The sequence below is a fragment of the Gossypium raimondii genome, chromosome 6 (genome assembly GCF_025698545.1).
Source record: "Gossypium raimondii isolate GPD5lz chromosome 6, ASM2569854v1, whole genome shotgun sequence".
NCBI classification, from domain to species: Eukaryota; Viridiplantae; Streptophyta; class Magnoliopsida; order Malvales; family Malvaceae; genus Gossypium; species Gossypium raimondii.
The window spans coordinates 52,715,061-52,787,149 of record NC_068570.1 but is presented as its reverse complement, the minus strand read 5'-3'; the positions used below and the strand labels follow the sequence as shown (position 1 = coordinate 52,787,149).

General features: G+C 31.1%; 4 protein-coding genes and 1 long non-coding RNA gene across 8 annotated transcripts; 2 read left to right on the top strand and 3 right to left on the bottom strand.

The window, feature by feature from the left end:
• Nucleotides 1–30,038: 30,038 nt before the first annotated feature.
• LOC105773186 (C2 and GRAM domain-containing protein At1g03370) lies at nucleotides 30,039–36,019 on the bottom strand. Of its 2 annotated transcripts, XR_001126998.2 has the most exons (10): nucleotides 35,059–36,019; nucleotides 33,564–34,805; nucleotides 33,270–33,452; nucleotides 32,784–33,067; nucleotides 32,567–32,683; nucleotides 32,187–32,449; nucleotides 31,372–31,540; nucleotides 30,869–31,141; nucleotides 30,498–30,769; nucleotides 30,039–30,293 (listed from the first exon to the last, which is right to left on the bottom strand). XR_001126998.2 is itself a non-coding variant. In XM_012594888.2 (9 exons), exons 1-9 carry the CDS (start codon nucleotides 35,405–35,407, stop codon nucleotides 30,578–30,580), a joined length of 3,072 nt encoding a protein of 1,023 aa, XP_012450342.1. In that variant the 5' UTR covers nucleotides 35,408–36,019; the 3' UTR covers nucleotides 30,039–30,577. The 2 variants fall into 2 exon arrangements, 1 of the variants encoding a protein (XP_012450342.1); XM_012594888.2 differs by having other exon boundaries at nucleotides 30,039–30,769.
• A 3,943-nt stretch (nucleotides 36,020–39,962) lies between these two features.
• On the bottom strand, nucleotides 39,963–43,056 carry LOC128041666 (uncharacterized). Its single transcript, XR_008196617.1, has 2 exons — nucleotides 42,915–43,056; nucleotides 39,963–40,325 (listed from the first exon to the last, which is right to left on the bottom strand). It is a non-coding gene; the product is annotated as an uncharacterized LOC128041666 (long non-coding RNA).
• LOC105772822 (phosphatidylinositol/phosphatidylcholine transfer protein SFH3) lies at nucleotides 42,862–46,973 on the top strand. 3 transcript variants are annotated; one of them, XM_012594286.2, is made up of 11 exons: nucleotides 42,862–43,007; nucleotides 43,103–43,131; nucleotides 43,825–43,908; nucleotides 44,067–44,120; nucleotides 44,629–44,706; nucleotides 44,832–44,885; nucleotides 44,977–45,036; nucleotides 45,114–45,209; nucleotides 45,425–45,526; nucleotides 45,604–45,684; nucleotides 46,297–46,973. In XM_012594286.2, exons 1-11 carry the CDS (start codon nucleotides 42,953–42,955, stop codon nucleotides 46,606–46,608), a joined length of 1,005 nt encoding a protein of 334 aa, XP_012449740.1. In that variant the 5' UTR covers nucleotides 42,862–42,952; the 3' UTR covers nucleotides 46,609–46,973. The 3 variants fall into 3 exon arrangements, with proteins under 3 accessions (XP_012449740.1, XP_052487910.1, XP_052487911.1); XM_052631950.1 differs by lacking the exon at nucleotides 45,114–45,209; XM_052631951.1 differs by lacking the exons at nucleotides 42,862–43,007; nucleotides 43,103–43,131 and adding an exon at nucleotides 43,386–43,641.
• Nucleotides 46,974–47,976: 1,003 nt separating this feature from the next.
• LOC105772823 (nudix hydrolase 2) lies at nucleotides 47,977–49,820 on the top strand. The gene is made up of 9 exons (XM_012594287.2): nucleotides 47,977–48,105; nucleotides 48,186–48,381; nucleotides 48,467–48,532; nucleotides 48,615–48,752; nucleotides 48,829–48,906; nucleotides 48,999–49,049; nucleotides 49,182–49,216; nucleotides 49,328–49,436; nucleotides 49,541–49,820. The coding sequence occupies exons 2-9, from the start codon at nucleotides 48,208–48,210 to the stop codon at nucleotides 49,730–49,732; spliced, it is 843 nt and encodes a 280-aa protein (XP_012449741.1). The 5' UTR covers nucleotides 47,977–48,105; nucleotides 48,186–48,207; the 3' UTR covers nucleotides 49,733–49,820.
• A 187-nt stretch (nucleotides 49,821–50,007) lies between these two features.
• LOC105772821 (oligopeptide transporter 3) lies at nucleotides 50,008–53,715 on the bottom strand. The gene is made up of 6 exons (XM_012594285.2): nucleotides 53,113–53,715; nucleotides 52,651–52,748; nucleotides 51,587–52,156; nucleotides 51,227–51,482; nucleotides 50,959–51,141; nucleotides 50,008–50,870 (listed from the first exon to the last, which is right to left on the bottom strand). Exons 1-6 carry the CDS (start codon nucleotides 53,611–53,613, stop codon nucleotides 50,253–50,255), a joined length of 2,226 nt encoding a protein of 741 aa, XP_012449739.1. The 5' UTR covers nucleotides 53,614–53,715; the 3' UTR covers nucleotides 50,008–50,252.
• Between the last annotated feature and the right edge of the window lie 18,374 nt (nucleotides 53,716–72,089).

Sequence of the window (72,089 nt, the reverse complement as noted above, 5' to 3'; positions counted from 1 at the left end):
GATAAGATGAAAGTCTCGCTAAGAAGAGAAGCATATCGAATTCAAGTAACCATCCGACAACAGTGGACGGAGATCGAGAGCATCTACGGTAAGGCTTTAAGTTTAAATCGACAAAGTTTCATGCTATTTCAAGGAAAATAAACCATAAAGTTGAAAGATTAAGGGAAAAGCTCTAGTTTGGTCTGTTACTTTGTTAGAGGAGCGTAATAATCCGATTTTCGTCGATATCGAAAAAATTTATTTAGGGACTAAACTTATTAAAGCGAGCAGTCTAAAAATTTTAATCGAGCATTTACAAACTGAGTACAGAATTAGAAAATAGAAATATTAATAATTAAATTAGAAATAATATTATTTAGTAATTAATTGAATAAAATAGTAAAATTAATGCAAGGATTGAATTACATAGTCACCAAAACAAATGGAAATTGATGTAGAATTTTGTAAAGCCTTAAGTAGCAATTTAACCAATTAATTGAGGAGTTTATGAGGTGAATACGAAACAGAAAATAAAAATATTAAGTAATTAATTAGGTAGGTTATTAATTATAGTAAAAAGATTAAATTGGAAGGTAACTAAACTAGAGATAAGATGGGAATTAATCAAATCCCTTGATAGTACTTAAATCGTCACATTATTGAAGTTAGTGGATATAAGGGATTTTAGTCATGAAGATGATGGTGGTCGTAATAATAATACTACAATAAATGAAAAAAAAATTCAAGAGTGCTCTCTCTCGAAGTTTTCCAGATAGACAGTAGCTACTGTGGTTGGGTGGAGGTGAGTGGTGACCTTTTAGAATGGAGAAGGATGAGATTTTCCTCCTTAAAGAAGAATTGGTTCAATTGTCAGTGAAAAGCTCTTTAGTTGTTCCGAAGGAGAATCCGTCGTTACTATGTTCTATTTGGACGAGAAAATCTTATAATCTGGATAGTTTTCGAGCTTAAATGAAGAGTATTTGGAAATTGAAAAAGAAGTTTGAAATTCAAGCAGTAGGACAAAACTTATTTTTGATTTCTTTTGAGGGTGAGGAAGATCTCAAGATGAATATGGAAGGGTATCCATGGTTTTTCCGTCAACAATTAATTATTTTTTATCGCCTTGTTTGTCCTGTTGAAAGGAGTAAAATCAAACTGGTTGTTTCTCCCTTTTGGCTAAAGGTTGGTCTATGTCCACCAGAATGTGATAAGAAAGATTTTATGCATGCCATTGGAACTACATTTGGGGGGCTGATCAGATCTGAAATTAAAGGGGAATTCTGTAGATTGAGGGTTCACTTGGATGCTCAAAAACCGCTTCGGAGAGGGATTTTTATTTTGATGGAAAATTCTAAAAAAAATATGGTTTCCTTTTAAGTATGAAAAATTGCCAATTTTTTGCTTTGGTTGTGGTTGTATGGGGAATGGAGTCAAGGAATGTACTAGTATCTCGATTGCAAAACGTGAGAAAGCAGACGATGAATACTCTTATTCATTGGCGTTAAAGGCTGAATCCAATCTGATTGGTAAAGAAAATTTTCAATTTGGGTTTTCTAAAAAAAGAATAATTAAGTAGTGTTTCTATACGGGAATTGCGGCAATTGATAGGGAAGAAGCTATGCCCAACAATTTACCAGAATCTGAGCATTAGGAAGGAGAGCAGATCGGTTCGGAGAAGGGAGTTGAAGTTTTGGTAACTGCTGATGAACAACAAAAATTTGGGAATCAGGAGGATTCTCTTTCCATGCAAATTAAAGATCCTTGTCAGTCAATTAGTGATATTTTCCCTGATCAAAGCTATCCTGATAATGATGTTGCCATAAATAAAACTTTTGACAGTTTGGCACATATTTTTGAATTAAAGTCTACGATTCAAGAGGAATTAAGCCCATATGTTGATGTGGAATAGGGGAGGTCATTCAAATGGGATGGGTCGGTCACCAGCTGTCAAATCTCAAGATTGCAAAAAAATAATAATAATAACTGGCGCAGACTTGAGAAAACTAATATGTTTGATTCGTGTATGATTGATAAGGTTCTTGGGAAGCAAAATAATGAGAATGATAATAAAAAACCCAAAGTTGACATAAGGGACTCAGATGTTTCTAAACTGTTAGATTCGACGAATCTTTTTTTGGAACAAGGAAATGATCCAATTTAACAAATATTGACGGCTGCCAATAGACAAGTAAGTCAGAAGCAATGAATCTATTAAGTTGGAATATTCGTGGCTTAGGGAATTCGCGACCTATTCGAAGACTTCATGTGTTGAAGAAATACTGTCCCCATATTTTCTTTTTTATAGAGACTAAATTGAATTGTCAAAGAATGGAAAGATGTTATCGTCAGTGTGGTTTTCAACATGGTATTGTGTTTCCAACTGAAGAAACTCGAAGTGATTTATGTTTAGCATGGAATGAAGGAATTTCGATTGTGTTGAAAAGTTACTCAAAAAACCATGTGGATGTGATTTCCAAAGAGGAAGCTTATAGTTCAGAATGGAGGCTGACGGGTTTTTATGGTTCCCCTGACATTCGAGAGAAGGAAGCGACTTGGGGTTTATTGAAACGTTTGGGGAGAGACCAAAAATTCCTGTGGATGGCCTGTGGGGATTTCAATGAAATCATGTACATACATGAAAAAAAAAAGGGAGGGATTCTATGAAATGAAAGAATAATGGAGGATTTCCGTAGTACTCTTGCGGATTGCTCTCTTATCGATTTGGGCTTTTTAGGAGCATGGTTTACTTAGGAAATAGGGAAGTTTCCTGATACAAATATTTGAGAAGGACTTCATAGGTGTATGGCAAATACAGAATGGCTGAACTTATTTTCGGATTCTTCGGTAAGACATCTATCTTATTCATTTTCTGACCACTGTCCTTTATTTATCAAAATAAGTAGTGATGATTATAGTCGATCGAAGAACTGGTTTCATTTTGAATCATGGTGGATAATGGAAGATTGGTGTGAGGGCGAGGTTAGAAAGCTTTGGAATGCGAGTTCTAGAAATGTATGGGAACAATTGATCATACTGCAAGAGGGTATGAAAAGATAGGAATGTAAGATTCGACGGAAGAATAGAAGACTTGTTGATATTCTCACAAAGGAGTTAGAGGATTTAAATGCTCAGGAGAGGGATGAGGATAATTTGATAAAGTTGATGGAAATGAAACTACACCTCAACATGGAGATTGAAAAAAATAAAGCTTTTTGGGAACAGAGAGCACGTGCCAATTGGTTAAAACATGGTGAAAGAAATATTGCTTTCTTCCACAAATTTGCTGCTCAAAGGAGGAGGAGGAATAAGACTCATTGCCTGAATGATGAGTATAGACAAAAAAAAAGAGAGATTCGAATTCAATGAAGAGGATTGCCCGTAACTTTTTTGAAAATTTATTTACTTCTGGAGAGGTTAGAAATCTTGATCATATCTTTAGTGGTGTGGAAAATTGCATTTCAGAATATTTGAATAGAAGTTTAGTTGCGGCCTACAAGGAAGAGGAGCTCTATTCGGCCTTAAGGGGTATGGGTCCTATGAAGGTGTCGGGAATAAATTGTTTTCCAACATTATTTTTAGAGAAGTTCTAGCACATTGTAGGACGAGATGTCAGTGCTTACTACTTGGAAATTCTTAATCAAGGCATGTCGCTGGAATCGATTAATGTCACCAATATTGTTTTAAATCCAAAAACATCTTATCCAACAAATCTTAAGAGCTTTCGCCCTATAAGCCTTTGTATTGTCTTGTATAAAATTATTTCTAATAATATTGCTTATAGGCTTCAAAAATTTTTAGAATTATGCATTGATGAGGCACAGAGTGCGTTCGTACTGGGTAGGTTGATTACTGACAATATGATACTTGCCTATGAAATTCTGCATACTTTTAAGAATAAGAGGATGGGGAAAAAAGGTTATTTGGCACTGAAATTGGATATGAGTAAGGCATACGATCGTGTGGAATGAGATTTTTTACAGAGCATAATGTTAAAAATGGGCTTTGAATTTAAGCTAGTTGATCTTGTTATGAGGTGTATCTCTACCACTTCTTATAAAGTTTGCATGAATGGTGATGAATAGGAGATTTTTTACCTTTTTAGGGGGTTGCGATAGGGAGATCCATTAAGCTCGTATTTGTTTATGTTTTGTGTTGAAGGTCTATCAGCTCTTATGCGTTTAGCTTAAGATGATGGCTTAATTAAAGGAGCAATGGTTTGTAGAAGAAGCCTACAAATTACCCACCTTCTGTTTGCAGATAACTGCATGTTATTTGGTGACGTTAGTACTGATGGTGCAAATATCCTTAAGAATATTCTAAGGGAGTATGAAAATTGTACAGGTCAATGCATCAATTTTGAAAAATCTACCAGTTTTTTTAGCACGAATGTTAATGTTCGGGATAGGCAAGCGGTTTAAAGCATTTTGGGACTTCCAAATATGGTGGGACATGGAAAAAGGACAACTTTTCAAAACTCAAATATCAAATTAAACAAAAAATCGATAGTTGGAGTACAAGATTCCTTTCGCAATGGGGAAAAAAGTCTTTATTAATCGATTTTGCAATCTATTCCAGTGCATTCTATGTCTTGCTTTCTTTTACCAAAATCACTTTGTACTGGAATGGAAAATATTATGGGCAATTTTTTGTGACAGAAAGGTCCGGGTAAAAAAGGCATGCATTGGTGTAATTGGGATACTTTATGTGATCTAAAGGAAAGTAGTGGTCTTGGTTTTTGCAGTTTATCAATAGATTAATTATTTACCCGACTTCGTTAGTAGCTAAAACGCTAAAAGCAAAATACTACCCATTAACAAACTTTATTCATGCAGGTTTACGAAAGGGCTTCTTCAAGAGGGTCTTTGTTGGAGAGTGGGTAATGGGACTTCTATTTCTATTTTAGATGATTCTTGAGTCCTAGGAAATCATACCTACAGAATTCAAGATGGTGTGAGAAATCCAATTATACAAACAATGGTGGACCTAATTGATCTTAATATTAGGAGTTGGAAGTGAGATATAATTACCAGTTCTTTTTCTGAAAGGGATGCAGAGGGGATCTTAAAAGTTTCTTTATTGCGGTGCCCGCGAGAGGATTATTTGGCATGAAGAGGCGAAGCTTGTAATGTGGATGATATTTCTATTACAGATCGCAGCCTTTACAAGAAATTATGGATGCTCAAAATGCCACAAAAAATTAAAATTACAATATGGGGCCTCATCCATAATTTTATTCCTACATTCTATAATTTACATTTTAGGGGAGAGTGTAAGGGATTTGAGAGTATGAGCGGAAGGAATATAGACTCTTTATTAACAGAAGGAAAAGGTTACAAAAGAGAAAACTAAAAAGTAAAGTATTTGGTAATTTACAAGATGTCTATACAATTGAGCTTTCCTCCTTATTTATAGAGGAATTCTAAAAATTCTATACAATTGTATTTTGAATCCCGAACAGTGTTTCTGATAAGGACTCGGCTTCTTTGTGGATGTGTTTGCTTCCACGTTTCATGTCTTTTTGCATGGCTATGGTTGCTTCCATGTGTCATGCTTGCATTTATGACCGTTGTTGTCACTGCTTGTGTCACAGCTGCTTTTGTCACCTCTTACATCATCATTGTTTTGATGATCGATTTTCTTGATGTATGACTTTTTGTCTTCATCTGGATGTCTTTATCAAGCATTAATATTGCTTCCATCTTGCATGCATCATCAATCCATTTTGATGTGATTTATCATTAATGGTTGCTTCCATCATAATTCATCCCTCAAGATGATGAATGGTAGATATATCTTGATGACAATTTTCCCATGTACTTCTGATTTGTTGCAGAATGTTAGATGGAAAATCTTCTATGTTCATATCTGCTATCTTTTTTAGCAGATTGATGCCTTCATCACTTTGTTCAATAAGATATGAATGATATGCTAATATTCTTCTTCCATCTGTTCTGAATTGATAATTTCTTTCTTGAAGAAGATATTTAGCTTTAGCCATTAAATCAACACCGGCTTGGATTTGATAATAGCTTAAATTTTCTTGACACTTGTCAATTGTTTTTGCCAAGTATTCTTTATCTTTATTTACAGCTGATAGTCGGGGGCTTCCAAGCATTCTGCGAATTTCCCATATTTGATATGGTTGAAAAAATCTTTCTTTTTCAGAAATACCAATAAGAGTACTTATTTGAATATAAAAATAATAGAAAAAGTCATCATTTTTTATGATGCTTTGTAGTAAAGATTTGACAAGTGCTGGAAAATCTTTTAAAAGGTGAAAAGAAAGATTTTGTAATACTATTTCTCTAACAAAACCCCATTCGATACTTGTTATATCAAACGGTTCATGATCCAATCTAAATTTTATAGCTGGATATTCTTTACTTATAAACTTTGTAAAACATAAGATTGTAGAAAATATTAGAAAAAGATTTTTGGAATTGAGTTTCTTTGATTCTGAGATAATTCCATTGATTTTGTTAAATATTTCTATAGGTAAAATCATCTAGATTTGTTATATAAATGATTCTAAATACCTTATTCATAATAGACTTATTTTTCCCTTTATGAATAAAATATTGAATGATATCAAAAGATTGTTTATCTCCTTTATATCCATGAATTCTAAGCGGAATTCATCCCATTCTCTATAAAATAGATTTTAATAATAAATCTTGACTTCATTTTCTTTAGTTGCTTTTCAACTAAGAATAATGAAAATTTAGTAAAACTCTTGAATTAGCTCTTTGATTTGAAATATGGGTTTTCCATATCTCATTTATAAAATCATAATTTTACGGTGGTAAACGAGGATTATAAAAATCTTTAATTTTGAAAGATCTTTTAATTCTTGAATTTGTTGTTGGTTCAACAAATTCTCGACTCCATAATAAGCTTGACATAACTTGTTTGTGACCTTTGAATTGGATTTTGGGACCATTGTAATTGACTCACCGTATTTGGGGTTAATGAAAAGTATTTCCCATTGGTTGGTTTACCATCAGGTAATTTAAAACATTTGATCCAAGTGGTTGATTTACCATTGGATAGGACACATAATATCCTTGGTTAAGATAAAATGGTATCTGTGCAGGTACAAATCTTTTTTTGGAGTTTGATTCTGCTTTCCCTTTGTTGGGCTTTTTGTGAACGGTTGTCCATTCACCGACTATTTCTTTTAGAGGCTGTTTACCTCTATCCATGAGGCCTGTTCAAAAAATCAGCAAATATTAGTAATAAACTACTAATTAATTTCAATAGGTGTAAATTTTTTATTACACACTATTTTATTATTTTCTTCAATTGGAATTTCTATAAAATCATCTTTTACTGATAACCAAATAGAATTTTTATCTATAGTAAAAGGTAAATATTTACATATAAAATTGTTTCCTAATACCATTTTATCCTAACCAAGGATATTATGTGTCCTATCCAATGGTAAATCAACCACTTGGATCAAATGTTTTAAATTACCCGATGGTAAACCAACCAATGGGAAATACTTTTTCATTAACCCCAAATACGGTGAATCAATTACAATGGACCCAAAATCCGAATTCAGTGTCACAAACAAGTTATGCTGAAGCCATTAAGGGAGCTGAGAATTTGTTGAACCAACAACAAATTCAAGAATTAAAAGATCTTTCAAAAATTAAAGATTTTTATAATCCTGGTTTATCACCAGAAAATTATGATTTTATAAATGAGATATGGAAAACCCATATTTCAAATCAAAGACTAATTTCAAGAGTTTTACTAATTTTTCATTATTCTTAGTTGAAAAACAACTAAAGAAAATGAAGTCAAGATTTATTATTAAAATCTATTTTATATAGAGAATGGGATGAATTCAGTTAAAATTCATGGATATAAAGGAGATAAACAATCTTCTTGATATCATTCAATATTTTATTCATAAAGTGAAAACAATTCTATTATGAATAAGGTATTTAGAATCTTATATAACAAATCTAGATGATTTTACCGATAGAAATATTTAACAAAATCAATGGAATTATCTCAGAACAGCAGACTCAATTCCAAAAATCTTTTTCTAATATTTTCTACAATCTTATGTTTTACAAATTTTATAAGTAAAGAATATCCAAATATAAAATTTAGATTGATCATGAACCGCTTGATATAACAAGTATCAAATGGGGTTTTGTTAGAGAAATAGTAGTACAAAATCTTTCTTTTCACCTTTAAAAGATTTTCCAAGACTTGTCAAATCTTTACTACAAACCATCATAAAAATGATGACTTTTCTATTATTTTATATTCAAATAAGTACTTTATTGGTATTTCAAAAAGAAAGATTTTTCACCATATCAAATATGAGAAATTGCAGAATGCCTAAGCCCCGACTATCACCAAATAAAGATAAAGAATACTTGGCAAAAACAATTGACAAGTGTCAAGAAAATTTAAGCTATTATCAAATCCAAGCCGGTGTTGATTTAATGGCTAAAGCTAAATATCTTCTTCAAGAAAGAAATTATCAATTCAGAACAGATGGAAGAAGAATATTAGCATATCATTCATATCTTATTGAACAAAGTGATGAAGGCATCAATCTGCTAAAAAAGATAGCAGATATGAACATAGAAGATTTTCCATCTAACATTCTGCAACAAATCAGAAGTACATGGGAAAATTGTCATCAAGATATATCTACCATTCATCATCTTGAGGGATGAATTATGATGGAAGCAACCATTAATGATAAATCACATCAAAATGGATTGATGATGCAAGCAAGATGGAAGCAATATTAATGCTTGATAAAGACATCTAGATGAAGACAAAAAGTCATACATCAAGAAAATCTATCATCAAAACAATGATGATGTAAGAGGTGACAAAAGCAGCTGTGACACAAGCAGTGACAACAGCGGTCATAAATGCAAGCATGACACATGGAAGCAACCATAGCCATGCAAAAAGACATGAAACGTGGAAGCAAACACATCCACAAAGAAGCCGAGTCCTTATCAGAAACACTGTTCGGGATTCAAAATACAATTGTATAGAATTTTTAGAATTCCTCTATAAATAAGGAGGAAAGCTCAATTGTATAGACATCTTGTAAATTACCAAATACTTTACTTTTTAGTTTTCTCTTTTGTAACTTTTTCCTTCTGTTAATAAATAGTCTATATTCCTTCCGCTCATACTCTCAAATCCCTCATACTCTCCCCCCGAAGAGTGTCTTTATCTTAGAATTCAGACAAAAAATTCTGATATTAATGATTTGGCAGAAGATCTAGCAATCAGCTGGACTTCCATTAATGAATATACAAATACTGCTGAAGTAGAAATAAAAGAGATTAATAATAAAATTATTGAACTCTTTGAACCAAACAGGTTCACTACTGAAATACAACCAAAATTATTAGATTTAAGAGATCTGTCAATTCCAAGAGATTGAATGATGGAAAAAATTAATAGTTCTAGTACTTCTAAACCAGTTAGTACTATAGAATATATGTCATCAGGCAATAAATTGTATTTTAAAAATAATTGTATAACAAATATAAATGAAAATTTAGTTTTACCTCTAATTCTCAACCGGATGAAGAAGAGGATAATATTAGTATAAACAGTACACCAATAGGAATTAAAACTATTCAAATTCCTATATTTCCTCTGATCCTAATAATAATTCTAGAAAAACTAGAATGGAAGAAATTCAAACTTCAACAATTGATAAAAGTCAAAAGTTGAAATAAATATCAAAATCACATTTCAATTTAGAAAATATAAAAATATTCTCTAAATGCTTTTATTTATTTTGTGAATATTTCTACCGTAATAATTTCCTAGCTTTATTATACATACTTATTCTAAATACTTTATTCATAATAGAATTGTTTTTCCTTTATAAATAAAATATTGAATAATATCAAGAAGATTGTTTATCTCCTTTATATCCATGAATTCTAACTGGAATTCATCCCATTCTCTATATAAAATAGATTTTAATAATAAATCTTCAGCTTCATTTTCTTTAGTTGTTTTTTCAAATAAGAATAATGAAAATTTGGTAAGAGCTCTTCGAAAATTAGCTCTTTGATTTGAAATATGGGTTTTCCATATCTCATTTATAAAATCATAATTTTCTGGTGATAAACCAGGATTATAAAAATCTTTAATTTTTAAAAGATCTTTTAATTCTTGAATTTGTTGTTGGTTCAACAAATTCTTAGCTCCCTTAATGGCTTCAGCATAACTTGTTTGTGACACTGAATTCGGATTTTGGGACCATTGTAATTGACTCACCGTATTTGGGGTTAATGAAAAAGTATTTCCCATTGGTTGGTTTACCATCGGGTAGTTTAAAACATTTGATCCAAGTGGTTGATTTACCATTGGATAGGACACATAATATCCTTAGTTAGGATAAAATGGTATCTGTGCAGGTACAAATCCTTTTTTGGAGTTTGATTCTACTTTCCCTTTGTTGGGCTTTTTGTGAACGGTTGTCCATTCACCGACTATTTCTTTTAGAGGCTGTTTACCTCTATCCATGAGGCCTGCTCAAAAAATCAGCAAATATTAGTAATAAACTACTAATTACTTTTAATAGGAGTAAATTTTTTATTACACACTATTTTATTATTTTCTTCAATTGAAATTTCTATAAAATCATTTTTTACTGATAACCAAATAGAATTTTTATCTATAGTAAAAGGTAAATATTTACATATAAAATTATTTCCTAATAATATATCTCCTTTCATGTTAGGAAAACATACAATTTTAGGAATCACAAATCTAACATTGTTTATGTAGATTGATAAAATTTTAACTTTATAATGTATAATAGTTTTACTACAGTCTATTCTTATTGTTTTTATAGGTTTTTCATTAATTCCCATTTTTCTCTGAGAATTGCATTTCTTTTGCAACTACAAATTGTAGCTCGAGTATCAATAAAAGCATTTAGAGAATATTTTTATATTTTTAAATTGAAATGTGATTTTGATATTTATTCCAACTTTTGACTTTTATCAATTGTTGAAGTTTGAATTTCTTCCATTCTAGTTTTTCTAGAATTATTATTAGGATCGATAGGAAATATAGGAATTTGAACAATTTTAATTCCTATTGGTGTCTTGTTTATACTAATATTATCCTCTTCTTCATCTGGTTGAGAATTAGAGGTAAAACTAAATTTGTATTTGTATTTGTTATACAATTATTTTTAAAATACAATTTATTGCACGATGGCATATATTCTATAGTACTAACTGGTTTAGAAGTACTAGAACTATTAATTTTTTCATCATCCAATCTCTTAGAATTGATGATCTCTTAAATCTAATAATTTTGGTCATATTTCAAGAGTGAACTGTTTGGTTCAAATAGTTCAAAATCTAACATTGTTTATGTAGATTGGTAAATTTTTAACTTTATAATGTATAATAGTTTTACTACCGTCTATTCCTATTATTTTTATAGGTTTTCATTAATTCCCATTTTCTACTGAATTGCATTTCTTACGCAACTACAAATTGTAGATCCAGATCAATAAAAGCATTTAGAGAATATTTTTATATTTTCTAAATTGAAATGTGATTTTGATATTTATTCCAACTTTTGACTTTTTATCAATTGTTGAAGTTTGAATTTCTTCCATTCTAGTTTTTCTAAAATTATTATTAGGATCGATAGAAAATATAGGAATTTGAGCAGTTTTAATTCCTATTGGTATCTTGTTTATACTAATATTATCCTCTTCTTCATCTGGTTGAGAATTAGAGGTAAAACTAAATTTTCATTTGTATTTGTTATACAATTATTTTTAAAATACAATTTATTACCGATGACATATATTTTATAGTACTAACTGGTTTAGAAGTACTAGAACTATTAATTTTTCCATCATCCAATCTCTTGGAATTGATGGATCTCTTAAATCTAATAATTTTAACTGTATTTCAGTAGTGGACCTATTTGGTTCAAAGAGTTCAATAATTTTATTATTAATCTCTTTTATTTCTACTTCAGCGGTATTTGTATATTCATTAATAGAAGTCCAACTGATTGCTAGATCTTCTGCCAAATTATTAATATCAAAATTTTTTGTCTGAATTCTAAGGCAAAGACACTCTTCTATTAGAGGATCTGTAATAGAAATAAAGTAATTTGGTTTAACTTTAAATCCTATTACGCCTGTATGTAAATTAGACTGAATACCTCCAGTAAGTGCTTTTATTGAATTTTCAAATCTTTTATCTAAAAGGACAGCTATAATAGGAATATCATGACCTCTTCTAAATAAAGCTCTAATAGTAATCATGATTATACCTAAATGAATATATCTGCAAAAAAAAAAAAGGTGTGAGATAATTTGGAATTCAATTGGCGACAATATTTGAATGATTGTAGTCACATAGAATGTATTTCTTACATTTTTGCTCAGTATTGGCAAAATCAATGTCGTTTGTTTGTGTGTCCTTTGGGCAATATAGATAAACAGGAACAAATGGGTGCATGAAAGGTGCCTACAAGATGGGTTGGCTACTATCAGATTTGTCAAGAATTACATTAAGGAATTGGATGATTTGGAAATAATCTTACCTTTGGGTGGTTGACGTGAAGATTGCTGGAAGGTCCCAAAAGTTGGCTACTTAAAAGTTAATTTTGATGCTATTTTTGGCAAATAGAAGCAACTTCTTGTTCGGGTATTGTAATTAGAGATGAAAAAGGGGAGGTTCTTGTTTCAAAAATTACCTGTCATTCGAGGATTCCATCGCCTTTTCAGCAGAAACAATGGCTTGCACAGTGGCTATGAGATTATGCCGTGACTTGGGTTTGTGGAGACTGGTTGTTGAAGGGGATTCATTCACAGTGATTAAAAAAGTGAAGCTTAACGAAGTCGATAGATTTGAAATTTCAACATATATTAAAGACATTAAAAAGATGAGCAGTGAATTTCTAAGTTGTCCCTTCATGCATGTTCAAAGATCAGCAAATACAGTAATACACCAGTTAGCAAGTGAAAAACTAGGATTGAATTTGGGGTTTTTTGGGTTGAATGGTGTTTCAGATTTTACAGAAGAGTTGGTTGAACAAGATCGTCACTGGGTTGAGGCACCGGATTGAAAATTTATGGTTGGTGTAAGAAGGGGAGATGGTGATTGAGTCGTCTGATGGAGTTTGATTAGAAACTGAAAGGTTCCCTTCATTTGTTGTGTCAGATACAATCATTTAATCGTTGCTTCTAGAAGTTATTATTTTTTTCGCTTTTATGGAGCATTCTAGAGTTTTTAAAGCTAGATTTAATTATGTTCTTTAAGCTATTGGATTTGATGTATTGGGTAGCCCAAAGGCCTTAACTTGGGTCTCTTTAATTTTTCAATCCAATTTATAATTTCAAAAAAAAAAAAAGTAATGGCCATTCTCATGAAAGATTAATCAAATAAAGAAGTCCTTGAGCTATAATTAGGCCAAACCATGTTAGCAATTAAACCAAAATTAAGTTAGTGGATGACCATAATAATGTCTATTGATTTCCATTAACTTATTTGAGATAAAAAGATGACCATTAGATATTATTTTTGTTATTATTAAAGGAAAATAATTAAGTGGTGTAATATATATGGGATAGTGGAAAGCTTATTCTCTATTTTTTTTATTCATTCCATTCGATGATGAGAGAAAGGGAAAAAAAATGAGAGCTTTCTTTATAGTTTCTCTCCATACATGTAGCTCAATTGGAAAGGTACGTGAACTTCTTCCATCACTTTTTTGTTAAACCTTTAGCTTGAAATAGTAGAAAAATATAGCCCAAGTACTAGAATTATTAATTGTTGAGTCTTTGATAGATAACTATGGTAGAAAACTTAGAAAATTGGTGTATGATGTAACACTAGATTACCCTAATTGGCTTGGGAATTTGGAAAGTTAGGATTAAATTGAAAAGACCAGTAAACTGCCGGACTTCGTTGGGAAGTTAGGGGAATCATAGTGACTAAATTGTGAATAGTTAGATTCTAATTCCAATTCAGTTAGACAGGAACCGACTGGTTTCAGAGTGGTAGACAAAATGATTAAAAATGGATGGTGGAAAGGGTCAATGAAAATTGTGCCCAATGAGTATATATATGGGTGAGAGTGGAGACCGAATTATCTTAATTTTGTTTGTAAGTCTTCACCTCCATCAAGCATTTTCTTCTTCGGTTGTTCTGAAGAAAAAGGGAATGCAGATGAAGGAAGCTCTGCATGTTGTATCAAAGGCATGAATCTAGGCCTGGTGATAGAGAAATTGAGGAATTGCTAAGTTTCTTTATCTTTCTTTGTGTTTAGGAACTAAGGATAGAAGTAGACTAAAACTCTCAAAGCTTCAGTATAATTTAAGATTTTGGGTTTCTAAGAATTCATCACCATTGGTTTAACCACAGTATGGTTGTCATGCTTAGCCGCCAGGATAAAGGAGGCTTTAGCGTTTGGATTAGCTAAGTTGTCCAGGATGAGGAAAACAAGGTGAGTATCTGCACTTTATTCTCTAGAGCTATATGCAATTTTGAGAAATTGTCAATGTTCTTTTTGAACATAATATTAGGTGATTGATGAATGATTAACTAGTGTAGTGCATTGTTTACTATTTTTTGCATAGTATGTATGAATGAAACATGCATATTACGGTAGGGATGACCAACTATGGGTTAGGCAAAGTTAGGAATGGGAAAAAAAGATGGTTCTGTTAGATACTATCATATGGTTTTGCTGAGTGCAAACCGTGACGTGCGAAGCTCTAGGCTTTACGAAGGGGACATTGCGGTGTTCAAGCATCAAAGTATAGGTTGGCGAATGGAGGAATGGATGGAATGTGTTGGAAAGAGTGAATACTCTCGATGATTCATTCTGCGAATGACCTTTTTGCTATCCCCCGCCTTGTACTTGTAAAGTTTGAGAAGGCGGGCCTTGGCGAACTCGAACTCCTTTTCGGTTCCTAAACTGTCTGTCATCTCTTTGAAATGTATTGTGAGTAGCTTTCTTAATCTCTTCTGCTTTAGCAAATTTGAGGGTCCTCACATATAAATCTTCCAAACTCTGTGGCCTATTATCAGTAAAAGAATACTGCACGTGCTCATTCTGAACACCCATGATAAAAACATCAATGACTCATTGATCCTCCAAATTCTTTGTATTTAATGTCGTTGTATGAAAATGTTTAACATAATCCTGCAAGGTTTCTCCCTCCCTCTGCTTTACAAATATTAAACCCATAGAAGTATTCATAATGGTTCTATGAGCACAAAATCTTCCCAAGAACATTTGACCCAACTACAAGAAGCCCTGGATGGAACCCTACGGGAGAGACAAACATCAATCTTTTGCACTTCCCTTAAGGTTCGTTGAGAAGGCTTTCCACTTTGTAGCGTCAAAGGCTCCTAGCACATTCATATAATCATTGTACTACATGAGATGTGCTTAAGGATCCCTTCTTCCTTCGAACATTTCTTTCGGAACTATAAATTCGACTGGTAAGCTCATAGTTGTCACTTCAGGAGCCAGTGGATTGTTAGAGCAAAACAACCAATCCATGTCCTAAGTATCAGGATGTAAAACTAGTACATCTTTACGTAAAATGTGCATCTCGATCTGCCACGGTTTTGCATGTGCCCCAACATCCTCTTTTTGGGCGAGCATTGCGTCATCTTGAATATCAGAATTATCATATTGCACTTTCCTCTTCAACTCTTCTTTCTGTCTTAACAATTCTTGTTGAAACGTTTGTTGTTGCTCGAACCTACTACTTTGTAAAGTCATCTGCTCCCTCATCAACCTCAATTGCCCTTGAAGGGTGAATAGTTGTTGTTGGGATGCCTCCTAATCAGAGGGAAACTATAATCCCTGACCAAAAGGAACATTCAGATCAAAAGAATTTGAGGCCTCTGCATGGGTCAAATTACCCAAAATTTTCGGTCAATCAACAAACCATCTAGTAAATGGATCTATCTCACTAGGTTGATTGCCGGTGCCAGAACCTCCAGCTTGTCCTGCCAAAACTTTTGTGGGGAAATTTTCATTGGGTTGAGCCATATTGGTTTTTTGTAGATTGAAAATCTAGAAGTCGGAAGTCTGTCCACGCTCACCGCACCAAATTGTTGAGTGTTTCTCTATCTTCTTTAGATGGTAAGGTAGGTGTGAGCAAAATCCAATTCGATTCAAAAAATTCGATAAAAATTCAAATTTTGAATTAAATAGTTTGAGTTAATTGAGTTATTCGGATTAACTCAAATAAAAAATCAATTTTTTCGATTTAACTCGAATATGAATTACACAATTTGAGTTATTCAAAAATCTAATAAGAAAAGGAAAAATTACGTCGTTTTGATAAATATTTACCCATTAAGTTAAAAGGCAAAATTATTGTATTGTTTATGTAGTTAAATAATCTTACACTTCATCTAGTAGTTAAATAATCTTGCACTTTATCTACTAGTTAAATAATCCGTCCATGTAAAAGCAACATTGAGTGTAAATAATAGGATTTGTTAACTCGACTTGACTTGACTCGAAAATTTTTTACTCGATTCGATTTGATTTGGAAAAAAATTCAAATTGAGTTCGGTTGCTAAAATATGATTCGTTAACTCAACTAACTTGAAATTTTTTGACTCGATTCGACTCGACTCGATCGAATGCTCAGCCATATGGTAAGGTTGTATATTTATATGATATTGTTATTGTTCATTGATGTGATATCCTAGGTAGGTTCCATGTATGCCAACACGTGCCCTACTCTAAACTTAACACATGTGTAATAGGCCCAATTTGCCCGGCCCAAATCAGAAATAAATAAACAAAAAATATAAAAAATAATAATAAACCAAAACCAAAATTAAAAGTCCAAAAAAAAAACCAATAACATAGTCCAGTTCTTTACATCAGCAGGCCTAAATCCAAGTAGGCCCAAATGCATATGCCTAGAATACTAAACCCGATGGCCCAACACCAAAGAGATTGCAGAAACCCTAGCAGCAAACCCCCAGCGCCGCAACCAGGCTCTGCCCTCGCACGAACCACGCCTTCGAGCCGCTCCCCGCACGCGCATCTGCTCTCACGTGCCCCTCCGTACCCTCCATATCCGCCACACGTCCCCTCCATGTCACAGCTGGTCTCCGTACGTTGTACCTGCGCAGCAAACAAACAAACAACCACACAGGAGAAAGAAATGGACAGCAAAAAAAAATCGAATAACAAAATAGTAGAGAAAATAGATGTGATTTTATTTTCATTTTATTTTTATTTCTTTTTTCCGATCCGGCTATATAAAGCCGAATACTACAATGTAAATCCTTCCCTTTTTTGACAGAGATTGAATACAAAAAAAAAAGATTCAAAGAAAAAGAAACAGAATACTCGTAAGGTGATTTAAAATCCTCTCTTCGCTTTTCTCTGTTTTTCTTTGGTTCTATTGTTCATTTTTAGTGTAGAAATAAAAAAAAAAGAATAAGACTAGAAAGTGAGGAGATTACCTGGAGGCCAGATCTTTGTTCTCTCTGTTGTAATCGGGGTCGAACGGAGGTTTGGAGGGCTGATGAACGGCCGTTATGCGGAGCGGCGCAAGGAGGCTTAGTTTCTTTTAGGTTTTTTTTCTTAAAAATGACTGAAGGTTTTAAGTTTAGGTTATTTTTAGTTATATCCTGGGAAAGAAACGGCACTGTTTTAAGCATGCCTCAATATCTTTGAAAACGACGCCGTTTAGAAGGTCCGTCCCGCGCGGTGACCCGATTCGGGGAAGGATTAGCACATTTTGGTCGTCTGGTCTATTTGCGTATAAGGTCCCCCTTCCTTCGTGGTGTTTTCATATCAGTTTTTTCTTTATTTATGAATTTCATGCTTCATTTTGGCCTATGTTACTGCGCAACGTTTTGGGAGGGCGGGGATATTTTCCGCTTTACTCCCTCCTAGTTATTCGGGCACCCGATCCAGCCCTTTTTTCATTTTTATTTATTGCGTATTGGCCCCAAAATTTCTGTTTGCATTCCAATTTAGTCCTGGTTGATATTTTTGCTATTAATTAATTTACTATTATTATTTTTTATTACTATTTATTATTTTTATTATTGTTATATTTGATTATATTTCTATTTACCTATATATATATATGTTACTTTATTATTTACTATTATTTTTAGACTGTTTTTATTATACATATATGTACATATGCAATATATATTATTTAATTTTAAAACTATATTTTTATACACATATAACTTTCATTAAAATTATTTTTACCTCACATACATATAATTGATTTCCTGTAATTATAATTATTTACCTTAAAGTTGTCTTTTAAATATATTTATATGTTTTAAACCAACATTTTCTTTTACATACATATATAATTTATTTCTTTTAGGAAAACCTACTTTGTATATTTTACTATTTTCAAGTTTCATATGTATTGTTATATGTATATTACTTTATATATTTTAATTTTCTTCTTATATAATATTTGCTTCAAAATTAATCGAAATATTATTACTTCATGTGGTGTTATTTTTTTACTCTATTTTGAATACATTTCCTACTTATATGTATATTGTCTATTTTAAAACTTTTATAGGCACAATTTATCTATTATAATGTTTTCTTTTCTAGTGTATCTTTAAAATTGATTAGTAATTCATTTAATTTTTGGATGTTGTATGATTGGGATTATCGTTGCCTTGTTTGTTAGTTTTTGTCTATGGCTTATTTGTTATTCATTAATGTATGTCATTTATAAATTATCACTTCGCATTGTATATTTCATCGCGCTTTATTTGCTTAGAAAGTTACGTTCAATATGGTTTAAGCTTCGAAATCATTTTATTCAAAGCTTTCAAAATAACGCAATATTCGGCATTTGGGATCTTCGAAAAGATTGTGTCCTAACTTACTGGATTCCAATCTTCCTCGTTGAATCTAAGAAACCGAATATCCTTTTTAATTAAAACATAAATAAAAAGCTCATTCTCAGGAATTCGATACGTTGTGTCCTAATGCATTAGATATGACATGTTGTTTTCTCGAGACGAGGATTTTTCTAAAAAAATAAAGGCAATATTCTGCGTTTAGAATTTTGAGAAATTGAACCCTAACTTACTGGGTTCCGATTTTTTCATTTGGCTCAAATAACCGAAGATCCTTAATTTTGAAGATTAAAAATGTCGCGCCCTAACTTACTGGGTGTGACACTTTATTTCTTTAAAATAAGATAAGAGTGTCTTATCATCCAATTCATTTTATTCAAATTTTCTTTTCAAAGGATCATATTTTAAAATCTTTTCAAAATTTCGACACTAAGACATTAAATAATCAATTTGGTACCAATTTTGGGCGTTACAAGGGTGCTAACCCTTCCTCGTGCGTAACCGACTCCCGAACCTATTTTCTCAAAGTTTGTAGACCTAAAATCGTTTTCAAGGTGATCCGATCACACCTCAATAAAAGATCGGTGGCGACTCCCATTTTATTTTCAAAAGTCGATCCCCGGTTTTCAAGGTGATCGGTGCCTATGTAGTGACGTGCGAATCCACATCTCACAGTCTCATGTGCGATTTCACGTGTAATCTTATGGGAGGGTGTAAGTTCCCCTCCTATGAACACTTAGTGTCATGCGAGCTCGATACGCGAGCACAATGTGCGAATCGTGTAGAACCCAACTTGGACCCATTTGGATTATGGGTCGGTAATAGTAAGTATCATAACACTCCTCATCTTAATAGAATTAATTTTGTTTTATTTTATTTTAAATTGTTTTTTGCAACACAACGATTAAGTTTTCTCAATATAAAAATTTTCCCAATCAATTGGGTAGGGGTGAGCAAAATTTGATTCGTCTTAAAAAATTGAATTTTTTTTTCAAAATTTGAATTATTTGAATCGAATTAATCAAGTTAATTGAATCAACTCGAAACTTTTTCAAATTTTGAGTTTGAATTGAGTTAAATTTTCAAATTCGAATAACTCGACTAATTCAAATAAACCAAATATCAAACCATTTTACTTCCCTTCCCCCTCCCCCCCCCACTCAAACCCTTTTACTTTCCCCCCAAAGTCCCATACCTTTTTTCGTTTTATTTTCCCCTCAAAATTTTTACTTCCCCTAAAAAAATTTCTTCCCCCCCAAACCCTCAAAAGTTTTTTCCTTTTACTTTCTCCCAAAAAATGTTACTTCCTCTAAACCCCTTTTTTTTTTCCTTTTGCTTTCTCTCAAAACTTTACTTCCCTCCAAACCCCCAAAACTTTTTTTTTCAAATTTATGTCTTCTATTTATATTAGTAAATTAAATTTCACATTTTGTACTATTTATATTATTGAATTGTTTAATCATGTTAAATCTTTATCAATTTTTGTTAAAATTAAATTATTGATGATATCATAAAGTATTCATGTTAAGATTTTCTGTTGGTATCAATTTCACATTTTATCTTTAAAATAAATTTTATTAAAAATCATTTTTTACATTTAATATATTTTTTAATTTCAAAATACATGATGACAAGAATCAGAAGATAATTGAAGCAACTAAGCAATCAAAGGATCTAACTTGTATATAAAAGATTAATAAATAAATTATGAGGGAATGATGAAAATTAATAACAAATTTGATTACGGTAGGTGGCAATGACTACAAGGACCCAAAGTCATTTTTTTAATTTAACTCAAACAAATATATTCGATTTGATTCTATTCGAATTCCATCTCACTTGACTCAATTCGAGAAAATTTCAAATCGAGTTGGGATGATAAAATAGGATTCGTCGACTCGATTAATTAAAAAAATTTTCATTCGATTTGATCGAACACTTAACCCTACAATTGGAGGTGGATAGGTTTAAATGAAATTCATTCGTTCATCACAATATATTTATTAAAACTAGAAATTTTATCTCGTATTTGTCTATTTAAAAGTAACATACAATAAATAATAAAATGTATGATTTGAAAATAATTAATTAATTATAATAACCTAAAAATATGTAAGCTATTAAAATAAAAATAAATTAAATTATAAGTAAAACGAAATTTAAACACATAAATAAATAAGATAAAAATACTAAATGCAATATAATTATTTATTATGATTTTTCATCAATTATGAATTAGTATTGAGTTGACTTGTGATATCAACTCAACAAATAACATTATTAATATATAGAACTGATAGGGATAATAAATTTTGTACATTAAAACAAAAATGTATAATATATATTAGAATAAAGTTTTAGTTGAGTTGTAAATTTAAGGTTTTAGTAGTCCAATTGGCGCGAGTTTGAATCCCACTACATGTATATTTTAATTGATTTTTGTTAAAATGAAAAGATTAAAATATCATCGAATAATATAACTTTTTTAATTATGGAAAGATATTTTATAATTTCCTAACCGAATTGGTGACATGATTGAGGTGACATCAACTCATTCAAGGACTACCCTTTTATTTATAATTTATTGATTTTATAAGAGTTCTTATCATATATTTTAATGTTATAAATACTTTTATATTTTTATATTGTAAAATTAAAATAATATTAACATTAGGTAAAATTTCATGACAAATTGAGAAATCATTCCAGGGTTGAGGTGGGGTTAGAGTTCATGAATTATTTAATTTCTATTCGCTTATGTTCATGAGTGAGTTTGTTTATATTTGCTTAAAGTTCGTTTAATAATTTTTTAAAATTCATTTATTTTACAATATTATATCATTAATAATATTATTTTATATTTAGTTTTCTTATTTATACCATATTATTAATATTAATATTTAATTATTTTATATTAAATATGTTTATTTATGCTTTATTTGTTTATTATTCATGTACATATTTTTAATTGTTTGCAAACATATTCTATTTTATGTTTATAAGCATGTTTCAAGCATATTTGTTTAATATTCAAGAACATATTCATTTAATTTAAAAGAATGAATACAAAAATATATATTTTTAAATAAATAAATAAAATTTAAAAATTTTCATCCAACACAAATAAATAAAATAATATGAATAGATGTTTCATTTACATCCTAACGATCTAAGGGCTAGTTTGACAATGCTTTTGAAAAGTGCTTTTGTAACAACCCGGTTTTGACCCTAATCAGAATAGTATTTTCGGGACCACAAATTCGAGTCAGAAAAATATTTTAATATTATTTTTTTAGTCTACAGTATGTTAATTTATATGTGTGAAAATTTCGTGTGAAAATTTTATCGTTGGTGTGCTCGATTTAATTAAAAGGATTTAATCGTGTAAAATGCAAAATTAGCATGCTATATGCAAAGGTACCTATTTGCTATGATTTTTATTATATAGAGTCCTTATGTTGTAATTTAATCATTAGAATTATGCATGGACAAAAATAGACAACTCTAATTAAATCATTAAGGTTAAAATTGTAAAATGTATATTAATATGTATTAAATAAATAAATAATGGCCATGCATGTGTTCATCTTTCTTGGCCGATTCTAAGAAGAAAAAAATAAAGCTTTGGAAGCTTTAAACATTCGGCACCTTTGGGAGCTTAATTCGGGTATGTGTTTTGTTCGGTTTTCGATAATTTTTACGTTTTTAAGATCGTTACTTTGTGTTCTTCAAAACTCATGTTTTAATTTTGTGAATTGTTGATGATTTGGAAATGTGCCATTGATGAATGCTTGGACTTTGTGATAGCTGATGATGAAAAATGAAAGATATGTGATAGATTAATATGTTTTGTATTGGAATTTTTAGTGAAATTAAGTAAATAGGGCTAAATTGTGAAATTAAATTTTTGGCGACTAAAATGTGAAATAAATGCAATGTGTGGACTTGTATGAGAACCATGAATATTCGGCCCTTGTGTGGTATGGGCAAATTTTGTATAAATTGTGTTTTATGCAATAGAGAGTAAATTGCAAAAAGGTGTAAATATTAGGGGCAAAATAGTAATTTGCCAAATTATGTGTTTTGGATTAAATTGAACGTGTTAATAAATAAATTATCTTATTTTGAATATATTTAGATCGAGAACCAAAGAAATCGAGTTAGATCGGGAAAAGCCAAATTAGTTTAATAATCGTCCGATTTTGATTTTCCATCGTCCGAGGTAAGTCTATTAGCTATTTAATTTTATTAAATCAGCATATGAGTATGTATATCAATGGTATGTGTGTTGAGTTGATTTTAAAAGTATAAAAATTGGAATTGAAAGTATGAAATTATATATATATGCTAGATTCGAATGACTATGAATATGCAAATATGCATATGAATGACTTTGAAATAAATTTAGGTATGAACATATATGTACAAATTATATTCGAATATACATGTATATACATGTAAAATTTGTTGTATTGAAATTAGGTATGAAATTACAAAGGTATGAGATATATTCGAACATATGTATGTGTGTGTGAATAAGGTGTGAATTTAGTATAAAATAGTTGTATAAGTTGGAGTGAATAAGTATGTATACTTATGAATAAATATTTATATTGAGTATAAGTATGAAATTATATTTATATATATATATGTTAAATTCAATATGTATGAGTATATAGGTATATGTTCTTGTTTGAATATAAGTATAGAGTAATATATGTTGGTTAGATTCGAATATGCATATATGTACATGTATAAGGTCCTGTATTGAGATGGTATATGAAATTGTATGGGTATATATGGAATTCAAATGTTAAAGGTACCTAGTATATTATAAGTTAAATTTTATGATATTAGAAGTGGAATCTAAAGTATGAGGTTATATATACATAAATGTGTTTTGGTTGAATTATTGAGTTATTTAAGTTAGATTTGATGATTGGAATTTATATTTATCCATGTGTTTTTTAAAGATATAAGTTATGAATATTGAGCTGAATTTTGTGTGGATTTTATATACAAATAAGAGATACAACTTCTGTGAATTGAGATTCTTTTGTTAAAGCTCAGTATCAATCGGATTTATTGCCAGTGAAATTATTCAGACTATATGTCTAGCAGGCTAAGTGCCGGTGAATTGAATCAGGCTATAAGCCTAGTAGGCTAAGTGCCGGTGAACTGAATCAGGCTATAAGCCTAGCAGGCTAAGTGCCGGTGAACTAAATCAGGCTATAAGCCTAGCAGGCTAAGTGCCGGTGAACTGAATCTAGATGAATTGCTAGTGAATCTGTTTAAATTAAGTGATTATATGCATTGGGTATAAATATATATATATATATATATATATATATATATATATATATATATATGCTTTTGATTATATGTAATGGACAAATATATGAACATTTGTTTCAATGTGTTTGATGAGTGTATAAATGTTTGAATCTTTGTGATTATTGAGTATGTGCATATATTGGTTGTCATGAAATTGTTGGAGATATATATATATATATATATATATATATATATATATATGAACGCATTCGGCATATGTGGATTATAATTGTATAAGTGTATTCGCACTTGTAATTGATAAGTATAAAAATATGTTATTGGTATATGTATTTGGAAATTTATATATAAATGGATCCGATGAAGTGCGAACGAAAAATACACTAGAAATCAGATATGCGATTAATGATTATGTTGGTAACTTGATTATATGCATATAATGTCTATACATATGTCTGCTTTATGTGTATTAGTTAAGTATACATTCTTTTATATGTATTTTAGATATGCTATAGACTTACTAAGCTATGAAAGCTTACTTTGATTGTTTTTGTCCATTTGATTTATAGATTTTGGAGACGCGTTACGAGCTCGGGGATCATCAGCATAGTCTATCACACTATCGACTTCTTTTGGTATTTTGTTAAAATTTTGAACTCGACCTTATGGCATGTATAGGTTTGAATATGATTTTGGTTAGATTTGGATTGTAAAATATAAATAGCCATGAGAAAATGGTTTAATTTCCATGTTTGTGATCAGTTTGGTTTTTTTTTTTAAAAGAAATGGTTGTGTTTGTTTGGTTATGCCTCGTAACCCTAATTCGGTGATGGATACGGGTTAGGGGTGTTACAGCTTTTGAGAGGTGTTTTTAAAAAGTTTGGTTTAAAATTTGAGTATTTAGAATTGTTGTCAAAAAGTGCTTTTGAGAAATAAAATGCTCATTTTACACATGTTATTATTAATATTAAGTAATAAATATACATTTAAATAATATTTAAATCAGTTAATATTATTATATTTTAGTAAGAATATAAAAAAATTATTATAACTTGTTGTTAATATTTTAATATATGAAATATAAATTTTAAATATTTTTAAGCAATAAATATTAATTATTTATAAAATTTAATTAGAATATATAAACCATATTTTAAATATTTAAATATAACCATTAAATATTTGTAATTAATATTTTAAAAATATTTTTTTAATTAATGATTTTAACACATTTCTAATTAAGTACCAAGAAAAAAAAAGGAAAGTACTATGTTATTGGAGGGGTGAAAAAATAATTAAGCACCAAAAGTGCTTTCGGAAGAGGAAAAACTAAAAATTTTAGTTTCTCTTTTACAGAAGTGCTTAAAGAATTTTTGAAAAGCCAAAAATCTCAGCTAAAGGCAGCTTGTTTAGCACAATTTTTCTTTTAAAAGTGTTTTTGGAGCCAAAAGTACTTTTTTTAAGCACTACTAAACAGGCCCTAAGTAGTGAGGTTTAGCCTATTTAAGTTAAAAATTTCATCTTCTAAAAAAAATGTTTTTGGGCCCATTTTTGGTTTGAGAGAACAAAATTTTTTTCTCAAAAAATAGCTTGTTTAGTAATGCTTTTGTCTCAAAAGTACTTTTTGTCCTAAAAATACTTGTCAGAAAACAATACTAAACACATCCTTGGTATCTTTCCCGGTTAACCCATGCCGCCGTGCATTGCCTTACAACAGTGACTCTTCACATCGACAACGAAGCAATCAATCCACAGCGCTTACAAGCTTAGGCTATGTGCATGTCGACTTGTACAGGTAGGTATAAAATTTTATTTGTATATTTTAATAGTTAAAATATAATTATTTTATTACGTTATTAAATTTAATTAACAATTTTATATTTGTATGTAAATATTATCAATAAACTCGAAATGGTACTATCCATATTTATCAATAAAAAAAAAACTTGATAAATCCACTTATATAATGCTAACTTCTTTCAATACTTTATGTTCACACCACTTTCACCTTTTGAGATGCCTTTTGTGGACAAGAACGTAAAGCTCAACAAGTTAAAACCCATAATACTTCATAGGTTAGAGCGTGGATTATGACACTTTGGGGTAGCCACTAGCCATTGAGGAAGTGGGCTCTTGTTGGAAGGAGAATGTTCGGTTTTAGAGAGAAACCTTGAATATCACATCAGTTGAATATTAGAGTTACTAGGGATGGCTATTCAAACTGCAGATTCGGATAACAAAAATATCATCTGTTGTATATTTGGAGTAAATATGAATTTTTAACCCTTGAAATCTGACTTCGAATTCAAATAAATGTTACGAAATCTTTATTATTTTGCTTTTAGCATGGTTTGAACTCTAGCCACCAAAACTAATCTCTAATTTTGATTATAATATACACAAACTACTAAATAATGTATAAAAATAATATAGATATTTTTTGAAATTAAAATAATAATTAATAATAAATATAATAATTTTAAATATGTTTAATTTTTTCATCATAAAAACGTATCCCTAAACCTTATTTAAAAATATATCTTCTTTATATTTTATTCAATTATTCATTTAAATATTTTTTATTCCTACACTTAACTAAACAATTATATAAAAAAACATAAATTCTAGATTTGTGATTATTCTTTTGTTATCTAATCAACCCAATTATTTGAATAAATGTATTTGGACGGTTTTATGGAATGCAAGTTTAAAAACTATGGTTACTCGAAACTAAACTGAATTCTATTTCTTTTCATAAATAAATAATTTTAATTTTTATATTTAAAACCATGAAAATAATTTAAAAGTTCTTGAAAAAAGTTAAAAAATTCAAAACCAAAAATTAACATTGAAAAATCAAGAAGCAAACAGAGCTAAATCGAATTATGATGGACGCTTCAAAAAGCCCTAAAAATCCAATCAAAACAAACTGATATCACCCAATCAAAATAGACTTCCAGACACTAAATTCTTCCTAACTTCTGATACATAATATGCATCATTCAAGGTTAAAACCTAATATACGTCATTCAAGGTTAAAACCTTTTCCGGAAGTGAATTGTAGTTCAATAGACCCTTTGCCTTTGATTGTTGTGGTGGAAGAATTTCCCATGTACAAGACATTCTCATTTTCACATTGTGTGAACTTTTTGAACATGCTTTTGTCTTTGCACACATGTTTGATTGCTCCAGTATCAATCCACCATGCATTATCATCTTGTGATATATTAGCCTTAGAAGATGATTTCTTCTTTAAAAATCGACATTCATCCTTGAAATGTCCCAGCTTACCACAATAATAGCATGAGCCCTTTTGTTTCTTTTTGAACTTATATACTTTATCAGTATGTTTGAACTTTCTCTTGGATGGTTTATTAGTCTGTACTTCCTCTATAACATGCACTTTGGCATTTTCAGAATCTAGGTTCTGATCTTGCTTTCGATATTCTTCTTCAATACGAAGATGATTTGCCAAAGCTTCAAAAGATATTTCCTCTTTCTTATGTGTTAGACTTCTTTTAAAGTCTTTCCAAGATGGAGGAAGTTTGTCTATAATGGAGGATACAACAATCATTTAATCCATTTTCATTTCATATTGCTTAAATTGATTCAACATTTTTTCAAAATCACGAAATTGTTCCATAACAGAACGACCATCAACCATTTGATAAATATTGAAATGACTAACAAGAAATTTCTTGCTTGTAGCATCTTCAGTCATGTATCTTGTCTTCAATTTGTCTCATAATTCCTTAACGGTGACCTCATTTTGGTAGGTGTCAAATAAACCATCGAATAAATCATCCAATATGTGGACTATGCACATGTAATCAACATTGTCCCATTTTTGCCTTTCTCAGGTTGCAGCAATAGGTTCGTTCTCATTCTCTTTCGGTCTTGAAGTATCCAAAACATAGACAATATTTAAAGCTGATAATAAGAAGTGCATCTTTTTCTGCCATTGTTGGAAATTGTCACCATCAAACCAATCAAGTTTGACAAAGTTGGAAGCCAACTCCCTTAGTGTTCCACTTTCATGTGTTGTAGTCATCATGAAATATAACCTTAAAACTGTTAGTACAAATCTCCAGCGAGGAAAATCTCGAACACATGAATGGAACTCGAGCAGAAAATGAAGAAATATGACAAGGCTTAAAGGCGTGTATGAAGTCACTATCTTTAAGGTTATATTTGCCCCTACTTATGTTCGGTGTGCAAAAGAGTTCCAAGCAAATTACCTTTGAGGATACAATGAAGCCGATGACTATTTGCGTTTTGCACTGACGATAATAGTCCACTAAGCACTAAGTAATGTATAACAAGAAACTCAATTTCTACAAAGAAATTCTGCAAGAAGTCTTTATAGAACAATCTAATAATATTAGAAAATTGAAGAAGGATAAAAATAATTTTTTATAGTGTGATTTCCAAATGAAATCTCATTCATATTTATAGAAATTTTCATGTCTCTTCATAGAGACATCTTTTAATAGTGTCTTTTCCGAATAATAACATCTTTACAAAGACATATAATTATTCATCTAATATTATAACTATTCAAGTAATATAGTTTGAATAGTTATAATTCTTTTCAAAAATCAAGTGATATAACTCTTGACGAATGACCAAAAATTTAACTTTTGATTAATTACACCCATTCATTTATAATTATTGGAACACTATAAGTATTTGAAAATGTTCCAACATAGGATATACAATTAACATTATATAATTAAGGTAGATTAGTAATGATGTGTAACCCAATATAGTATATACAACTATGTTATTATAATGTACATTTTTATATTAATGATACATAATCTTAAACCCTAAACGTGTAGCTAACCTTATGGTATATTATTGTTATACTTATCTCCCTACCTCAATTTGGACCCAATTGGACCCTTCATTGGGCTCACCCAGAGCCCATTAAGTGACATAATTAGGTAGGAACCCTCAACCCCAAGGATCAACATAGTAGGGGAAGTCCTCTTTAACTCTCGGTCCTGGAATGGGTGAATCGACTTTCTTTAACACCGCCCCCTCTCCTCCTCCACTTCCATTGATATTGTGTATCAATAATTATAATATAATTAAGGTAGATTAGTAATGATATGTAACCCTATACAACTAAGTTATTACAATGCACATTGTTATATTAATGATCTTAAACCTTAAGTTCAAATCTTGTTATAGTATTTTTTTTTTTTACTAAAAAACATGAAAAGACAAAAACATCTTTACATTATATTTGTTAGCATCAACTTAGTCTAGAGTTTAATATAAGATTATAAGAATAGAGAGTACATAATAGACCCATTAACAATAATATAATAAATAAAACTTATTTTAAAATTTGAAATTTGAAATCCTATTCTATGAAAATTTAAATAATATTAAAAATATTATAATTTATACAATTTTTAATGAAAATAATTTTTTATTAATTTTCTTTAAATAAATAAATTTTATTTAATTTTACATTACTTTATAAATGTCAATTTTTATGGATTCAAATTCAGATTTTTACAAATTTAGATATCTGACATAAAGTTAAAATGCTAAATTCGAATTTTTGCAAATTTATACCAACTGATATTGCTATTTAATTCGGATTCGAATTTGGATAATCCAAAATTTGTAGATATCTTACCCGTTCCATCCCTATAAGTTACATTTGAAATGGGAGCAAGTGATGTGCAACTGGAAACATTGGATCCAAAAACCCTTTAAGGTACAAGTATCCATGTCATCTTTTAACAGACTAAAACAAATAATACCTTGCAAATGGATGTTAACCATACCCAAGTACTGTAATCTGTTCTATTACTATGACTGCTACTATATGTGTTGAGTTGGGTTAACTCAACACAAGTTTCTTTTGACCAATTTACAGTGTAAAAATTTCATTTATTCTTCCTTTTTTTCTTTTTGCATTTAAATTATGATCACAGCAGTTAGTCAAGAAACAACAGTTGCACTTCGCAACTCTATTCTAATTTTCAAGAATACAACGATAGTAAATAATCAAACGAACAACAAAGATCATATCTTCGGCCCAACATGGTTAAAGCAGCCACAAAACGCCTATATTTCCCAACGACTGTAACTTTGGCAGCCTGCTTCAATGAGGGGCTTCGGTCCCTACAAGCATCAAATTCAGCTACATTTGAAAAACAAGTTAAAGCCGTGTAATCTGCTTGCCAGCCAACAATTTTCAGGTTCGGTTTCAAGCAAAAGTTTGGAATTTTACTTTTGAGTGAGATACTCGTGTGCAGCTCACAGCTATATGGGAATGTGGATAGATCTCAATTCCATAAACATAAAAAAGCACTAAAGAATACCAACCAAAGAATGTGATAACTTTCCGAAGATGATTTACGTTCATCTGCCAATCTGGTTCATATATCAGCAATGCCAGTCGTGCACTATCTTCTACTAAATTCCTTCTCAACGACACCAAAAATCACCTTCAAGCGTTGTTGTAGATTTGAAATGATGTTTTTGGTTATCCTTTTTTGATGCCATGTGCTTTTCAACCATGCAATTCCAAAAAATACTCGCACCTGACATCCCTCTGCTTTTGAGTGCAAGTCCTCGATTTGGTATCTAAGGTGAATCTGCAAAACATTGAAAGTTTAAACTCAGTGGTCAACAATGAGGAAGATGTGGTATCCAAGAAGATGCAATGAATAAAATGTTCTTTGTGGCATTCATACATTGAAATAGTCCCCGAGTGGAACACCTTGGAGAGTCATAACTTCTTCAATATGCCAACCATTCTTATTGGGAAGTTGGGATTTCTGCTGAGTACTAGTCATCTCTCCTCTATAGCGGGATACACGCTTATCGAATTTGTAACATATTTGCCTCTCGTATGCATCAACATTTTCTGGTTCCCATGGAGTGCAAGAATAGTCAAGACCGCCAGCTTTCTTCATAGCTTTATACTCCAATTCACCACCACTAAATAACTCCATGCAGAAACCAGTCTGAATCACCAATAAAACAATTACCACCATCTGATACAAAGAAAATATATCTACAATACACCCATAAGAATAGTCGTACTAAATTTACGTGCAAAGACTCCATTAATACACTTTAACATAAGGACCGGCAATACCTCAACACAACATGGAAAGTATAAATGTTCATAACAGGATGCATGCTGCAGCATACTCATTCCATAGGCTCACAGAAAGAGAGATAGATGACTTACGGGAACAGGAAGAGCACAGGAATAAACCTCAGACATACTGACATCCTCAAGGCCTAAGAAAGATCCACTCTCGTCACTTTGGAGGCTTTTTGCCTCGGACTCTTCTTCAACTATTTGCACTTTCTGTTCTGGGCTCAAGGCTCTGGCTTTCCACAGAGCCATGATTGTTCTAGTCAAAAAAAAAAAAAAAATGAAGATCAAGATATGACATTTTACCATTATTGCTCCTTTCAGGACATTCTTACTTTCACGAACATACACACCAAGGATTTATCTACCCTCATTTCTATCATCACAGATTCTTAATACATAGGACTAGTTTCATCATTTGATTGCGAAAGAGCAACAGTTGATACATACAAACAAGCATGAAGCTTAAACGATAGAGTTTAGACAGCAGAAAAAATTTGAACAAAAGTAAAAAGAGTCGTGATACCAGTAATCGTAAAATCTATGATTTTCAGGTATATCTCAAAATTAAAGTATAACTAAAGCAAGATCTTTCGATAATTAGAAAAACAATAGTATGTCAGATTACAGGTGCAAATGCAAAAGTGATCTAAGCATATAAGTTGTTTAATGTATTTTAAAAGCAAGTGCATTTGCCACTTAAAGAACATCATCACACTTTTAATGGTCATATGGAAAAACATAACGGAAGTCATAATGCTAGCATTCATTTTTAAATATTCCAAAAAAGAGCTGGGTTAGACATGCTTTCAACATTAAACAAAAGTAATGAACATATCAAAAGATAAAAAAAAGTATAAATAAAATAAAAAACAGAAGTCACAGAAGATAGATTGCTCTTTTACCGATAAGCTACATTGAAAGATACAAAAGACTGATAATGGAACTTCAGCCTGCCTTCCTCATCTCGAGTCTTTGCACCATGTCTAGCATCCATCCCTCTTCCTGGACGGAGAGTCACAACAATAACTGGACTGCCCATTGATGCCAAAGTAGGTGGAAGAACTTGAATATCTTCAATGTCTTCCCAAAGGAAGAAGAATTTTGTCTTGTGGCCAAATAAATTGGCATGAAACCCAATTATTCTTGGTGATAAAAACAGGCGACCCTGCATAGATGCAACATCAAATTAACAAAAAGGGGAAAATAGTGCATATTAATTACTCGGAGTAAAACATCACAAAAGTGAGCTTTACATAATATTATATAACCAGACAATCAGAACCTGCAGAGGCATTTTCCGTTTCAAGTGACAGGTAAAGTCATTTATGAGAAATTCCTCTGGTGGAAGCCCAAAGAGTTTTTGAAAGGCTGAATTCGTTTGAGGGGACCTCACATTTATCTGCAAATAGATCATTAGGTCATAAGTAAATAACAAGAATGGGCAACATTATTTTATTCCTGGCCAATTGGAACTAAAATAAAATTAACTATATATTTACCTTCTTCCCCACTTCTTTCTCCATCTTTCTTAAGTACTCTGTAACCACATTTCCACCTCTTGTATTTTCCACAAAAATTCTCAAGTGCAGCTTAGACTGGCATGCCTGAGCCAACTTACCGTGCAGAGGAACCCACACATCAGCTAGATCTGATATATTAGATCTTACAAAATTAACCTCAGCATGTCCCAAAGATGTAGCTTCATCAAAAGGCCCATCAAAATCAAAAACTTCTAAATCCAGTACGGAAGGAGGCTCTTTCATTGCATCAAATTCAAATATTTCTGCAAAAAGAACACAGTTTTTGGAAGAATTTATTAAAGTTTAGAAATTTTTTTCAAAAAAGTTGACAAATTATAGAATTCCTTTTCTGAACTAGAAAAGCTATACGATTCTAAGTAAGATTCATTATTCAAGACGATGCTAGTGCAACACCAAACATGTACAATGAATCCAAACATAGACAAAGCATAATGTTGAATTCACCATTCCACTGGGGAGCAGATTTCTGGTACTTGATTGAGCTGGTTCTAGTTTTCCCGTTGCAAGTGAACACAACATATGGATCACAGTAACCACTTGAATCTACAGCAGCTAAATTACTTCCCTCAATCAAGGCAACTGTTAGTAACCATCCATCCCCTTGTGCTTTCACTCCATGATCACTCCCTAGTGTTAGAGAGACATAAGAAAAGGAAATCAAAGGCTGAGACACAAGAAACAAGACATGGCAACTCTTCTCACTAGCCGAGCAGAATTGTTATTAAATATAAATATTACCTTTCTGCACTCTGGCACGCATGAAGCGGGAGATTAACTGCAACACCCTTTCACCTTGAAGAACCAAAATACCACACACAATAAATTCACCAATTGAATCAGGCAAATCAAGCCCTAAAAACTCTAGTCCTTGAATTGTACTGGGTGCAGCTAGGCAGATATGGACTATTACATATAAGCTCATAAAAACTGTAGAAACCATAGTAAAATTAGCAAAGTACTGGACTGCCAACTTCCAATCTGACTGGGGTTCAGCCTGCAATGATCCCAAAATCTGTTCTTTGTTCAACCCAAAATCCTTTGAATCAACTGGCTTAATAGTCTGCTCTAGTAGAGTAGTGAATTGCTCAAAGCTTTCCTTCAGACCCTGCCGGGCTCCATTTTCTATCATACTTTTCATCAGTGTGCTCTGCAAGAAGTTCATCCGCCATGAAATCACCAAATGGGAAGATTCTTTTCCAGATGGGAGCTCAGGTCCAGGACTAATGCAGTACAGCACTTCGACTTTGAAAGTGCTCCCATACATAACATCCGGAGTGCTCACAGACGCTAAAACGGCAAAAGTCTTCCCATCAGCTTTTATATATGTTTGCTCCTCAGTGGCTTTCACAGCCTTAATTAATTTGGTTGGAGCCCTGACGTAAGAATAAATTCTTTTCAAACTCTCACCACCATTCTCAAATTTCCAAGGCCCAATTTGTGGGTCTGTAGATCCCTGCACCTCTGCTAATGACCTAGGAAAACTTGAATCAGGTGAAAAAAGTAGAAAGTTTAGTTCTTTTGGCGCAATCACATATAATTGATCTAGAAGCACTCCTCCAGGTAAGTTACTCGGAATTTCACTTCCCTGATCTCGGGAACACAATGCTTCCATCGCTTCCTCAAAAGACGATGACTGATCATCAGACTTGTTATCAAAAACATCAGCTCTTGAAATTTCAGGTATCTCCATCAAATCATTGCCCCTAGTGGATGTAGTAGGACCAATGTCAAAATTTCTATTAAACATTTGAGTGATTCGACCTGCTAGGGATTTTTGTGCACTTGATTTCTCTTCCTTGGAAGACACATTATCATCTAGTCTCGGCGGAGAAGAGGAGCTTGATGAACCACTAAAAGACCTAGAAATATCCTTAACATCCATGTCTTCATGCTTCCTCAATGCTGATGCATGATCACCATTATAAGTCGAGTCCAAGTATGAATTGTTTTGGGAAAAATAGATATTTAGAAGTATTTCACCTGTAGCCAAGGTTGAAAGAAAAGCAGATAGATATTTAGAAGCATGTAGTCAAAGGCTGGAATCTTTGAATCCTAGATCCAAACTACTTAAATAAGCTCCTTTTTGAGGCCTAAAAGGCACAAAAATCCTAGTTGAATATTCCAAGTAAAAAGGAGATGCAAACAGCACATGAGTAATGATCAGGCAACTCCAAATATGCAGAGCTTGAGAAATGAAAGATGCAAATAATAGAAAGCTAAAAACAGAACATACCACACTCCTTGTTCTTCAACTTCTTATTCCTAGGGTGAAGGGAATACCAAACAGTGCCAAGAGATTTATTATGAGCATCGAAAACCTGGGAAACGGAGACTTTAAGCTGACCCACAAAGTCATCATTGAAATACTTATCCTCATCCAAGACGGTGATAAGAAGCTCCTCATTCAAATCCTCGACCTTGAAACTAAATTCCTCTCCCCAACTTGGGTTCAACGTCTTCTTCACCACTTTGGTTTTGTGCCTCTGTTTCCCAAGCTGAAGCTTGACGTAGGGATCACTGAAGCCGTTTACATCCATGGCTGGTATGTTCCTTGCTTCAATTACGCCCACAATGAGCTTCATTTTTCTTTTTCTCTAGATTCCCTCAATCCAATCTTAACCTAATAAAAAGGGTCCAAATTTTGGCCTTGATTGATAATGTTCAATTTTATGCAGAACCCACCCACCGACACGCAGTCAATATTGTCTTTTTCAATGCTATAATCAAGAAGACCTCAAGGGAAAAAAAAAGTTCAGTAGTATTTCTTTCCTTCCATTCCAAGTATATATATCTATTTCTTAAATTTCTAGGAGAAACACAGAAATATAAACACAAACTTCCCAAGCAAAAATCTTTTTTTTTTCCTAAAAAAGAAGAAGCAAAATCAATCAAACTCAACTATTTACCAAAGATAAAGAACAAATACTGCAGCCTATTCTTTAGTTGGGTATAATTGTATAAATACAAATACAATACACCTCCCGAACTCACCCAGACAAATAATTTTACAAGAAAAACAAATTACACAGTTTTTTGTTTTTGTTTTTATATATTATATAATATGTAAAGTATCCAAAATTTGGGGAAAAAATTAATTTCGCAGGATTTGCAGCTAACAAAGTTGAAAAGGGAAAAGAAGAGAGAGAGAGGTGATGCTTGATTTTTAGAAGGTAGGAGGGGAGTAGAGTAAATAGAACGAAAGCCTACTTTTATTTCAACGTTGGCAACTATTGTTTGTTTTTTCAAGTCCGCGTTTCTGTTTCCACTGTTTTTCCTTGACCAATTTTGTTTAAGGACAAACTGCAATTATCATCCATCCCAACAAAATTATTTTTCTATGTACGATCCACTCGTTGCGGCGAACACAAATAAATAAAAGGGTAAGTTACTCTCAAGTTGCTAAACTAGTAGAAAGTTTATATTTTAGTCACTCAACTTTCAAAAGCTACAAATCGGTCATAAACTATTTGAAAGTTTTCATTTAAGTCATTGAACTATTCGAAGTTTTTTTCAAAGTCCGGCTAGCGAGCTCCAAGTTGATCAATACTCATCGACGATTAGAAGAACATTCCTTATATCCAAGTTGATCAGATAGTCAGTGTTTGAGATCGAAAAAGAAAACTATTTGACTTTTGGTACGCAGATTCGTGATTTTTAAAACTATTTCATGAACAAATCTAATTGTAGAAGAGGATGAGAACGCGAGATTTTGATTGGTGTAGGTAGTGTGAGCAGAGAAGGCTATACATCAACGATTTTAATAGCCCAGTAACTTAAATGAAAACTTCGAAATAGTTTAGTGATTCTTTTTTAACTTTTTAAAATTAAGTGACTAAAATATAAATTTATTAATAGTTTAGTGATATTAGTGTAATTTACCCATAAAAAATAAGTAAATTGTCAAATAGCAATGATAACCTAATAAATATTATAATTGTAATAGGTTAGGATCTCACCACCCAATCGAAACTAAATAAATACATTTTATTTAAATTACAAAGACTGTTTTACTATTGTGGTTTCGGCCGCCCTTGTTGTTGGTTTTTTTTGTGTGTGTGTGTGTGCAGACCACAAACTCAATATCACACTTTTTTTTTTTTATAAACTACGAAAATAGTTATTTTTATTTATTTTAGATTATATTTTTATCATTATGTTTAAAATATTACGTTTTAATTACTTACGTTATCGTATTATAACGTTTTAACCACTGAGTCGTTAATTGCTATAACAGAATTAAATTGCTCAAAATAAAAAAACATAGCCTAAAATTTTTGTTTAAAATAATGACTTAATGTATCACATCGCCATCTTGTTACAATATTAACGACAATTAACGGCTTAATAACTAAAATATTACAACACGATAACATAAGTGACTAAAATGTATGTAATATGAGGCAAACAAAACGACTATTTTATAATTTACATTTTCTTTTTAGAATAAAGCTTCATTAATTAAAATAAAAAAAGATAAAGGAGAAAAGTGAGAGACAATACCGAATTTCCAAGTAATCAAAGTATATCCGGTTTAGAACAATCAGCAAATACAAAATTAAAAATAGAATGAAGATAAAAAAAAAAACATGTTCTTGTCAAACATCTATGAATCCAACAATAGGACAAGGACTGATACAAAGAGCTGAGATGAAAACAGTCTTAAAGTAATCAACCCAATTCCGAGGCATCAGAAGTTCGGTATGAGAGAGCATGCCATGAGAGGAGAGGGCGTCCTGAGCTGCATAAACTTCAGCCATACAAAGCCCAAAATGCAGCATACAAAGCCACCCACAGCATGCTTAACTATAGCAACCCATCCGATAACATCACTATCCACAAAAACACCGTCAATGTTACACTTCAGCTTACCCGGTGAAGCCTTGCACCAACAATCAACCCGTCCTACAATAGGCTATCGAGGGCCCTCCTGCACAGCATAAATAGCAGTACGACAGCTTTTGAGAAACAAAGCATCCTGTTGAACAATATGCGCAGCAATCAGGTACCGTTGTTTCTATAAGGCCACACTTCGGTAATTCCAAATGCTCCACGTGTTACATAAAAGTCGATGCCGACGCTCGACTCGCTGCAACAAAAAGATCCAGCTGATGAAATCGACTTAGGGTAAGTTTGGATGGACGGTACGTTTACCTGCGGTTAGTGTAAAAACAACGGTGGCGGTGGAATTAGATACTGTAGCGTGAGACAAAAAGTAAGTTAAATGCACCGTACCGCACCCAATCGTCCATCCAAACCCACCCTTAATTTACTATCTGCTTTTAGTCTTCTCCATTTTGATATTTCTTGTCGCATATATTTTTTCAATTTTAAAATTTTCATTATGACTATAATAGTTGGTACCATTTTGTGTTGTCTATTTCAATCAAAATATTCTGTTTTGTAGTAAATCAGAAAAATAAATTTTAGATTTTATTTTGAGGTCAATTTCGATTGGTATTGATTGTACTAGTGCGTATTAGTTAATTTTGCTTGTATCGACTAAAATATGGTATATCAATCATCACAAAAATTTAATTTTAAATTTTATTATTTATTTGTACCAAAAAATTAAAATATATTTTAAATTTAAATTTAATTTTTTCTTGGATTTGTTGAATTATGAATTATTATTTTGCATAGTATTGGATAATTTTGTTATTTAAGTTGTGAAATTTTTTTTGTTTGTTTATTTTGAGTTTGTTTAATGATATATTGTACTTGTGAAGTTTATTAAATAATATTTTATATAATTAATGAGTATTTATCTTAAAATTTACATATGGTGAGATTTGAACCCATGTCACGTCCACATATATAAAATATTTTAAAAATAGCGATAAATTTGAAACAATACATTGAAATAGATCAACATTAATACCCGTACCAATGGAAAAATTGTACATCTATCACTATAAGATTGACTACTTTGGTCATAACTTAAATGGTAACCATTAAATTCCTTAACTAAAATGATATGGCATTATGCATGAAGTTATATATTTGCCACATAATATTTTAGAAATAAAAAATTTAAGGATTACCATTTAGTTAGGATTAAATTTCAAAAATAAAAGAATATGAATATAAAAATGATGAAATTAGAGTATAACAAATTTGCACTTTATACAAACTACAAACACTAATAACAAAATTTAACCTTTAATAGTTTTACTTCTTGATTTTTTATTTCGTAAATTAATTTTATATATAAGTTTAAATTATATTAAGATTTGTCGAAGCTTTCGACCTTCAGATGAGATCAAGAAAGGTTCTTGCAATTGGTAATTTTTATTTTATATGCGAGTTTATATTATATTAAGGATTGTTGGAGCTTCAACTTTAGAAACATTTCCAAAGTCATTGTAAAGGTTCTTGCAGCCAAACTAAAGAAGGTCATTAAGGAAGCTATCGGCCAAAGAGGTGAAACGATATATTAGAAATTGTGTGATTTGAATTTCGGTATTTGTTGAAGAAATAAATACAGTAGCGAAATAAAGGGATCTATGGAAGCAAAAGGGCGAGGAATATTGTATCCCGCCATAGATCCCCATTAAGCATAAAACTGGAACAGGGTTGCGACCGTGGGTGCGGGGGTGGAGCCCCCGCTGTACAGGCCATACCCCACAAGTTGAGTCCATATAGAACTATACTTCTTCTATTTGACTTTGATTGGAACAGAGTTATTCAACCCTAGACGTAGTCGAAACTTCTCTTGTATCACTCGTTTTTTTAACATTAGTGAATTTCTCTTATTGCTTTGCGATTGTTCTACCCGCTATTATCGGCGTTTATTATAACACGATAATTGCAAGAACAATAGAAACAATGATATGAGTAGTACCCACTGAAAGTATAACTACGATAAAATAAAATAGAAACAAGTTGTTTATCTAATTCAGTTTCATACATCTATAGTTATATGGGGTCTTGTCCAAAGAGATAATCTACTATCTTACAAACTCGTACAATAAGTGATTTAAGTTCTAAAACACATTGGTTTAGCAACTTCACATTTGCGCCTAAAGATTTAGGTCACTTTCCTCTCAATTTTCTATTTGAAAACTTAGGGTGTAAACAAAGTAACACATTTACTTACACTCACAATGCACCATAATTACAAGTTCCTTAATAAACAAATAAGTATTAAAACTCTCTGTACATAATATATACAAGTCTCAAGCATATATACTAGTTTTGACTTACTAACATACTAGGTCAATTATTGTATCACCCCTAACCCGTATCCATCGCCAGAATAAGGTTATAGAGCATTACCGAAATTTACAAATTAATTTACAAACATTTCATTTCATCAAACATTCATATTTATAACCAATCAAAATCAAAACATTAATGAGCTAACGTTGGCCAATTTAACTTATTCATGCCATTATAACCAGAATCAAATCATCCAAAATTATTGATAGAACCAATTGATAGTGTGATAATCTCTGACAAGCTTCCAATCCAATCGAGCTTCCGATAATCATTTCAATGCATCTAATAATTATACATATTACCAATAAGAATTCAATTCCAATAATAAAACACATATTTATATAATATTCATCACCAAAATAACATTCACTTTAATTAAAATTATACGAATATAGTTCATACGAACTTACCAGGCTAAATTGCGAAATACCAAAATTTAAGGATATTTTGGTAATTTTCTATTTTGCTCAATTTTCACCCAATCTTGGTCTAAATTAATATTTCATTAAATTTATTAATTTAAATAATAAAACAATTCATTTCATACAATTTGGTCACTTTTTGACATTTTACAAATTTACCCTTAAAATTTTACTTTTATTCAATTTAGTCATTGATACTAAAACATGCAAATTAGCCATTTTAATGAAAACTCATGCTAGTTGAATAATTATATATATTCCTCCTCCTCCTCTCCATTCCACATCCTTAATGTATATAACATGCTTATATATAACATTATCTATAATTTCACTATTTATTTATATGTTCATTCAAAACTGTCCACTTGAGTCATAGTTACTAAATTATTTATATCTTGAGCTAAAGAACTCCGAATTAAGATCCGCTAAATTTCTATGAAACTAGACTCACATATCTTCTTACCATAAAATTTTCAGAATTTATGGTTTAGCCAATAAGTGCAGTTTATTCTTTAAATTCATCCCTCTTCTATTGTCTGACAGTTTCAACCCTTCTTCACTAAAAATTAATTATCTCCTCGTACAAGATTCGGATGATGTTACCGTTTGTTTCTATAGAAAATATACTCATTAAGGATTAAAACATATAAATTTAAGCCCCTAATTATTTTTCTCAAAATTTTGATGATTTTCAAAGTCAGAACAGGGGAACCCGAATTCATTCTGACATTGTCTCACAAAATTTATTATATCTCATGATTTACAATTACATTACTTACACGGTTTCTTCTATGAGAAACTAGACTCAATAATATTTTCATATTTTTCTCATCCCCTAATTTGATCTCCACAATTTATGGTGATTTTTCAAAGTTAACCTACTGCTGCTGTCCAAAACTGTTTTAGTGCAAGATGTTGATTACTAAGTTTATAACTCCCTTATTCCCTTTCTCTATAATATTTCTCATCACTTTCACTTATTTCCCTTCACTAATATATCAAGATCATAATACCTTATATAAGAAAACTCTACTATAACATCATTTCTGTGCTTTTTCAATAATATCAAACTTAAAAATATATTGAAATCTTGATGTTCTTACATTGTCCTATTAGTTTCAACCTTTAACTTGATTTTCTCTCTCCTCCAGCTTCTCTTTCTTGAATCTAACTTGATATTCTAGCTCCCCATAGTCTCCTTGTTATCTTTCTCTCTTGATGGATATGGAAATTCTTTTGATTTCTAGGTGAAAATAGTAAATTTTTGGTGAAAGGACCAAATTGTAAAGAAAGTAAAACTTTCTTTCTTTCTCTCTTCTTCTCACGTTGGTGCGTAGGAAAAAATGGTGGGATGGTGATTCTTCATCTTCCTTTTCTTATATATATACTAAATAAAATAATAAAATATTATTTAAAAATTAAATTAAAATATTAATAAACTAATATTTATTTATTTAATTAATCTAAAATATCTCCAACATCATCATTGCCTTCTAAATTTCTCTCTCTTCTAATTGATCATTTTGCCCTTTATAATCTTTAAAAATTTCATCCTTGAGTCATCACTTAATTTGGTAAAATTATGATTTAGTCCCTCAAAATTATTTACCTTTTCAATTTGGTCCTAATTCATCCATTTTCTTAGTTTCTAGATTATTCCACCCTTAAAATATTTGCACTATTAGTCCTTTAAATTTTCATATTTACACTTTACCCCTCAAATTTTGAGTATTTACTCTTAATCAACAAAAGTTTTCTCACTTTTGCGATTTAATTCTTTCTTGAATTAATATATCATAGTATACTTCTCAATGTTGTCATAACTCACTTTATTTCCTTATTTTACTATATCAAAGATACCTACTTTCTTATTGTAGTAATTTTCAAGTATTATAGTAGTAATTTTGAGGTATTATAGTAGTAATTTTCGGGATATTACAATTACAGTCAATCTCTCCATCAAAGTAGCAACTAAAACATTATAAACAATATATTCATAAAGTCCAAGACCTTGTAGAGATAACATAAATAAGCCTTCAATGCGATACGATCCAATAACCTTATTTTAAGAGATCCAATTACTTGATCCAATCGACTTATTTAATATTCACGATATCTTATCTAAAATAGAACAATTTTAAAAATGCTTAAAATATCAATCACACATCCAAAATATTAATGATGATTTATGACAAGTGATGTGACTTAGCAATGAATAATGCTTGAGATATTGCTCACATAAACACCTCATTATCATGATTTTTTTATTTATATAAAAAGGAAAAAAAAACCATTTACCTTCCTTAATCAGTTAATCCATGCTTATGAATTTTAACCGTACGAATTCACTAAGAATCCTTACTTAATTTGATTGTTTTAAAAAGGAAGTGTGAAATTATAGTAGTAGGAAAAGGAAAGAAATCTAGAGTAATAGTTGGAGTGTAAATACCTCTACCATCAATCACCAACAATCATCTCTGCTTCGAAATGGGGATCGTTTCTCAGGAAGCCATCCTTGAGTTGCAGGCATTGATGGATTCAGGTCTGCTTTCTCTTTTCTCTTTTTCTTGGGAACTCGAAACTCAACCGATCCCAAAATTTCTGATTTCTTTCTTGGTTACTTCCATGTCATGGCAGTCGAAGAGCCTCTCAACATTACATTTCAGGTACGCCCATTTCACCCTTTCTTTTCTTTCTCTTATATTCAACGCCAGTAAAAGAATGTGTGCTATTTTAACTCTTCACTCTCAACTCTCCCTTTTTTTTTTTTACTTTAATTTTGCTAAATTATAGTGTTCTTTTTCAATTATGTGTTGGTTTTTTCCTATTACTGTCTACTGCTACTACTTCTACAACTACTAGTATTTGCAATTGCTTTGATCTGCTCTTTTGCTTAATCTAATTGCCACTTGCCTACTCTTTGTCCTTTTGTTTCCTTACATTCTACTTATTTTTTTACTCCTACTTCATATGTGAACTTAGCTTCCCTTTCTCTATTTATTTATTTCTATATGGGCACATTGATCTTAACTTTTTCAGCAAAAATAAATGCTTCATCTATCCTCCTCTCTTAACTAGGAAGATGGGCTGGTAGGGATATGAAGGAATTGATGATCTATCGATGAAAGCTCTTGGATGCAATTTATGGAGCTTTGTGGCATGCTTTATAAGTTTAGGCATGACTAAAGCATTTTTTGTTTTAATGCATGGCTGATTGTTCTTTCCTTGTCTGCTGTTTGATGACAGCTGACAGAATGCTCTAGGATACAAATACAATATGTTTTTTTTTTAGCTTCACTAGGTAATGATTGTGCACCAATTTTTCATCTCCTTTCTAGTAATTGTTTCCCAACATGCAGAATGTCCATCAAGGTTTTAGAGCTGAAACATTGGTGCGGTTTCTAAAAGCAAGAGACTGGAATGTTGCCAAAGCCCATAAAATGGTTAGTTAATTGGAGTTAAACCCAAAAGACATCTATCCCAGGTTCCCTTTTCATTTTGAAAAGCAGGAAACAAGAAAACTGTCGTTTTTGTTGTGGCAGTATCTTGATCATAAATGTCATTTTTGTATGACCAAATCGTTAAGTGTGTCATGTTTCAGTTGGTGGACTGCTTGCATTGGAGGGTGCAGAATACCATTGACGATATTTTAGCAGTAAGTTAATGTATTCTCAGGTGTTGCATCTAAATTGCAATTGATTGCTTTTCTAAATAGACTATTGATGATTGTCTAAGCATTTTACCTTTCAAACAAGCAAACCGAATTGGAGGATGCGGACAGTCTTTTATTTAATGATATTTCTTTGATATGGCTTAAGGATATAGTTTTTAATGATCATCATGTATGTCTAGACAGGCCATATAATGTTTTAATTGAATTGATTTTCATTAATTCATGTCATTGGCTGCTACATTTACAACATAATTATTATTTTTCTAAATACTAACCTTACTGTCTCCCCTGTAAGAAAGAATCCCAGCCACATCCCTAATATCCCTCTCTCACACATCACATGTAAAAATATCATGCCTGCCATGTGGTTTCTGCCATTTCATGCTTCAGTCTTATATTGAGTTGTTTGCTGATTAATCCTAATGCATAAAATTGAGTCAAGGGGAGTCACTAAGTTCTTTTTTGTATTGAATGTAAACCTTTTCTACAGAAACCCATTGTTCCTATCGAACTTTATGGAGCAGTGCGTGATTCACAGCTCATAGGAATGTCTGGCTACTCAAGAGAGGTGCTCATACTTGTCAAATCTAATCTTGTTTACAGTATTTATGTTTTTAATCGTACTAAGTTGTGCTCATAGGAATAGCATTTCCTTTCAGGCATGTATTTAAATTTAAAATTTTCCATTTCCAGGGTCTTCCTGTCTTTGCTATTGGTGTGGGGCTTAGCACGTTTGACAAAGCATCTGTAAGTTTTAGGGTAATATGCAATAAAAGCATTTCATTGGTGAGCATAAGACACTAATCTTTGGTATTTATTGCTTCTTTTATTATTATAGGTTCACTACTATGTGCAATCACATATTCAAATCAATGAATATCGGGATCGTGTAATTCTGGTGAGTGATAAGCGTTTGGAAGTTTTCTGTTCCCTGCCTTTCCTAGTAATTTGCTTTACTTTTATGCACTGCTGTAGCCTTCCGCGTCTAAAAAGCATGGGCGGCCTATAACCACCTGTATAAAAGTATTAGATATGACTGGCCTGAAGCTTTCAGCACTGAGCAAAATAAAGGTATCTTCTCGAGTTTGGTTTCTGTATTTTGTTCTAGAGCACTTGGATAGCAGGATTTGCAACGTAATTAAGCTGCTGAAAAAGGTTTACCAAAGAGAAAAGAAGAAAAACTCAATGTTAAACTGGCTAATTGTACCAGTCCAAACATGTAAATGGTTGATTGCATTTTAACTTCATGGATCAGTATCATGATTGAATTTTTTGTTTTAACGCAGTTGCTGACAATCATCTCCACAATTGATGACTTGAACTACCCAGAGAAGACAAATACATATTACATTGTAAATGCGCCATATATTTTCTCTGCTTGTTGGAAGGTAAACCTTTGAATATTTATCTGTTATCCAGTAAATCGTTTTGACATGGATTGATTTAACCTTTGAATTCTTAGCAGGTTGTCAAGCCCCTTTTGCAAGAGAGAACAAGGAAAAAAATTCAAGTTTTGCCAGGTTGCGGTCGAGATGAACTATTGAAAGTATGGTGTTTTTCTCATTATGTCTTAAAACATTTAAAAACATGGGTTCTTACAGTATTTCTCTTCAAATGTTTAGCTACTGAAAATATCATCATTCCTGTCTCGATCTTCCCCCATCCCCCCCTCTCTGTGATATCAAAGTAGGTTGAGGCAGTACTAGTTCTAGAAGAATTTTTCCATTTTTGTTCTTTTTCTCCATCAACTTCTCTAGCCCTGTGTTATTCTCACTACTCTTTTCTTCAATGATGCTGCAATTTCTAATATATATTAAAATTTCTGCAGTTCTCTTCCTGATTCTTTCTGTTTGAAGTAATGGGGCTGCCAATTATTTCTTGTCATATTCTATAGTTGTCATTGTTGCTAGAATACTAAGTGTAAACCCAGAAAGAGCATGATTCAAGTTTTGAGTTTTTTTCTTCTTTTCCATCGTCTTTCATTTTGATTGCTTCACTGGTAAATCATTAGACCTTGTTTCTTTGTCAGAAGTCCAAGGAGATATATAACTAATTCACTTAGATATGATATGATGATGTTAAACACCATTTCGCAGTCACTTTGTCTGCTTCAAGAATACTGATAATGCTGGTTGTGTATTATATTTTATTTTTATAGATAATGGATATTGCATCACTACCACATTTCTGTAGAAAAGATGGGTCAGGATCATCACGCAATTCAGAAAATGAAAACTGCTTTTCGCTGGATCATCCTTTTCATCAACAACTCTACAACTACATAAAGCAGCAGTCCTTGATCAGTGAACCTGCTCAACCTATCAAACAGGGATCTTTTCATGTGGATCTACCCGAGCCAGCTGCTGAAGAAACAGAGATTGCTAAAAGTCTGGAGTCAGAGTTGCAAAAGTTTGAGAAGGGGAACATGCTGTCGAAGTCCACCGATGGCATCAAAATTGATGATGACTGATACTGATTATGCACTGTTCGACTTAACTCTTGTTTCCCAATCAGAATCAGAATTAGCAGCATGCTTTTGTGTTGGTGTTGTTAGAGGAGGAATATGGTTTGACTCGATCATTCCGGTTATATAGTAGGATATAAAGAAAAGAGTAACACACCTGGCTCGCATTATCTTTTAGGTTAGTTTAAAGTTAATAATATAGTGTATGTGCATGTGTATGTTTGGTAAGTTCACATTTTGGGTGGATAATTAGGTTTGAAGTTCAACCTCAGCTGAGTTGTAGGAATACTATTGTATTAATATTGAGTTTTAACTTTTTTAGTTAACATGATATAATATTACTTTGAATAGAAAAAGGTGAATTCCACTTACATGTGCATAAATAAATTATCAGTCCTTGCATATTGTTGCTGTGTATGTGCATGTGTTTCTTCTGCTTAAACAACGAGAAAGAGGGTCTCACTTTTGCAATGAGCTTGGCGGCCCCTCTTCTTAGCCGTCAAATTTATTCACTTGTTGGGGAAAGCTTCCGGGCGGCAGATGAGAAGCTCCATGATCCTTTCTTGACGTAAACAGGAAAGAGATTACTACTAAAATTTACTACCAAATTCCTGTAAATTAGGATGTTATGTTTTGTGTTTTTTAGAAGGAAAAGCTAAAAAGTGCTTGAGGGTTCGACAGGAGAAATGGATCAACATGAAAATTCTTATACTTGTTTTTAGGTTTGGTTAAAAGTAATCGGCTATGAAATGTATACAATTCAAAGCATAATTTTTGTCAAAGTCCAATGAGCGAAGAACGATCATCTTCGGGTTTGTATTCTAAAAAGTGATCACTGATGGAACTTTTACAAGTGTTGCCGTAGGGCAAAAGATAATCATAATCCACAATGAATAATATTAAGGTATAATTATGTCTAATATAATTTTGGAGACCAATTATCGTAAGGTTAATCATTTTCTTAGGATGGTACTCTAGAAGATTTAGGACTCTTATAATCGAATATTGTGATATAGTAGCTTTTTAAGAGAAAATATTTAAGAATATTATTAAGAGCAACTGTTTATTTACTGCCGTACGTATCACTGAAGTAGATTAAAATTAATAATCGACCGACGGACACGGCGGCATGTTGCATGCATTATCGTCGCCTCGCCTATTCAGAATTCCGCCCTGGTAATTTTGCTTTGCTGACTAATTCAAATGCTTGCCTCTACATGCATGTGTAATGTGCATGGCATACCCATTTCACATTGAAAGTCAAAAATTGAAGTTTTAGTTGGGTCTATGTTGACCACGTCTAACCTGACAAACATAAATAATATTTTACGTATTTGGTTTGCCACCACCATTATATATAATAAAGCTTCTCATCTCAAACCCTGCCCTGCAACATTAATTTATTGTTATTTTCAATCTGTTGGATTTTCGTTTTCCCTAAACAACAGTACCCAGTTTGTTCTCCTGCTCTTAAAGCTCTGCCCCATCCATCGACTTCCATAGGTATGACCCTGAGCCTGATGTTAATTAATTACTAAATCTACATCTACATATTAAATTTATTTATGTTTGAGTTTTTTCAGGCAACCAGATTCAGGAATAGCCATGTCAGCATCAGAGACTTCAACTCCTATGAATGTCAATGAAAATGAAGAACAAGGACTTCTTGATGCAATCAACGATAGGTATGGGGGAGTAATTGTTGAAGTGACTCAACCTATGGACTCTGCCCTCTTTGCTTCTGTTCTCAGTGCTTCAATGGCACAGTGGCGACAGCAGGTTTTCTTCTTAACCTTTATTACACTATTTACAACACTGTTCTCTTTTGTTTCTGCTGGATCATGTCATGTAACATGTTTTGCAGGGTAAAAGAGGTGTGTGGATCAAATTGCCTATTCAGCACGTCAATCTGGTTGAAGCTGCTGTTAAGGTGGATTTATTGTCATTTACAAATTGAATCACATGTATGACTGAAAATGCCTCGTGTTAATACTATATGTATTGCTTCTCAGGAAGGATTTTGGTATCACCATGCTGAGCCTAATTATTTGATGCTTGTTCATTGGCTGCCTCAAGGCGCACACTCTCTTCCGGCAAACGCTTCGCACCGCGTGGGGATCGGCGCATTTGTGATGAACAAAAACAGAGAGGTACTTTCCCAGTTCCATGTTAGCTGGCATACCTTGTATCCTTTTACAAATCTTGATTCGGGTGTCTTGATCTTAGGTTCTAGTGGTCCAAGAGAACATCGGACGATTACGAGGGACAGGTGTGTGGAAGTTCCCTACAGGTGTTGTGAATGAGGTAAGTATGTCACTGTCAAGGGATTCTTGATTCAATACCATGACATGCATTTACACTTCATGAGCTGTATATAATTTCAATTTCATCTCTAGGGAGAAGATCTTTGTGCAGCTGCAGTTAGAGAAGTCAAAGAAGAGACAGCAGTAAGTGTTAAGTAGCAATTATTCAGTTTTATATACATAACACATGTAACACAAGTTATTGAACCTTGTCAATATGGGACCTGTTTATAAATGATTTTAACCAATTATATCTTGGGTGTTTTGCTGATTCAGATTGATACAAAATTTGTTCAAGTACTAGCATTCAGGTATGAAATCTGTGCACTTTCTGCACCACAAAGTAGCATCAACAGGCTATATATATATATATATATATATTCTTATCTTTCTCCCATTGATTTCATTTTCAACATTTACAGGCAAAGCCACAAGGTATTCTTTGAAAAGTCAGATATATTCTTCCTGTGCCTGTTGGAACCACTTTCTTTTGAAATCCAGAAGCAGGAATCTGAGATAGAGGCAGCTAAGGTAACTCTTAGTCAAAGTCAGAACAGTGAATGAAGTTAAAACTTATAATCTTTTTTTATCCCTCTTAAACTAAGGGTGTGGGGGGTCTCTATACTTTTATGCAGTGGATGCCAATTGAAGAATATGCAGCACAGCCATTTGTCCAGAAATATGAGCTCTTAAAATGCAGTGTTGACATATGCTTAGCAAAGAAAGATGGAGACTATTCTGGCTTCTCTCCTGTGCTAACCTCATCGGCATTCTCCAACGAAAAGAGCTATATGTACTTCAACATTCATGACCTCAATAAGCAGTAATTGCTGCTTGTAGAATTCATAAAATAAATTCTTTGATTCTCAACCAGTCAGCCATCATTGAATAAAGATTCTTTTGTGTTGAAGCAAATTTGCTGTAATAATCTACTGTTATTTGACAACTACATTACAAGTTCTGACATTTTAAATGCAAATGAAAGCACGATTATGCAAAACTCTAGATTGGGAGGTAGCAGGATTTAATGCTAGCTTCTTATTATACATCAAGCTGGCTAGCAAGCAAAGCAACAGCCATATCAGAAAAAAAAAAAAAAACATTGAAGCAGCAAATTTCAGCTATATATTGGCACAAAGAAAAACATTAACTACCTCTTTTCAAATGATGAGACCAAGAGGATGATCCGTAAAAAGCATGTGCATTACTTTACAAGATATAGATTATATTATTGTCATAAGATTCTGCAACGTAGGTACGCCTATAACTTAATTGTCTTGTCTCAAAATTAAACCATTTCTTCTTTGACTTCCAACTCTTCCATCAGTTGTGTGTGGTAGATTTGGTCTATTTAAAAACTCGACATCCGTCAACTGAGATACCTGGGGCTGTCGGACAGGTTGCGAGAGGACAGTGATCGACTTCAGTGCCCCACCATTTCAGGTTATGGCCTTCATTTTGCAAAGCAAAGAACAGTAGAACACCCATGAATGCAGTTCCAGCATCTAATGCTGCAGATAGAACATAGTTATATTTCTGCCACCACCGCTTGTGGTACTTGAACACAAAATAGTTGAAGATGGTTCCAGTGATGAGCCAACTTGCAATGTTGGTGGGAGTTGCGGGTGGCATTCCGGCAAAACCATAAGATATGACCGGTATGTTAATCAAGGGGATCCATTTCTTTTCTGGGAAAATTTTGCTCAAAACCCAAACAGGAACAGGCAAGAATGCTCCAATGAGGAACAACCACACTAAGTTACGGTACATCCCTCCTGGTCCGAAAAGTCTCCTTGGTCCGATTAGGCCCCAGATAACAGATGCGTCGAAGGTGACCCTGTATTTAGGGCAAGTCCATGGGCTATCAGGATGATTTCCTTCAACATCACAGATGTTGTCAATGTCATCTAACATCCACCATGCAACTCCAAGGTTGACGATACCTGCAACTACAGTTCCCACAAGCTGGGATACATAAAAACAACTATTCTTAATTAATGTTTCAAAAGTTATCTAAGATCTTTATAACTAAAAGCACATAGGCAGAAAGTACCTGAGCAGTGTACATGCAACGTGGTGGGATTTTCATGTAGTGCCCAAGTTTGAGATCAGACAAGAAAGAAAGAGCATGGATGGTGCTGATCCGCCCATATATCTTGAAAAGCAGGTTTGCAATGGGCTTTCCGGGCAAGATATAACCAATTATGAACTGGGCTATAATGTCATATCCAGGTTGCTGCAAAGTTCCACAGGTAGAAATGTTGTTAGAAACCAGGTAATCAAGTCACCATGGCATGCAGGTAAGTCACAGCGTACTTTACCTGGTTCGTAGTTGCCTGAATGACTCCAATAGGAAGGGTGACAATCCAGGCCAAAGCAAAGGCAAGGAGCATACCCCACCATGGCAGCTGTACCTCCTTCTTATATACAAAGGACATCATAAGTGACAGAACGATACTTCCGATTAATAAAATGTAAAACCACCATTCAGGAACTTGTTTGTATTTTTTCATCAGCTTTGCATGGATGTCCAGCTTCACATTCTTCATTGCTGATCTGCTCTGCTTCAGAATATCACTGCACAAAAGTAACCCAAAATATGTTTATTTGACTTTTTTATGTGACGGACATTACTCAAAAAAAAAAAAAAGGTGTCTTAAAAACAGTAACATAAAGTATACCTGCCATTAAACAATGCCACATGAGTGAGGGTTGCTGTGAACCTAGCGAATCCTGATCCAATAGATAAGGCAAAAAGTGGGCTAAGGTAGAGTTTGCTATAACTGTTATATGCAGAAATATTCAGATCATATTGCGGTGTCAAGATCTTAGTTGTATCATATTTATGGCCACTGTGAGTAAAGAGCTGATTAGAGAATATCGGGAATTTTCGAGCATCGAAGGTGTTAAACTTCCAATAACAAAGAGGGATAATGATGTAGACGAACATGACAAAGCCTATCCCCACGTTGACAATGGAGGACCAAGGGGTAACCAGTGGACTGCCATGGTAAGCTGAGATCCCAGCCCAGTCAAGGGTGAATGCACCAATGCCAAGTCCATGGTATCCAGACCCGATTTGCTGTGCTGTGATGCTATGTGGCCACGCCCAACAAACCCATGAGAAGAATGTCAAGATTGGGAATAAATAGCCCGGCAGAGCATAATATGCAAAGCTTGCCACCATTACAGCTAGAAAAAATTGCATTCGAGTCAATCCTTTCTTTGTAGAGTCCTTTTCATGGAGTGCTCTGAGAATCAAAGAATACACAAAACTGTTTGTGATAATCGAATTTATATGGATGGACATCAAATAAAAATAAAACTAGGTTAAGGCATCACGTATCCATCATCTTCAGAATATAATCAAATGCAAAATCTTAAATCACAATACAAACAAATCCTGTAGCATCCAGTTGGCAATACTTGGTATTATTATACCATTCCCACACATATATGTCTCATCATTATCTTTCATTGCTCAATGAAGGTCTATCCAAAATTTTAAGTAATTAAGTCTTCCAAGTTTAAGTCAAGTAAATTGAAACAATTGAGGTCTCTAATGTGAAAAAGGAGAGAGGTTTGTGTCTGTTATCGTGGGACCCAGTGGACGAAAAGTCTTTAAGAATCTAAAACTTACAACTATTTCTTCTTTGTCCCTTCCAAGAAAATTCCTATGGACCAAGCACAAATGATGATCATGAAAGCCAAAATGAAAAAAAAAAGGTGATGGAGAAAGACTAACCTAAATAAAGAAACCTGAGCCAAGTTTGAAGGCCACCACATTTCTGCAGGATCAACCAGGTACCTCCGAAGCATGCCAGCCCATCCATACCCCAAAATCTGCATAGATCGCCATCAACGGTGTTATTTTTAGATGAACCACATACACTAAGCTTTTAGTGGTTGAAAAAGCTTTAAACAGAAACTCAAAATCCCTGCAATTTAACTCCCCCACACAAAAAGTTATAAATGGCACCAACTTTTAAGAGTGGTATTAACACTAATTGCAGCTTTCGATGCATATTTCAGATAACCTTTTATCACTGTCAAACAGTCAAAGATTCAGTTAACAAAATTAATTTTAAATAACTAGAAAAGAAAGTGAGAAGACCCGAGGTTCAATTAAAATAAAGGGACAAGCTTTAACAATAAAATAAATAAATAAATAAAAGTAGGAGCAGAAAGAAAGTGTTAAATGAAAAACCTGGGTAGTCAAGACAATAAGGACGCCGCAGAGGAAATTCAAGCTCTGTTTATAGTAAGCCTTCATGACAGTTATGGCACCAATGGAATAAGCATCACCCCCACCAAAAGACACCCCGCAATTGGCGAAGATGGTGATGATGACATGCTCCTTGATGTTGAACGGCCCAGGATTCAAGCTGAAGTGCCACCCGAGAAGGCTGTACTGGGTGGTTGGTAGAGTCCTGGCCATGAACTTGCCAATGGGCAAGACCGAGATTTGCATGAGGATAGCGGAGATGGTGAGCGGCTGCGTACGGTAAGTGAAGAAAGTGTTGAGAAAGATTAAGAGCACACATGATACCAAACCGAGGAACCAGGCACGAAAGGTGAGGACAGGGAGAGTAGGGTCGTCGGTTTCCGGCACCACCAAGGCAACCTCCTCCACCGGACTCATGCCTTCGTTCTCGGCGGTGCCCGCGGCATTGGGTTTCTCTGGATCCGTATGGGTCTTGGTGGCCATTGAGACAGAGAGTGTAGTAAATGATTGAGTATAGTCTTATATGTGTGGTTTAAGAAGGGAAGTAAAGTTGAAGTAAGTCCCAACTCTAAAATCTTTGGCCTTTTATGTTGAGAAAAAGTGATGGTAAACAGCGTTGTTATAATTGTATAATAAACGCAAGATGTTTTGTGGGGACACGGGAACCTAAATCAGTATCTGCTTTGGCACAAATAACCCCCTTCTTCATGTCTACCAAGCACCACTCCTCCCTCTTTTTTTTTTTTTTTTATCTTTAAACTCTTCGAAGTTCGAACATAATAAAATATTATAAAATATCTATGTGCAGGAGTTTTTTTTTAATAATGTTATCTTTAATGTTTGAAGTTACATTTTTTTTGGGAATGCAAATATATGAATTTTAGACTTATTTTGATAAATTGAATTTTATTTTATGGTTTGAAATATTATTTGACAAAATTTCTAACTTTTTATAACTATCGCTAAAAATAATTTTTGAAGAGCTTTAAAATTATTTTGACTATTTTAATATAAAATATTTATTTTATATCATGAAAATTAAAATTAATTATATATTAAATAAGAAAAATAGAATTTAATTTTATTTCTAATAACCGCAGTATAAATTTTGATTGTTCAGTTTTTTTGCTCAGCCCTGGCTGTAAGAGAGAATTTTAGTATATAATAACGTATATCAAAAGATGGTGGTGGAGGATGCACTAATATCGAGAATAAATTATAAAATAAAAATTGAAAAATGAAAAATTTGTTTTACATTTTATAAGTCGGTTGGTATGAAAGATCAACAAATGAAAAGAAAAATATTTACTTTTTCATTCATGTTTAGTGAAGTTGGAAAATAAAAGAAAAGGAGAAAAAACATAACAAAATATAATTTAAAAGTAAAAACATAAAATTTTAGTTTAAAGATATTAATTTTTTAAAGACAATACCTAGAATTATCTATTAACTCCTCTCTAACCCTTAAAATAGAAAAATAATGTGTTTTAGCGCACTCGAATCCACATCTTCCTACCCTGATAATAATATTGATACTAATCAAACTAAGACTCGATTAACAAATATATTAAAATTTTAAACTTTCATTGCTATTGCATTTATTTGTGTTTACATTGTTGATTTGGTAGTTTTGTCTCATTTTCATGCTCTAATGAGATGAGTAGGAAAAGAGAACTCTTTTCATTTGTTTGATGGGTAGGGAAATCGAAATTTTGCAAAAAAAAAAAAAAAACCTTCAATCAATTACTTGATGGAGAGTTAAAATAGAGTAAAGATTATTCTAATAAATATTTATATCATTATGTTAATATATAATTGAGTTGACGCCACGAGTCAATCCAGTTAAAAATTTATTAAAATAACTTTATATATTTCAAATAAGTTGTATTATTATGATGGCGCTTTTGCTTTTTATTATTAAAATAATAATAAAATTTCAAATGTTGACATTTAAATTTTATTTTAGCATTTTATACATTTCAATGTTACTACAAAATTTTCTCCTAAATTGTTTGTATATATATTAATAACGTCATTGATTGAATTGATATCACAAGTCAACTCGATATTAACTTAAGGAAAATGACAATAATATGATAAGTAATTAAAGTGCATTTAATATTATTAATATGATGTATTTAAAATTTTCTTTTACTCACAATTTAAAATCATTTTATTATTTTAATTACGTATATATTGCATAAGCGTAACGTTACATTCCATTATTTATTATATGTTATTTTAAAAATACACTTTTATAATATAATTTTTAAAATGATTTATTTTATGTATTAAAATATAAATTAATTTACATATTTTTATTTCCTTTGCTCTTAAATTTTTTTACTAATAAATCAATTCTCCACTTTCGTCTTTCGTCTTTCATCTTTCACTTTTTCACCCCAAAATTACAAAGTTAAATGGTAGAAAACATCTCAAACGACTTTGTGGAGAACACCTTTATTACTCAATTTGAATTATCTACATTCACAACTATAATTTCATACTATAATTCCATAATTCCACACACATAATGTGGATGAAAGTATATTCTTAAAATAAATTTCGTATTTAGGTAATAAAAGTGGGCATAATAAAATTAAAATATATAATAACATTAAATTTTGTTGAGTGATAACTTTAAAAATTTAACTTATTTAAATACAAAAGGATATTTTAGCAATTTCTCGACCAAGTTGATATCTAGATGACCTGTAACACCAACTCAATTAAGGATTTAAATAATAGTCTAGATATAAAAAGTCATAATTATATATATATATATATATATATATATAATTTTGATTGGATTTACTAAGATTTCACAAAATGAGTTTAGCTTAGGGTTGAGGGCTAAAATTTATAAAGCTGCCTTCTAAGTATGGTAGTGGTTATCTAAGTTGACTGAGTTAGTGTTACACATCAATAGAGTCTCAACTCAATTAATAAAATATTAAATATCCTTCACTTTATAAAATAATAAATATTATTTTGAGGGTAATTATGTCTTTTACATTTTGATAAATTTAGAAAACACATGCATAAGTAAAAAATCATAAAATTTGAACCTAAAGATTATAATTTTGATCATCTCAATTTTACCATTTCAATTAAACCCACATTTAAAAAAACTAAACTCACATTTGTTTTTTATATAAATTTTAATAATTTTATTACATAAATATTTTTACCCACGTCCTAAATGTATTATTTTATAATGTTTTTTCCAACATATATTTTTTATGCTGGTTTTGTTCTATGACATTTAAATTTGGAGAAAAATACTTGACATTTAAGATGCAACTTACAAAATTATAAAAATGATGAAATTATAGATTAGTTGTGGAGTTAATAACTTTTTATATTAAAATTTCAATTCAAAAATCGGATTATATGATGAAAACTTTACTTGTTCTTTTCAACAATTGAAGACACCATAATTTGTTGGAGCATGGGGATAAGAATAAACTTATGAGAAATTAACAAAAGTTTCAATGCGTGTATCAATGCTGCTTTTTTTAAGGTTCTATTTGCCCCTCACCTATATTATGGTGTGCAAAATAGTTCCTGGAAAATGAACCTAAAGGATACAATGAAGCTCAATGGTTGTCTACATTTTGGACTTACGGAAACAGTCCACTGAGCACTGAGAGGAGCATAGCAAGGATTATGTTTTTTTGGGTTGTCATGCAAATGAAACTTCACTTCTATATGTAGGAGGCCTCATATTTCTTCATAAGGACATAACTATCCAAATGGATAGTCATATCTTAAGCAATAAACATGATTATTTAATAGATATCTATTGAATAATTATGACTATTTGTTAATAACCAAGTAACATAACTTTTGGTTATTTATAACTTTTCATTTGTAACTATTGAAAAACTATATATATTTTGAAAATGTTTCAACAATCTCCACATTCTCAAAATATTCTATATTTTGATAATTATGGAAATCAATTGCATAAATGAATGTGTTTTACGATTGAACCTTCACTTAGTGAAAACATGTTTAAGTTAATAGAAATTGTATGGTAGACTATACTTTGAACAAACTATTCCATTTGATTAATCGAACACATCTCACACAATGATTTCAACACCAGTTAATGCACAATATCCAATGACATTATTATGGTCATGTGTCTGTAATTTCTTTTAATGAGTGTTGTTAGAGCCAAGCCCTTGAGCTCTTAAAAGCGACCACACTTCCACTCACATAGGTAGATCCTATCAAAAGTATTCTCGTAATTTTAACACTCTAACATATTTATGTTATGGATCTATTAAGAGTATAATACTCATCATTCCTCTTATTATTACGGGTACCTAACACTTTTTACCTTGGGATGATATATTATATATTATTTTATAGTGTTAGCAATCACATATGATGATGTACTTTGTCTCATTGAACTCAATACTTGATGTTATACCAAGCGTTGAGTTGAGTTTCTATTATGGGTGACTCAAATATTATAGGCTTGTAGTCTAAATTTTCAACATAACTATGTTAATTATCTATACCACATTGTGAAATTTTCAACATTTCCACTAAAAGATTGCATACCCAAATAATGATTTTGTGATATCAACTAATGTTTTCTACTATTCTACCTTGACTAGAAAATTCAATCATTCATATGCATATGACTTATTCCATTTCTAGTCAAAACCACTTCTAGTCCAAACTTTATAACATAGAATAAAAAAACAAAACCAAGGTTATTTAACAAAATAACAGTCAAAGTTATTTATATTATATGATCATTTATAAACTTTCATTTTAGCAATGAAAATAATGTCTCATCAATATCATCCAAATGCTAGTTACTAATGTCATGATTTGAATAAACAAATAATTTAATATCTCAAGTTAAATATATATCAAGAAGAAGAAAGAATAAGAGTTTCACTCACAAATTAAATGGAACGAGTCATATTTCAGTTCTCCTAACTTATTTTCTATTTATAAAGCAGTGATAGGTGGTGCCTAAGTGATTCTTCAAAAAGATATCACTTTTTAAGTTGCATTTTTTGGTTTCAAAAAACCATTCACCCAATCTTTTAAAAGTATTCGTTGGACCTAATGACGCAACTTTTCAATTTGGGAAGGCTCACCCGAATGGTCATAATGCTTCTATTGAATAAAAGCATGTTTAACTAATTTTTGAACAATGTCATCACCATCCAAAATGAAAGTAACTTTTCGATTCATTAATAAACCCTTTCCCGAATGTGCACTTTCATTCCATCTTCTTTCTTTCTTTCTTGCATGATATATATGCATCTCAAAAAGTCATGCATACAATGAACTAGCATTTGAGTTTCTTTTTGTCAAGTAATTGATGCATGAGATACGTTACATCTTTTGCATAATGCAATTCAATAAATACATAACAATTGAAATCTAATTATGCAATAAAAGTAAAACAAAAAAATTGACATACCTTTTCTTGTAAGAAAGATTTTTCTAAACCAAAATTTGACAAGATCATTGATCTTCATGCAACCACAATTGTCGATATCCATCTTCATAGCACCATGCTTGTAGTGGCATATGAATGTGTGGTGAACAGACAAGCCTTCTTTAATTTCTCATAAATTGCAAAAATAGAACCTTAAAATTGTTGGTGAGTGGGGATAAAAATAACTTATTAGAAATTAACGAAGGCTTCAAAGCATATATCAATGCCACTTGCTTTAAGGTTATATTCGCCCCCACCTATATTATGGTGTGCAAAAAGGTTACCAGCAAATGAATCTTGAGGATCTAATGAAGCCCAATGACTGTATATGTTTTGCACTGGCAAAAATAGTCCACTAAGCACTGAGCGAAGCATAGCAATGATATCAATTTCTATAAAAAATGTATGCAGTAATTCTTTATAGAACAATCTAAAAATATAAAAGATGGTGGGAGATCAAAAAGAAACTTGTTTCCATGTGTTCTGGGTCACTCCTATTTATAAGATACTATGTTTCTTTATAGGGACATAATAGCCATATCTTTAGCATAATTATAACTATTGGTTAATAACCAAGTAACATAACTTTTGATTTGTAACTATTGAAACACTATATATATTTTAAAAATATTCCAACGCCGTGGGCATTATTGAAACCTTAAGAGCCAACTAACCAATCACATTATAATTACTATTAGACAATCAGCAACTTCTGTTGTACTGTGCGGTTTCAGCCTCCACCAGACAGTGAAGACACAAGTTACTCTTCTTTCTTAACTGTCTGTACGAATCTTACACATAAGCACACTTGTTTTTGTTTATGTCGTTGTTTTGGTTTAATTGTTTATTATTGTAATTATTATATGAATATTCTGACTACTTGTAATTATCTAACAAAAACTAATACGAATTGGAATAGGAGGAATAGTAATAATATTATTCTATTGAAATGGACTATTACTTAAATTAATCACATAAAATAAAATTATTCTATTAAATAATAAAATAATTAAATATATAATTACGTATAATATACATGTTGTAGAAAATTAACTTTAAAAATTGACGAATTTGAGAAGTACAAAACTTTTTATTAAAAGTTAGGTAAAAAGAAATTTATTTGGTGCATTGTAATGTGTTTTGAAAAATATTTTAAAAATTAAAATAGACATGCTTGTCCGTCAACATAATACTAATCCTAATCCTATGTAAATATAAAACAAAATAAAAACCAAAAAGCTTTAGTTAAGATTACCTAATTATTTTGCTTTTTGTAATTTTGATTGGGTTTAATAATATTTCACAAAATTATAATATATTTTTCATTAATTCAGTCATATTATTTACTTTGATGTCAATTTAATAATTTGAATATATTCGATTACTCAATTATTAATAAATTTCTTTTTGGTCACTTAATTATAAAAGTTACAAAATAGTTACTCAATTGTTCAATTTATCTTTTTGGTTACTAACTAACTAACGGTGGTAGCTTTTAAATTGACATATATAATAGCAACTTTAACTCTCATCATTTATACATTACATTAATTTAGTCTTGATTCTAAAAATTTAACCTCAATATTTACACATTGTGTAATTTGGTCTTTTGCATCTTTGCTTTTCTTTGTGATTCTTTCACCTAAAAAGCTAAAAACAATTAGCAGCTAAATTTGATTAAAAAATGAAAACACCCAAAAAATCCAAAATAATAATTTTCATCTTTTTTCATTCTTTTAAAATTAAACCTCAATGTCATAAAAAAAAACTTCAAAAAAAGACCAAATTCAATACTAAATTGACATTATTTATGCCAATTTTAAAAGTTGTCACCATTAGTTAGCTAGTGACCAGAAAAGACAAAATTGAATAGTTAGGTGGCTATTTTGTAACTTTTCATAGTTGGGTAACCAAAAAAAATTTACTAATAATTGAATGGTCATTTTATAATTTTTCATAGTTGAGTGATCAAAAAATACTTACTAATAGTTGAGTAACTACTAGTATAATTTACCTCTATATATTAATAATTACTAGATTTTCACACATCTATTTTATGATTATAAAATTAATCTAGACAAAATTTAAAATATTGCAAACAATGATTTAAAAAGTCTAAATAACTAAAGTAACTTTATAAAAGTTACAATTTGTGCCTATATCAAGTACTCTCATTTCTATCAATTGAGTTTTAATTCGATTGGTATTGACATTATTATTAATGTAGGAAAACGTAAAATTTAAATATGCTGAAACGTATTATTCTTCTATTTAAATATTAGGGAAGGGTATGTAGGTTATGCGACATTAGCATCTAAGTCGTGGTACATTAAAGGTTTCTTTAGATGCACAGAAGGGTGAATACAGTTATTGAAGGTATTTCTTTTCAATCTCATTACACCTCTTGTGGGAATGCCTTTAATATGTCTTCAGTGGAGGAAACTCACTTCCTAGAGTACAAATTTCTGATTGAGACGTTGGGTGCAATATCCTCCAATGAAAGGGGGTAATCCCCCTTTTACCCCCATCAGCTTCTTCTCTTTTTTTTTTAATTTTAATTATTAATTTATTATATTAAAAATAAATATATTTTTAAATATTATTTAAAATAATATAATTTGTTTGAACCAAAAATATATAAATAAAAAAATTACTTTACTCAATAAATATATAGTTTTTAATAATTCTTTTGAAGTTAATTTTCTAATGCAAGTGTAATTTTAATAATTATTTAACATAAATATTACAAATATAATTTCAGCCATTTTAAATTTTTATTGTAATCATACACATATTTCAACACGTTTCAATATTTTTTTATTTTATGATATTTCACTATCACTACAGTGATTGAATTTAAACAAATATTTTACCGTTGATTTTAATCTTAATGTTAAGCCTAAGTTTAAGGAACAATGCCGTATCCTAAAACTGGAATATATGCTGAAAACCTGCGATAACATAATTTGCAGCTTCATGGAGGCACTATCAAAACCTTAGACCATGACAGACAAAACTTTTGTCATTCTGTCCAGTTTCAACCTGCACCAGACACAAGTTACTCTTATTTATTACCAATTTTAAACATAAGCACTTATGTTTTTGGTGTTGTCTTTCGTTTTATTATTATTATGATTATGATATAACTAAACTGACAAAAACTAATCGGAATTAGGATAGGAGGGATGGCAATGATATTCTCATGTTTTCAACTCTAAAAGGGAAATTAAGTGGAAATGGACGACGGTAAGGTGGATTAATTTGTAAAAAAATATTTTTCTTTTCTTTTCTTTAGATTAATTAATGGAAGTGCGGAGGAGAGTTTGGGCATTGAATTGTGGGGAGTTTCCCTTTTTCCACGCGTGTGAATTTCACGTTCTTTTCGGCATATGACACACTTTCTTCTACTTCTGCCCTAAACCCAAGCTGACTTTACGTGTGGTTTTCAGGTTCAAGACCTTCCACGTCTGATGATGCATGTCCTGACGTGCTCCTTTATGTTGACGTAACACCTAACGCCGTCATTAACATAAGGTTGGTGTACCTTACGACGCCGTTAAACTCCCACGTCGGACATTGCGCCCGTGCCATCCGCATGTATTCTAAGAAAAAGACAAGCTAAATGGAAGCCGCCACTTGGCACAATTGATTCAATTAACATACACGGGAATAAGACTACTGGTGCTAGCAATATAATTAGCAATCAAATCCATCACCCGAATTCCAAGTTCAAAAAGAGTTAACTCCAAACCAACAACCTTTAAACCTCCTCCAACCATTCATCCTTTCTTTGCGTGCGGATTGCGATCTCTATATATTCGCTGCACTTTTCAGTTCCAAATTGCAGTTGACGGATACGATTGTGGTGTTATCATCACGGGGGAGTTTGAATTGTATGATCACAAACCGTACCCTAAAATTTATATATATATAAAAACATCTATTAACATTGATGTTAAATTTAAATAATTTTACATATTTTCGTAAGTTTATATGTATTGAATATTTTAATATTTCAATCGCCATATTTTATACTTTATTCAGGTAAATAATGCATGTTAAGTTTAGCATAAATTAAATTTTTTTATGAGAATTAATCCTTTAAATGTTGATGACTACTCTTTCCTATAATACTATCGCTAGAGTTATGAAATAATTATTATGTAACGATTACGTTTTAATATGTTATGTGGTAGTACTATTAATTATAGAATAAATTTGTATTTTGTGTAGAAAATCATGGGTGGTAGGGCAGAGTGAAGACTTTGGCAAGGGGGGAGGTGAATCCACAAAACAACAGACGGAGGGCTGCAGACCGATCGTTTTCTGTGGTGGAGGGACCCCTGCCCCTTTATACACATGTTGCCTACCCTTCTTCCTTCGGAGTTGACCCTCTCACCTCCTAAGGAACTGAGCTTGAATATTATTCCTAACGCCGCACTACATGTTCCATTTGCCCATCTCCAACCAATCCATCAAACAACTACTGTATTTCTTATATTTCCTATCCATAACACTAATACCTTAATACACTATATTCACAGTAAGCCACACATTGTTAAAATTTTAATGATAGAAGTCACATCACATAATTTGTTAGCCGTAAATGAACACATAAATCTTAGATTAATACTATCTTTTACACTACATAATCGTACGTACGTGCAAAGGCAAGTACCCTCTAGCTAGCTAGCTAGATTAAAGACCATTTTATGCTGGTGGTGATAATCTGACCATATATGTATATATAAAGAAGGGACTATATGAAACTATGATAAATTTAATTTTTTCTCCTAAAAAATTCAAATCCAACTAAAAAAAAGCTAAAAATCAGGAAGAAAAATCTAATTTGTCATTCTCTTATTGAGAAGAAATAAAGATGACTTAGAATCACAATTTCATTCAATATTTTATTTATATGACAAGTATGTAGGTTTTTGAGATGAAAAGATGATTCCGGTTTGATTTTTCTACCCTAAGTGCTAGTGCACTTTTTTAGCCGAATCGCTGCTTCTTTGAATAAACGAAATAATTAGCCTAAAATAAATACAGATGAAGAGTATAAATGAAACAGTAAGTGCAGAAAGAGTGCAGGCCGCGCTCAACAAACTCACTTGTCAGCTCCCTATGACCATAGAAAGTGGGAGGTGGCCGTGACTCTCCGCCGCTCTATCAAAGGTGCATGATAATAAACAGCAGCATCAGCTGGTTATAGGTAAAGTGATTAGAAATGGATATCTTTTAATGGTAATACATTTTCAAGAAATTATTTTAAGAATAAGTGCAGAACGATGAAGAAATAATTTAATAACATCCTTCTCTTAGAACTCAATTTCGTTTTTTAATTCTCGTTTTTGTTGCTTACATATATATAGAATACCAAAAGTTATTTATGTGTCGATTTGAAAAGACATAATCTTTTCTTTAAAATATATGTAAATAGTTGTGCCAATTGACATATGGACACATCTTTTCAATTTTATTTACTTCCTTTTTCCATTATATATATGATTTGTATATATATTTTTAAATAATAAAAACTTTAGTAGTATATATTTTATTTGAAAATGCTTTATATAATATATATGATTATATGTTATATACAATAATCCTTTTTTTTTAAAGAAACTTGAAATTATATTTGGATCATAGTTAAAAGTGACTTACAACTTGAACTTTTGAAACAAAAGTAAAACATGAAGTAATTTTTTCGTACCACAAAATCATTCTGATTTCTACAAGGCAAAGCGTTAAAGGGCTATGCGCTACATCCTGTAAATAGCTAGTACTCTTAGATTCTACTTGTCAATCCTTAAAAATTGGCTTCTAACTTCTCTACTTGCATAAACGAGCTAATTAAAAGTGTCACAACGCACTTCACTTATTTGATCATAAGATATGAGTCTCATTAAGGACTATTAGTTCAACCTACCTGCGGTGAAACAAAGAGAATCGACCACGTAAAAGACTTTATTAGAATAGTCTCTGCCCCACTTATTTGATCATAAAATCACATGTATTATATTTTGAATTACATTTTAGTATCTTCACTGCAAAAAATGCCCCACTTATTTGATCATAAAATCACATGTATTATATTTTGAATTACATTTTAGTATCTTCACTGCAAAAAATGAGCAAGTTAGGCTATGTACGTTAGATAAGTGGGCAAAACAGCCACACCGTTAAAATTGCATTATTAAATATTTATTTTGGTATTTATGTATAAGACATAATAACAACTGTAGATCTTAACCCTACACATTTATTCAATTTGATCTCTATTATGATATTATATTTGAAGTAAATTATAAAAATTGAAACTAATAAGGTTGAACGGTCAAAAGGCCTCTGTAACAAATAAAAAAATCAATTAAGCTCTAAAAAATATTTCAAAAAATTAAAATTTGGGATTATAAAATTTTTGATCTATTGTTTATAAGATTTTCAAATCTAATCCCAATTTTTCTTTAAAAATTCAATTTTACTGGGATAGTATTGTTATTTTTAATAAAAAATTTAAATTTTTATATTTCATTTCCATAAATTTTATGAATTTTAATAAATTTTAAATTTTAAAAGGTTTAATTGATTTTTAAATTTTTTATTAAGTTCATTTTAACCCTTTAGTCTCATCAGTTTAAAAGTTTTCTAATTTATTTCTAATAAAAGATTATAATAAAGATAAAATTAAATAAATATATAGGATTAAGTGTTAAATTTATGATTATACGTTATACAATTTTAACCCTAGCTTAATTACTCATTCATCTAACCCAAAATTTCAGTAAAATTTAAAATACAATTCAATGTATATTAATTACCGTTGTGGGCATTTCGTAGGTTTTGTTTCCTTTCCTTTAAGAGCATATTTGAAAATTGAAACTAATGATCAAAAGAAGCAAAATTAATCTTACTCATATCTAAACATATTTACTTGAAGGTATTTATTTTGGTATGTTATTTCGGATTTATTTATATTTTTAAAAATACTTTATATATGTATATAAAAATAGGAAATGATCCATTTATATCGATGTAAAATACAATTAATATTTTAACAATCCAACCGTTGAATTTATCGATCCGGTATCTTTATTATATCGATCTAAAATATTGTCTATATTGATATATATTTGAAAATTTAAAGCTCTTTTACATAAAACAAAAGTTAGAAATTTTTATTTACACCAAACTTAACATAAATGACCAATATGAGTGTAGCATGAAACATAACATTCGATTGTTAAAATATTAATTGTATAAAAAATTATAGAAAGGTGTAAAATCACTTTAGTTTTACACGACGTATGTGGATCCCTCTCCCATAAAATATTTAAAAATATCAAATAATGAGACTAATTAAATCTCAAATAGAAAATATTCATACAAAAATAAAGCTTTAGTTAAGGTGGTAAATAAAATATTTAAAAATGTTGGTGGCATAAATTCAACTCTCACTATAAATAAAATTTACAATACTGAAGTATATATATATAGATACTCATAAATTATATAAAATTTATTTTATAAGCTTCATATAATATACCTATGTCCTTAAACAAACTCAAAATAAACAAGCAAAACGTTTACAGAATAGTATCTGATACACCACCAATAGAGTTTTTAGATTCCACAAGTAGAGCCAAAGGGTTGACACAGTGGTGAAGCCAGAAATTTTTTGTTGGGGGTCGAAATTAAATTTCATATTTTTACGACAGTAAAAATGTAATTTCACCATTTTAATAGTGTATATCTTCATAATTTTTAAAAGATTAAATCAAATTTTTATTATTTTTGGGGGGCCAAAGTACAATTTTACAATTATTAATTTAAAATTTTATAAATTATAAAGAGCCTAAATGAAAAATTTTCTATTTTAGGAGAATCGGGGTCCCTACCAACCTCCCTTGGCTCCGCCATTGGGTTGACATATGTAATGGCATAGTAAAATACTAAAAAAAATAAATATTTAAGAAAGAAAAACACATGACAAATTTTTAAGACTACTTATAAAATAAAAACGTATATTACCAATATACCAAATACTAATCCAAAATTTTATTCCATAAATTAAACAGTAATGTCATCCCATACTATACATATAGTAATTTGTAATTCAATAAATTCAAAATAAATAAATAAGTGAATTTAAATTTAAAATATATTTTAAAATTAATTTTTGGTCACCTTGTCTTGTGATGCATGAACCAAAAGTTGAGAAACTGAAGGGGTCCCCAGTCCCCAGTCCCCACTTCCAAATTCCACTCATCGACTATGACGTAACCACACTGCTTTTAGCTATCGTGTGCTAGACTCAATTTAGGCCTGTCCTAATGGATCCGTGGTCCACTACTCTAATACCCCATTCCTACACTGGTTCCTTGTATATTGACCACAGCCCAACTGGGGTGCTATTTTGTTACAGCCTTTCATTGAGGAATAGTATATTATGGGTGATTGATTCTCCAAATGTCTATTCGAAATTTAAATAAAAATATTAAGTCCAAAATATAGATTTAGGTAAAAAATAGGCTCATTTAAAATATAGATTAACCATGAGTCCAGCTTAATTTTTAATTTTCTAATATTATATTTTGTTATTTTTATATATTTTATAATTTATAACATTTAAAAATATAATTTATAGTAATATATAATAGTATAATGTAAACATAAAAATGTTAAGTTAATTATATATTAAACTTTAATAAATTAAAAACATAATTATTAAATTTTAAATTAAAAAATATATTTTATAAAATTAAAAATATAATATGAATTTATCTAAAATGAGTTTGGGTTAACCATTTATAAAATGAAACATATTTAGATAAAATTTAAACCCATATTTTGAGCCGAGTAAAGCCAAGCTTAAACAAATATAAAATATACTAATACCATACTTAAACTCGATCCGATCCGACTCAAGAAACCTCTAATCCACAATGTGCACAATTAGTGTTTGCTCTAAACTCCAAACACCAACAGTTGATACCTTTTAAAACCACTCTGATTACTCCATAATCTTTATGAATGTGTGTATTTAGATTCTTGGGGATTTTACTAGCGAGATAGGGCATCACAGTTGAGTGGCTCATATATATATATACAGGTCTGGTTTTGAGGTTGTTTGAAAGTGCAATCGTCTAGGACTATCCCTCCTTTGAATGGCCATATATATACAATTTCACCTTCTCAAATGATACAATATTACTTTGAATTTATGAGTAGGATTATCCCTCCTTTGCAATCAGAAAATGTGTGGCTGAATGTTACACGAGGAGATGATGTAACAATGTATAATAACAAGCAAACAACATAAATAATGCACAAATAATCTTTTTATTGAGCTAAAATATATTGTTCATCTGTTCAAATATCAAAATTTACGTTGAAAAAACAAAAGAAGAAAGAGGGTTATTAAAAGAACCAAAATTGACATTTTATTCTTTGTTTTTGTATAAAATTAAATTATTAAAATATCACTCAATTAAGTTTTTTTATCATCCAATTATTCATTTTTAATTTAGTAATTAAACTTTTCAAAATTAAATATTTTAATTTAGTTGTTATTAGATGAATGATGAAAAGTTGACGTGAGCATTTTTCTTAGTCTAATCACAAATTTAGCCCTTATCATTTATAAAGTTTGTCATTTTAGTTCAATTTTAAAAAAACTCAATAAATTTAGCCACATTTACAAAATTTGTCAATTTTATTCTCTAATTCTAAAAATTTAAACAATATATATTTAAAAAAAATCATTTTTAGCCATTTAGATCTCCTTTTAATTTTTCTGCACTCACTTAGAACCTTTGAAGCCAACCAACAGAAACCTAATATAACACTTTTTTTTTTCTTTTTTTCTTTTCCCTAATTCCACCGCAAATAAGCCCTAGTTAGTTGGGGAATGCAATGTTGTCTGAAGTGGATTGAATCGAGAATCGGTTGGGGTATTGATCTAGAAAAAGGCTTTGAGTTGATTGAATAATAAATTGATACAGATCAATTGAACTAGCTAAAAACCTAGTTAAATTGTTTGTTTTTTTAATTTTTAAAATTTTTATCAAATCTGCTGAATCAATTTGACTAGTAAGTCAATAATCTGATCAATTCAACCACAAGTTTAATTCTAAAAACATTATAAGAATACAATCAACGACAAATCTATGGTGGCAACACTGCCTTGACCTCAATTATGTTACTTAACATATAGTAATTAAAAATTAAAAAATGAAAGAGAAGAGAAAGTTTCAAAGAATAATCACAAAATGAACTAAATTGTAAATGAAATTTCACTACATAAGAAAAATTAGCAGAAATGAATTGAACCTGATGAGAATTTTAAGGGAACAAAACAAAATGAAATTACCTCAACTCAGAAACGAAAATATATGACTGAATACGTTCTTCAGTGACATGCTTCCTGCTTTGATTTTGATTTTCATTTTAGCTTACCTAAAAATTTCAAAGGGTGGGCTAAAGGATTAAAAATGAATTTTTATTTAAGAAAATGTTTTTATTTTTATTTTAGAATTAGACATAAATTGAGAAAGTTTATAAATGCTGAAAGTTAAATTTATTAAATTTTTTATATTTGAACTAAAATGACAAATTTCGTTGAATTTTTTATATATTTAGGATTAAATACATGTAAATATTAAGGACTAAATTTGTTATTAGACCAATAAAAAACTTACGTCAACTTTCCATCACTCATCTAACGCAACTAACAGGAGAGAAACTAAAATATTTAATTTCGGAAAGTTTAGTAACTAAATCTAAATATATAATAATTGAGTGACCAAAATAGAATCAAAGGCATAGTTCAACGACTATTTTATAGTTTATCCTAATAAAAATTAGAGTAATGCCATTTTCTTTTATATAATAAAGTGAAATTTTGTTTCCACTAAGTTAGATAAAGAATTGTATAAAACTGGATACCATGTCATTTGTATCATTTTTCAATAATTTAATGCTATTTCAACATTTTTATCCTAAATTTCAGCACATCATATTAAATTTGATTTTTTTTCAAAGTGAAAATACTAAAATGACATTAAATTATTAAAAGAAATACAAATGATCTAATATCTCAATTTCATATAATTCTTCCTCTATAAAATTAATATGCTTCTTGAAAAAGGGATTAAATTTCTATGACAGAATGAAAGTTAGGTTGTTGAAATAAAAATTTCCTTTTATCTATTTCTTCATCCAGTTTTATTTTCTCTCTCTTTTTTCTTGAAATTTTGCTTAAACTTTCGTTTTTCCAAAATAATTTTAAGAATAACTTTTATCACAATTCTTTTACTTTCTCTTATGGTAAATTATCACTTAGTTTTCCAACTTTTAAGTATCTTTTGTTAAAAAAAATTGTAATTTTGTCACCAAATTTTTAGGGCGCTTTTATTTTAGTCACTAAGCATTAAATCATTAACGACAGTTGAATAGACGCGCCAAATCATGTTTATAATTTCATTTTGGTCCCCCAACTTTTAATTCACTTTCATTTTGGTTATTGAAAAAATATTTTTCTTTTAAGTCTTGATTTGGATTAAAAAAAAAAACTAAGGATTAAAGGCAAAAGCAATAGAAACTTAAATAAAGTATTAAAATTTTTTTATGTATTGTACTTGTTTATCCCCTTGTTGAAAGTTCTAAATTGTGATTATCCTAGTTGATTTACTTGCTTGCAATGGAAGCATCTTCAGTCTTGTGCCCCCTATGCATGATGGAGCAAATTTTGCTTACTGTAAAGTTATGGTGAAAGCTTTGTAACAGTCCGATTTTCAGTGGTGTCGGAAACAATGCTTCGAGGCCACCAAATCCAACGAGTAAGCTCGTAAACTTTATTATTTAGTATTTACGAGTCAAATATGGTTTAAAAATATTTTTGAATTGATAATTTATGTTTTATAATGAATTATTAGATTCGAGTGGTAAAATATTAGGTCAAGTGGTTTTAGAAAATGAGGTATCGAGACCTCGTTTCTATAAACCAATCCCTAAATATTTTTATAAATATTTACAGAGTGTCATTAAGGTAGTGTAAAAGTTTCGTTGGAAAATTTTATCGTTTTGGTAGTTAATTAATTAAAAAGGACTAAATTGAAAAAAGGTGTAAAACTTGCTAATTATAAGAAACATGTGATTAAATGGCTTAATTAGTAAACAAGGGAGAACTTAAGGAATAAATAACCCTAAGTAAATGGATGAGGCGGCATAAGTAAGAAAAAAAAATAAAATAATGTGATTAATGGCAAAATGGTAAATTGTTTGAAATTAAACATACCAAATTAGAAATTAAAAGGTTTCTAGGCAATTCTTCTTCAATTTTCTGTCCAAAAACGCCATAGGAGAGTTTCTTAAGCTGGTTTTCATATTTTTGCTTCAAGTTGTTCAATTCTTACCCTTTGCTTGTAATTTTTATGTTTTTGAGATTGTTACAATTAAGTCCAACTAAGTCTTATCTTAGTTTTTGATTTTATTGAAAATTTTGGAAGTTTCCATTGATCAATATAAGATTTTTTTGATGAATAAAATGAATTTAAAGCTTTAATTTTGTTGTATGATGATATTATAAAGTGATTTTGTTAAATATTTATTTTAGGATCAAATTGTGAAAATGTTAAAATATTAGGGTTTGATAGTAAATTTCTATTTTATTAAGGGTTGTATGATGGTCTAGAGTATTTAGATAAATTATTAATTGAGGAAAATTTGTTAATTTAATAGATAAATTAGTTAGAAGATTAAATTGCAAAAGTTGTAAAAGGTTGGGGTAATTGTGTAAATTAAAAATTGAGGGCATTGATTGTGAAATGAATTGGAACTGAAATATATGCTAATGAATGAGTAATTTTATTTTTAGATCAAGATCCCGTAAATACTAGTGAAAAGGAAAATTAATAGAATAATCCTAAACTTCGCAAATATTACAATTTAACCTGTAAGTTCGTATGGTTAAAATTTAATAATTATGTGATTTTATGAATGGTATTATATTTATTCTATTATTGAAAATGAATTATTGTTGAAGTTATAATTTTGAATTGAATATTCAGATTGAATGGAATGTGGGATTTGAGTACATTCGTTATGTGGCGCATAACGGCATTGGAGGAAAATGACGGCAAATTACCCAAGTAAATCGGAGTTCAGCATTTGTTGCGAACTCTTGTGTTTTACTTTTTGTTCAGCTCTTACGAGCTTCTATTCAACTCATACAAGTTTCTGTTCAGCTCTTACGAGCTTTTGTTAAACTCTTATGAGTTTCTGTTAAGCTTTTACGAGCTTCTGATCAACCCTTATGGGTTTCTGTTTAGCTCTTATGAGCTTCTATTTAGCTCTCATGAGCTTCTGTTAAGCTTTCGGGCTTCTGAAAACAATGTACTCTTATCCGTAAGCCGTTCTTCGATTTGGGAAAGATTTGGTAAGGTGATTTATGTATTGAAATTGAAAGACATATTATTTATTA

What these genes read in the sequence shown, in the direction of transcription:
- LOC105773186 (XM_012594888.2), bottom strand. Translation starts at nt 35,407, where the DNA reads ATGAAGCTCATTGTGGGCGTAATTGAAGCAAGGAACATACCAGCCATG. An exon ending in AGAAAGAAGTGGGGAAGAAG is followed by an intron (nt 32,684 to 32,783) that starts GTAAATATATAG and finishes ATCTATTTGCAG; the next exon opens with ATAAATGTGAGGTCCCCTCA. An exon ending in CCTGTGCTCTTCCTGTTCCC is followed by an intron (nt 31,142 to 31,371) that starts GTAAGTCATCTA and finishes TTGGTGATTCAG; the next exon opens with ACTGGTTTCTGCATGGAGTT.
- LOC105772822 (XM_012594286.2), top strand. Translation starts at nt 42,953, where the DNA reads ATGGGGATCGTTTCTCAGGAAGCCATCCTTGAGTTGCAGGCATTGATG. An exon ending in CCATTGACGATATTTTAGCA is followed by an intron (nt 44,121 to 44,628) that starts GTAAGTTAATGT and finishes CCTTTTCTACAG; the next exon opens with AAACCCATTGTTCCTATCGA. An exon ending in TTTTCTCTGCTTGTTGGAAG is followed by an intron (nt 45,527 to 45,603) that starts GTAAACCTTTGA and finishes AATTCTTAGCAG; the next exon opens with GTTGTCAAGCCCCTTTTGCA.
- LOC105772823 (XM_012594287.2), top strand. Translation starts at nt 48,208, where the DNA reads ATGTCAGCATCAGAGACTTCAACTCCTATGAATGTCAATGAAAATGAA. An exon ending in TGATGAACAAAAACAGAGAG is followed by an intron (nt 48,753 to 48,828) that starts GTACTTTCCCAG and finishes TCTTGATCTTAG; the next exon opens with GTTCTAGTGGTCCAAGAGAA. An exon ending in GTTCAAGTACTAGCATTCAG is followed by an intron (nt 49,217 to 49,327) that starts GTATGAAATCTG and finishes CAACATTTACAG; the next exon opens with GCAAAGCCACAAGGTATTCT.
- LOC105772821 (XM_012594285.2), bottom strand. Translation starts at nt 53,613, where the DNA reads ATGGCCACCAAGACCCATACGGATCCAGAGAAACCCAATGCCGCGGGC. An exon ending in TTATTGTCTTGACTACCCAG is followed by an intron (nt 52,749 to 53,112) that starts GTTTTTCATTTA and finishes CGATCTATGCAG; the next exon opens with ATTTTGGGGTATGGATGGGC. An exon ending in GTGGCATTGTTTAATGGCAG is followed by an intron (nt 51,483 to 51,586) that starts GTATACTTTATG and finishes ACTTTTGTGCAG; the next exon opens with TGATATTCTGAAGCAGAGCA.